This window comes from Salvelinus sp. IW2-2015, linkage group LG8 (assembly GCF_002910315.2).
Source record: "Salvelinus sp. IW2-2015 linkage group LG8, ASM291031v2, whole genome shotgun sequence".
NCBI classification, from domain to species: Eukaryota; Metazoa; Chordata; class Actinopteri; order Salmoniformes; family Salmonidae; genus Salvelinus; species Salvelinus sp. IW2-2015.
In genome coordinates, this window is record NC_036848.1 from 52,418,818 (window position 1) to 52,490,906 (window position 72,089).

The window sequence follows — 72,089 nt, forward strand, 5'->3', positions numbered from 1 at the left end:
TTCAGGTAAGAAGATTTTCCTAAACAAATGTTAGCACATTTGATCTTCTATTTACAGGCAATATGAATGGCAAAAACATGGAACGTGTGCTGCAAAAGCAGAGTCCCTAAACAGTCAACACAAATACTTTGGCAAAGTCCTGGAGCTGTATCACACATTAGACCTTGATGGGTAAGTGTACTGAAATAACAGAGTATCCTCATGAAACATATGGGATAATATATGGTCTGTATACCCTGAAGCCTGATTTATGTTTCTACTAGTTATTTATAAATTCTTTGTCTTCAGAGTGATGAAGAAATTTAACATTGTGCCCTCGGAGACTTATTATGCTGTAAGTACATCATTATTACGACATTACCAAGGACAATGGCATTTTGCACTGATTAAATTGCTGTATGTTTAAAGTTAGACTTAAAGAACGGCAAGTATTTTTGCGTCATATCAAGAAACATACTATACTGTTTTAAATGAAACTCTGTGTTATGGGAAACCCGCCATAGTTTTTAATTTACTCCAAGTCATGACTTACTGTTCCTGTTTACAGATGTAAGATCTTGATTGGAGCCAGTTTGCTACAGCAGGAAAATAATCCTGCAGCAACAGGAAATGTGAATTATTATGTCTAATTAATGGACATTTTTGTAAGGGTTGAGACATTTTTCYTAAGGGAAACTCCAAGTCAGAAATTTCAAAGTGGAAATTACAAACTTTAGAAGCCTTTTTAAACCTCAAATACACTTCACATGTTGAAGTTCTTGCGTTGCAGGAAAACTTTCCTGCAACAGGGTAATCAAATTAAGATCTTACATTTGTACTTAGCTACTGTCAGTGAAATGATTCAGATGTGTGCATGCATTTGATGAATACTCATGGTTAAATGTACTACTTCTGTGTTTTTAGTTTGACCACATCGAAGGAATCATTCTCAACTTCTACAGTGTGAAACCAAAGATTCAGTGTATTCATCCAAAGGTATCATGTTTTTTAAAATATTTTTATTTTGGTAAAATGCAAACTCAAGCACAACTAGTTATTGAATTTGCCTTCAGGTTTTCTTTGAAGAGTAGTGGATTGTGTACAATTTTTGTATTTAGAATACATTTCCTTATTCATTCTACATAAATAGTGTTTGTTTCACACAACTAAAATGTTAAATCATGAATCCTAACCCTGAATGGAGACCATATCACTAAGTTATTTCTTGTTCACAGGGTGGGAAGGTGCAAATCTTGGGCCAGATCGAGATCTGCTTCAACTCAGACTTCCAACTTGCCAACTGTGAGCATTCTGAGACAGACACTCTGAGACTAATTGACTTCCTCAATGTTAAGGGTACAGAGTTTAGTGTATGTGACCATGCAACACCTGTCTACTACCCTCCCTTTAAGGGGAAGCCATCAATGTAGTGGCTAGTGAGGTCTGGTGACTCTATGATCAGTCATATCTCACATGGAACATACTCTTCGAAAAAAGGGTTATTCGGCTGTCTCATAGGAAAAACCTTTTTGGTTCCAGGTAGAACCCTCTGTAGAAAGGGTTCTACATGGAACGCAAAAGGGTTCTACCTGCAACCAAAAATAGTTCTTCAAAGGGTTCTACTATGGGGACAGCCGAAGAACCCTTTAAGGTTCTAGATAGCACCTTTTTTTCCTGWGTGTAGATACAAGGTTCTACTAAGTGTGAGTTAGCTCAGAAATACTATACTGAACTACTAAAAACACAACTGTTTCCAATTGAATTTGTCTACTACTATTTTGATGTGTTTTCTGGCATTCAAACTTAAAATTGTACTGCTTGATTCTTAGAAGCAGGTTGATCATGTTTTAACTCAGGGAATAAATCAGCTTTTAATGACACTCCTGAAGGCCTATACTTCCTATATAATGCTTTATAAATATTTTATACGCAAATGGCATACTAAGAGTGATATAAGGTCCTTAAATCTTGTGCTTTGCCAAATGTGTCATACAAATATATAAAAAATGTTTTATTGACACATACAACAAATAGGTACAGTGAAATGTGTTGTTTTACAGGGTCAGCCATAGTCAGATTTTTCACCTTGTCACCTCAGGTATTTGAACCAGCGACCTTTCTGTTACTGGCCCAACGCTCTCACTGATCATAATAACCCTAATGCCACCAGTAATATAGTATGATATTTGCTTTTAAATTGTTTAAAGTATGGTCCTACTTTTTGTCAAACAAAATCTAAAGTTSAATGCACGGTTTATGAAGAAGTCTTTTCACTGCCTCCATTACTCTTTAAATATGTTTTGATGTAAAAAGTGTTGTTATTAAGATTGTGTATGGTGGTGGTTAAAACCCATTGGTTTACATTAGTAATGCCATCTCCATAATTTGAATGATGATCATGATTTAATCAGATATACTTATTGTATCTGAAACTGATGTTGTTTCTGCTGTTAAGTTAGTTAGATTTCATTTCAGTTGTGGGATACGCTTTGGTTTTAAATGGTGGCTTTATTTGATATGGTTCCGATCCTCTAATTTTTACTGACAATTAATTAAATACYTGTTTCTATTGCAGCAGTTGTACATACTTTTTACCCCTACAATTTGCATTTTAGTGAATCCAGGTAACTAGTGTAATGTGTAAGTATGCACATTCAACTACATGCCACAAGAGGTCAGGAAACGTCTACCCAACACCAATGGCCAACAGAGGCAATTTACCTGTCTTGCATTGTTCAGTCTGTTACAATAAATTACACATTTAAAGAAATGTTATATCCACAAAAAGTATTACATGATATAAAACTCCATGTCCAGGCACTCAAATGCTGATGAGTTTGACTTAAAATGATGTATATTTACATATACATATTTATATTTGTCACACACTCTTCACCAACTTAACTGCAGATGTATAGTCAGTTTATTAGAACAAAGACGATGATTGCTACTCCATCTTAACTGTCTCCTGCGCAAGAAGATGTCTAAATCATTTTTGTTAATGAAAGCTATTTACTATAGTGGTAGAATAGCAAAGCTGGTGGTGTATAGGCTAGTTATACCATACAGTCAAGCCCTTGATCTTTCCTCTTGACAATTTACCGTGTGTGAGATTTATTGGGCTGTTGGGGTACATGAGACATTGTTCTTTTTACAGACCTGGGCCTCTTGCAAGGCATGGAAACATACTGAAGAGCTTCATCTGTTTGTGGCCGGTGGTAAGTAAAGCTTATTTTTGCAAGAAGTATTTAAACTTTTTTAAATAAAAGGGGTTTATCAAAATCCTGGGACGTGATGTTTAAATATACACACAATAACTTGTCTAACTTACATGTCATCATAGTTTAGTATTTCCCTTGCAAATGTGAACTGCAYTTGACTCCCTGACCCCAAAATAAACGTTTTAATTTTGTATTATGGGCCTTGGCTGTCAGATATAATGAATATTATATGTGTGGTGCAATCAGTTTTATGTAAGCTGTTGTAGTAGGATAAGAGGAAAGCGGTTATAGCAGGGGTGTAAAACATACGGCCGGGGATGGGTTCCAATCCAGCTCGTTTGAGTGTTTTTAATTTWWAAAAATATTTTATGGGAGGTGTTATGGACACAATATACTTTACTGTAGAAATTATAATGGTTCTACATTCATGCAGTTTGTGTGTCCAGCTCACTAATAATAACCTAAATAAAACTAGACAGTGAAGGAGCACTGAAAATATAACCGAAATATAACCGAATGTGGCCCCTGCGTAAAGTTAGTTTTACACCCCTGGGTTATAGTGTCAATGTAAAATCTCATTTGCCAAGAACAGGAAAAATCAAATAGGTGTAGGGGGAGCAACGGCTGCCTCAGTTGCTATTAGACACACACAGTGAGATCCATGCATCACTCCTAATGTGGTTATTGAAATCGCTTAACAGTGGTAGTCAGGTTGATTCTTCCTGACTGAAAACTCTCAGCTGCATCYCTGTTACCTAATTGGTAACCAGGCCCATTTTGAAATGCATTTCATTCCTCTCCTTTTGAGAGGTTAAGTGTCTTATGTCCTCAAGTCAATGGAGACAGCATGGGATAGTCACCCACACAAGAGCACMCATGGCCTCATTCCTCAGCTCCTCTATAGCCAGGGTGGTTTCCTCTTGGTAACGGTCCTAAGCCAGATCTCATCTCGGTAACCGTCCTAAGCCAGATTTTTGTTACGTTACAGCCTTATTCTACAATGTGTTAAATAAAAACAATTCCTCATCTACACACAATACCCCATAATGACAAAGCAAAAACGTTTTTTTAGATTTATAAAAAAAATAGGTTGTTTACATAAGTATTCAGACCTTTTGCTATGAGACTAGAAATTGAGCTCAGGTGCATCCTGTTTCCATTGATCATCCTTGATGTTTCTACAACTTGATTGGAGTCCACCTGTGGTAAATTCAATTGATTGGACATGATTTGGAAAGGCACACACCTGTCCATATAAGGTRCCACAGTAGACGGTGCATGTCAGAACAAAAACCAAGCCATAAGGTTGAAGGAATTGTCTGTAGAGCCCCGAGACAGGATTGTGTCGAGGCACAGATCTGGGGAAGGATGCTAAAACATGTCTTKAGCATTGAAGGTCCCTAAGAACATAGTGGCCTCCATCATTCTTAAATGGAAGAAGTTTGGAACCACCAAGACTCTACCTAGAGCTTGCTGCCCTGCCAAGCTGAGCAATCAGGGAGAAGGGCCTTGGTCAGGGAGATGACCAAGAACCCAATGGTCACTCTGATAGAGCTCCAGAATTCCTCTGTGGAGAACCTTCCAGAAGGACAACCATCTCTGCAGCACTCCACCAATCAGGCCTTTTATAGTAGAGTGGCCAGACTGAAGCCATTCCTCAGTAAAAAGCACATGACAGCCTGCTTGGTGTTTGCCAAAAGGCACCTAAAGGACTCTGACCATGAGAAACAAGATTCTCTGGTCTGATGAAACCAAGATTGAACTCTTTGGCCTGAATGCCAAGCGTCAAGTCTGGAGGAAACCTGACACCATCCCTACGGTGAATCATGGTGGTGGCATGCTGTAGGGATGTTTTTCAACGGCCTGGCCTGGGAGACTAGTCAGGATTGAGGGTAAGATGAACAGAGCAAAGTACAGAGAGATCGTTGATGAAAACCTGCTCCAGAGCGCTCAGGACCTCAGACTAGGGAGGAGGTTCACCTTCCAACAGGAACACGACCCGAAGCACCCAGCCAAGACAATGCAGGAGTGGCTTCGGGACAAGTCTCTGAATGTCCTTGAGTGGCCCAACCAGAGACCGGAGTTGACCGGAGTGGCCCAACCAGAGACCGGAGAGACCTGAAAATAGCTGTGCAGCGACGCTCCCCATCCAACCTGACAGAGCTTGAGAGGATCTGCAGAGAAGAATGGGAGAAACGGCACAAATATAGTTGCGCCAAGCTTGTAGCATCATACCTAAGAAGACTCAAGGCTGTAATCACTGCCAAAGGCGATTCAACAAAAGTACTGAGTAAAAGGTCTGAATAAATATMTAAATGTTAAATATCTAAACACTTGTTTTTACTTTGTCGCTATGGAGTATTGTGTGTAGATTGAGGGGGGYAAACAATTTTATCATAACGTGGAATAAGTCAAGGGGTCTGAATACTTTACGAATGCACTGTATGTTTTTCCAGCAGCATACTATGATTGATCATGTCAAAAGCTGCACTGAAGTCTAACAAAACCGCTCCCACAATTTTTTTTATTATCAATTTCTCTCACCCAATCAGTCATTTGTGTAAGTGCCGTGTTGTGAATGTCCTTCCCTATAAGCGTGCTGATAGTCTGTTCATTTATTTACTGTAAAATAGTATTGTATCTGGTCAAAAACTATTTTTTCCAAAAGTTTACTAAGTGTTGGTAACAGGCTGATTGATCGGCTATTTGAGCCAGTGAAGGGTGCTGTACTATTCTTGGGTAGCGGAATGACTTTTGCTTCCCTCCAGGCCTGAGGGCACACACATCTTTTGTAAACTTAGATTGAAGAGGTGGCAATATCGTCRGCTATCATCCTCAGTAATTTTCCATCCAAGTTGTCAGACTCAGGTGGCTTGTCATTGTTGATAGATAACAATAATTTTTTCACCTCTTCAGCAGTCACAAAATTACAATGCTTGTCTTTCATAATTTGATCAGTTAAGCTTGGATGTGTAGGTTTGGCATTTGTTCCTGGCATGTCATGCCTAACTTTGCTTTTCTTGCCAATMAAAAAATAATTAAAGTAGTTGGCAATATCAGTGGGTTTTGTGATGAATGAGCCATCTGATTTAATGAATGATGGACTAGGAGCTGAGTTTGCCCTTTTGCCCAAAATTTCATTTAAGGTGCTCCAAAGCTTTTTGCTGTCATTCTTTGTTTCATAGTGTAGTTTCTTCTTCTTTTTATTCAGTCACATGATTTCTCAATTTGCAGAACGTTTGCCAGTTGGTTATACAGCCAGACTTTGTTGCCGTTCCTTTTGGCTCATCCCTTTCAACCATAACATTTTTCAATTCCTCATCAATTCACCGGGATTACAATTTGTCATTTTCTTAATGGGTGCGTTCTTATTAGTAACTGGAGAAAGCAATTTCATAAATGTGTCAAGTGCAGTGTCTGGTTGCTCATCATTACACACCACAGACCAGCAAATATTCTTTACATGATCAACATAGAAATCACTACAAAACCTCTTGTAGGACTTCTTATACACAATATTAGGTCCAGCCTTTGGAACTTTGGTTTTCCTGGATATGGTAATATTGTGATCACTATAACTGTTGGATTTGGATACTGCTTTACAGCAGATTTCTCTATCATTAGTAAAGATGTGGATTTCATTCTCCTCTATAGCCTGGGTGGTTTTCTCTTGGTAGAGGTCCTAAGTCATATCCAGTCAACTGGCTTTTAATCAGTGTGAATTCATGGGAGCTGGTACCAGAGGTAATGGCTGATAGCAATTCTGTCTGCTGTTGAAAGCAATCGTTTTGTAATTCACTCATCTGTGGTAGATGAGTGCTAAGATCCTGTGTTGTCTGCCCTTCTTCCTGTGAGGGCAACTGGGCCGAAAGGAAGTCATTTCACCTTGAGTCATCGCTGGTTCTCCCTGACCAGAGTGAGCGGTGAAAGTAAGGCTGAGTTCGTCTTCGCCTCGTTGACCGAAGACGAGGGTCCTTATGAAGAGCTCCTGAATACACCAGAGGATATTATAATATAACAGTATTTGTGTTTTATATGGTGAGTATGTGATATCCTTTATTATGACTTAGTCGTATGAATGTAAGAAAAACAAGTGGATACATAGTGAGAGTATCCAGCTCTCTAATGTAATGACGTCTAATCTGCATCAATAGAAAGGAGCTGTTTGGAGGACTTGTACAGAGAACTGTATACTGGCTAACTGATGTATYTGCAGTTTAGCAATTTCGTCATGAATTTTGTTCTGGAGGCAGCTCTGCAAAGTGGTCACTAGCTGGCACAGCCACATTCTAAACCTAACCTTAACCACACCGTTAACCCTAATGCCAAACTCTAACCTTAAATTAAGACCAAAATGCTCATTTTTGTTTAGATTCATTTTTGCATTATAGCCAATTTTGACTTTGCAGCTAGCCTATCTAAGGGGACATCGCTCAGTTCTGCCTCCAGGACAAGACTCGTGACAGTAAATGTCAAGCTGCAATGTATACAGGTCTTAGTAGTCCAACAAAAGTGATGCATGCAGAGTTCCTATATATGTCATTAAGCAGCTGTGTAGTCCCAAAACCACATAACCCAGAAATGCATTAATGTCCAGTGCTCAGTCTGTCCTCCTAAATCTAGTTAAATGACGTTAATCATTCAGCGATACACCAGTCAAACACAATAAGAGAGATCTGCTGATTTTCAGACAAATCTCTATTTCCCAGGAAATGACACTGATAAAGAGTGCCACTGGATAGCCTGAGTGATCAGCCTTCACCAATGCATTTTATGGTAGTGAGTTGATTAAATCTATAATTGCAACTCACCTATGCTGTGATTAGAAATATGAAGTTATATTTTATCGTCAGTCATCTAAGGAATCACTATTTCAAGGAAATTAATAAATACATGATAAGATCTTGCTACTAGTATACCTCATTTGGGGGGCTTATCTAGGAATATCCAGGTGCAAGATGCTGTATTAAACGTGTGCAGCTACACAGGTGAGATGAAGGGAGGCATATCTTTTCACAGCAGACCTATAAACACAGCCAGGGTGACCACTGCTCCATTACTCACTCTCCAGAGAGCTGAAAGAACAGGAGACGGACATGAAGACCAGACAGATACGGGTGGCTGACATTCTGGGTCCTGATGGATTGCTCTCTATGGATCACAGCACCCCTGGCTTTGGGTGAGATAAGCTTAATCAGCCACGGACCTGGCTACAGCCCAGATACTTCTCCACCTCTGTATCTCTGTCCCTAAGCATTCTATAGCTCGTATTTTCCATGCCTAACTACAGTCCTTCCAGCCATTTAGACACAGCAAAGCAGTACCTAGGCAAGGTTTTGGACCGCACTGATAACCATGGCATTTCTCATTAATGTGCATCCTGATATTTGAGGGTCAAGGCCGGTCTTTCGGGATAATTACGTTTTAATTACGTAAAAGATATTTCTTTTCACGTGATTGAGCATGAACGATGGCTCAAATGATGTGCTCAGTGAATATATATTAAGGTACCTTCTTAAACAAGAAAAATGTTAAGCCATACTCTGTATCAGAGATTTTACACATTTATTTTAATTCATGTCTACCTCTAACAAGGAACAGTATTATGACTTGGTAATTCAATACAGTTTAGGTGAATGTCAAATCCTCTGATGGAATATTTAAATCTATAATACGATTTAAAGAGTACAGTAATGTGGATATACTACTACAATCCTCCCATGTCATAGTAGTTGATTTATGGTATGATTTGAACATAAATGTAAGGGTCTGATATACTGTAAAAAAAAACAATATCAGCATTACTGTATGTGCAGGCTAAGGTTCAGATCTACTACTGTATTCAGGCAGTTATTATGCTTCAGCTCCATGGGGACCGGTGCAGTATGGGAGACAAACATAATCTGTTTGAAAGATCACTTGATTTCTTTCTGCTAATTTATTTTTGCTAAACAGCTTTGCATTGGTCTGTAATACAGATATGTGCCTTTAGTTATGCTCGAACCCTGTCCTTGTGTAACTGTTTGATTTCTCCACCTGCCCGCACTTCCTATGTCACTCCAATGCTAATTATCTCTGTATACTGCATAGTAAAAACTGTTCACACTGCACTATAATACTATTTATGGGGAATTATGCATTATAGTTTACAATTGGCTCATTCATCCCCCTCTCCCCTGTAACTATTCCCCAGGTCGTTGCTGTAAATGAGAATGTGTTCTCAGTCAACTTACCTGGTAAAGTAACGGAAAAATAAAAAATAAATAGTTTGTCCTGTTTAATCATTAATGTGATCAGAAGAATTAATTGATAGTTTCAGTCAGTGGCAGTCGTGACGTTTAAGATGAGGGAGCATGTTCTTTTTTTTTTTATGAGCATGGTCTTATTTCTATTACAGCATATTGGATGACTTTCATTCATATTCCATTCACCCAGCTCAATGTAACATTGATAGGTTTAGGCTACTACATGATGTTCAAATTTACCCTATACCTATCATAAGGTTGTGACAATCCAGCCTATGAATGAAAGTTTACAACGTAGGTGCACACAGGTCGAGAGACAAATTAGAGTAAGGTGACAGACAGCGACACATTCAATACCGCCTTGCACACTTGCCTGCAACTAGCTGATCTAGGGTGTAATCATTAGACCAACAGTTACAAACGAGAGTTTTTATTGGACAAATTCAGGTATGTTTATCCCTGTTTTGTTCTGTTTGCTTCCATTTTAAGAAATGTTGTTCAACATAATCGGAGGAATGAATACACCCCTGATCACACGCAAACACAGTTCACAATCATAGCAGCCACATACAAACGGCATGATAATTTTGCTCGTTTTAGAATTCCTTCTCGCATCTATTCGCTCTCCGTCCTCTCACCTTTTCCCTTTGCTTGTGGACCTCAGTGCACAACACATCAGGTGGTTAAATCAATGAGGCACTGAAATTAATGTTTTTCTTATTGAAAATCTATTTCCTTACTAATGGGTGTCTAGGTAGTGCAAGATTTAGTTTTGGCTGGCACACAACCTCGTCACTGATTTCTATTAGTTTCCTTTATTGATGTTGTTTTGTATCTGTCATAGTCTGATCCTAGAGGAAACATGCACCTAATTATTATCAGGAGGCACAGCACTTGTACCCTTATAGAACCTCAGACTGGGGCGAAGATTCACCTTCCAACAGGACAATGACCCTAAGCACACAGCCAAGACAAAGCAGCAGTGGCTTCGGGACAAGTCTTTGAATGTCCTTGAGTGGCCTAGCCCGATCCTGGACTTGAACCCGATCGAACATCTCTGGAGAGACCTAAAAATACCTGTGCAGCAACGCTCCCCATCCAACCTGACAGTGCTAAAGAGGATCTGAAGAGAAAAATGGGAGAAACTTCCCAAATACAGGTGTGACAAGCTTGTAGTGTCAGACCCAAGAAGACTTGAGGCTGTAATCGCTGTTAAAGGTGCTTCAACAAAGGGTTTGAATACTAATGTAAATGTGATATTTAACTTTTTATTTATTTAAAAAAATGTCTAAACCTGTTTTTGCTTTGTCATGAGGTATCGTCTGTAGATTGATGAGGGGGGAAAAACAATTTCATCAATTTTAGAATAAGGTGTTAACGTAACTAAAATGTGGAAAAAGTCAAGGGGTCTGACTACTTTCCGAATGCACTCTAAGGCTACAAAAGGTGGACTTTTTGAATGGATGGTGTAGACTTTCTATAGGCACTATATTTGAAGAAGTTGCTGATGTGACAGTCTCTTCAGTTTATTCCAGAAGTTTTGAATTGTAAAAATGCAATGCATACTTGGGAGGAGCATGGTTTAGGATCCACAGCTTGATGTACTGTACTCGCCTTATTGGATGTGATCAATGTGTCTTGGCAATGTAAGTATAGTAGATAAAACCTACTGGTGTTGTGTGGAACCTATGAGGAAGTGTTTGCATGATAACTCCCACATTCCATCTGTGTTCTCAGAGTGAGATCAAGTCCAGTATAATTGCATGCTGTCCTAATGGCTGCTGTACAAACTGAAGTGATGACTGAATTGTTTTTTACACACCCTGAATCTAAAATGAAGAATTTCCACATAGCTTGTCTTCTTGAACAGATGCTTAGAACATTATTTCAACTAGGCAGATTTACTGTAATAGGGGGAACAGTGCTGCATCATGAATCKCAGTCAGATATAAGACACCAAGATGGTTCAATCCATTCCAGGTAAATTACTGTATGGAAAGCGGGTATGTCAATACAGACATGGTAAAGCTTTTTGAATGATATCCTCTGTTTTTTTTTGTGAAACAGACAGCAACACTTTTGCTATACAGTTGCTCTAAAGGGAACATTTTTAGGTGCTTATATCCACTAAAGCAGGTGTAACCGAAGAACGATATTTGTCGGGGGTCCGGAACATAATTGTAATAATTTGTACACTGCAAATAGACCACCAAAAAAAGTGATTGTATTTGAAAGTAACAATAATGTTATACTTTGATTACATTGAGACACGAACGAGTCTCTTTTTCTTTTTTTTTGTGGGAATACTTCGGAACAGATTTCCTAAATTAAACACATTTTTAGCTGAATTACTGGTGATTTTACAGTCTTTGTTTTATCAAAAACTACAATCCCTGAAAACTTTGGGAGGCATAAAGAATCCATATTCAAGACTTCAAGGCATATTCTTTGAAGTCTTGACATTGTCATTGCAAAATAAGGTGTTGACTTTTTAAAGTGGGTTTACATTTCAAATCCTGACATTGTTTTGAAGTGCCACCAGTACTTAATATAGTCACTGCAGTGACTCTCCATAGATATGAATGATTGGTTTTGAGACCTTTATTATCTTTGTCAGACAGTACTCCATGACAATCTAATCTAAAGCGTGCATTCCGACTTTGGCTTTTTCTAGGTATGATGTTGTGTGCCAGTGCCACATTTGTGGATGACTCATCTCGTTATTTTAGCATTTCACAGATATTAACATACGGACAGATTCTAGCAGGATCACTTAGATGTATCTGTTTGTACTTGCAAATATCACACCGACCAGGGCGTAATAAATTGCAGTCAATCCCGCAGATGGSCAGAGGCAGAGATAAGTCATGCATTGTGATGTTCAAAGGAATTAGATAATATGGAAATGTTCACATTTACTGTAGACAGACCACCTGCAATGTATGCAAGCCTAGTCGACAATAAATGTATGGCTATGCTTTAAACGAACAGCAGCTGTAGAAGCTGACTAGATGTAAAAGCTTTATGGAACAGAGTACTACATTTGGTCTTTGTAAACTGCAATAATTTGTTCACCGTAAGATTTGGTCAAAATGTCAAGATTCTTAAACCTCTTAAGGATCCGCCCCTCTTTTTCTATTTTCGCCTAAAATGACATACCCAAATCTAACTGCCTGTAGCTCAGTCCCTGAAGCAAGGATATGGATATTCTTTGTACCATTTGAAAGGAAACAGTTTTTGAAGTTTGTGGAAATGTGAAAGGAATGTAGGAGAATATAACACAGTAGATCTAGTAAAAGATAATACAAAGATTATTTTTTTTTACCATCTTTGAAATGCAAAAGAAAGGCCATAGTGTATTATTCCAGCCCAGGTGCAATTTAGATTCTGGCCACTAGATGGCAGCAGTGTATGTGCAAAGTTTTAGAATGATCCAATGAACCATTGCATTTCTGTTCAACATTTTGTATCAAGACTTGATAAACAAATTTGTAATTTGTTTAACTTTTCATGTTCAAAATTGTGCACTCTCCTAAAACAATAGTATGGTATTCTTTCACTGTAATAGCTACTGTAAATTGGACAGTGCAGTTAGATTAACAAGAATTTAAGCTTTCTGACAATATCAGATATGTCTATGTCCTTGGAAATGTTCTTGTTACTTACAACCTCATGCTAAGTCTCATTAGCCTACGTTAGCTCAAACGTCCCGTAGACGGGACACCAATCCCAAAGAAGTTTTAATTTACAGGTGTATGGAAAGGTGTATGGAAAGTTGTGTATGTGCTCTGACAGCTTCTGGTGTCCTSTCCTCCCAAGGCCTCTGGATCAGGGATAGATCAGAGATGTCCTCCCATAGCTTCAGAATTATGTACAGTATATAACTCATTATTCTCAGAGACATTGTCCCCTTTATGAGAACGAAAGCAAGCATCCCTATAAGGCCGGTAACAACCGTTACCACTGTTTGGTTGTACTTCTGATACAAGTGCAATCTAATCCCACCAGTCCCAGACATAGGCAATGTCTGGATGTTCATATAAGCATTTTGCAGTGCATGCTCTGATGAATGTGGAACATCTGAGTGTTGAAAAAAATGAAATCCACTGTGCACTGGGTATTTCTCACCTTGTTACCTCTAAGCTGCACATGCAGAAGGAGACATTTTTTTATATATTTGAAGGTTTCAGTGAGGGTGACTATGTAAGCATCATCAGATTTGTACATACATTTCATCGCTCCTTGTTTAGAGCATTGGTTTAGGTACCACTTTAACCAGCTGCAAAGACAGTCTCACTATAATGTAGGCCTAATGCATGATTTAATAAACAATCTCTACACAGTAAGCCTATTCAAAGTTGGTTATGTATTTGTAATTGCCCTGTGATGACCCTCTATAGACACAGGTCATTGGGTTAGGTTGTAGGCCTCTATAGAGACAGGTCATAGGGTTGGGTGATAGGCCTCTATGGACACAGGTCACAGGGTTAGGTGGTAAGCCTCTATAGAGACAGGTCATGGGCAGAGCCAGCTCCAGGCATAAGCAACATAACTGGTCGCTTATGGCCACCTAGGCTAGGGGGCCCCTGACAAAAAAAGTAAATAATAATAATATTTTAGGAACTCAGTCGGGTTAGAATAGTAGAATACACAGGGTGCAATTTCTAAATTTGGTGCATCAGCAGTTTCTCTCTTGTTATGTCAGTCACTGACAATCACTCAATTAGCATGTCAGCAAAAACATTTTAGACTGGTAAGCTATAGTGCCTTCAGAAAGTATTCATACACCTTATTCAACATTTTGTTGTGTTACAGCCTGAATTRAAAATGGATTAAATATTTGTTTTCTCTCACCCATCTACACACAATACCCCCATAAACCCCCAGATTCTTTTGCACATGTATTGAAAATAAAATACTGATATTTAATTTACATAAGTATTCACACCCCTGAGTCAATACATTTTAGAATCACCTTTGGCAGCGATTACAGCAGTGAGTCTTTCTAGGTAAGTCTCTAAGAACTTTGCTAACCTGGATTGTGCAATATTTTCAAAAAAAATAATAAATTCTTCAAGCTCTGTCAAGTTGGTTGTTGATCATTGCTAAATAGCCATTTTGAAGTCTTCACATAGATTTTCAAGACGATTTTTAAGTCAAAGCTGTAACTAGGCCATTCAGGAACATTCAATGTCATCTTGGTAAGCAACTCCAGTGTATATTTGGCCTTGTTTTAGATTATTGTCCTGCTGACAGGTGAATTTGTCTCCCAATGTCTATTGGAAAGCAGACTGAACCAGTTTTTCCTCTAGGATTTTGCCTGTGCTTYGCCCTTTGCCTTTTTTGTTTTATCTTTAAAACACTCCCTACTKRTTGCATATGACAAGCATACCCATAACATGATGCAGCCACCACCATGCTTCAAAATATGACGAGTGGTACTCAGTGATGTGTTGTTTTGGATTTGCCCTAAACATAACGCTTTGTATTAATTTCTTTGKCACATTTTTTTGTAGGATGCATGTTTCAYAATATTTTATTCTGTACAGGCTTCCTTCTTTTCACTCTGTCATTTAGGTTAGTAWTGTGGCATAACTARAATGTTGTTGAMCCATCCTCAGCTTTCTCCTATCACTGCCATTAAACTRTATAAGTGTTTTAAAGTCACCATTAGCTTCATGGTGAAATCCCTGAGTGGTTTCCTTCCTCTCCAGCAACTGAGTTAGGAAGGACGCCTGTATCTTTATTGTATTGATGGTGGATGGTGTATTGATACACCATCCAAAGTGTAATTAATAAATTCAACATGCTCAAAGGGATATTCAATATCTGCTTCTTTTTTTTTACCCATCTACCAATTGGCAGTGGTGGAAAAGGTACCCAATTGCCATACTTGAGTAAAAGTAAAGATACTTTAATAGAAAATGACTCAAGTGAAGGTCACCCAGTAAAATACTACTTGAGTAAAAGTCTAAAAGTATTTGGTTTTAAATATAATTTTGATACTTAAGTACATTTTTGCAATTATATTTACTTAAGTATCAAAAGTAAAAGTATAAATCATTTGAAATTCCTTATATTAAGCAAACCAAAAGGTACAATTTTATTTTTTAATTAAGGATAGCCAGGGTCACACTACAACATGCAGACATAATTTACAAGCATTTGTGTTTAGTGAGTCCGCCAGATCAGAGGCAGTAGGGATGACCAGGGATGTTATCTTGATAAGTGTGTGAATTTGACAATTTTCCTTTCCTGTTAAGCATTCAAAATGTAACGAGTACTTTTGGGTGTCATGGAATATTTATGGAGTAAAAAGTACATTATTTTCTTTAGGAATGTAGTAAAGTAAAAGTTGTAAAAAAATATATAAATAGCCAAGTAAAGTACAGATACCCTAAAAAAACTTCTTAAGTAGTACTATGAAGTATATAGTATAGTACTTAAGCACTTTACACCACTGCCAATAGGTAACCTTTTTGCAAGTTATTGGAAAACCTGCCTGGTCTTTGTGGTTGAATCTGTGTTTGAAATTCACTGCTCGACTGAGGTAGTCATTCAAAAATCATGTTAAACACTATTATTGCACACAGAGTGAGTCTATGTAGCTTATTATGTGACTTGTTAAGCAAATGTTTACTCCTGAACTTATTTAGGCTTGCCATGACAAAGGGTTTGAATACACATTTCAGCTTTTCATTTTTTATTAATTTGTAAAAGTTTAAAAAAACATAATTCCACTTTGACTTTATTGGCTATTCTGTGTAGGCCAGTGGCACACAATCTCAATTGAATCCATTTTAAATTCAGGCTGTAACACAACAAAAAGTGGAAAAGTTCAAGGGGTGTGAATACTTTTTGAAGGCGCTAAGTGTAACCGATGTGAAATGGCTAGCTAGTTAGCGGTAGTGCGCGCTAATAGCATTTCAATCGGTGACGTCACTCGCTTTGAGACCTTGGAGTAGTGGTTCCCCTTGCTCTGCAAGGGCCGTGGCTTTTGTGGAGCGATGGGTAACGATGCTTCGTGTGTGACTGTTGTTGATGTGTGCAGAGGGTCCCTGGTTCGCACCCGGGTCGGGGCGAGGGGACGGACTAAAGTTAAACTGTTACATAAACAGTGTGGTCCCGTGTGGCTCAGTTGGTAGAGCATGGCGCTTGCAACGCCAGGGTTGTGGGTTCATTCCCCACGGGGGGACCAGGATGAATATGTATGAACTTTCCAATTTGTAAGTCGCTCTGGATAAGAGCGTCTGCTAAATGACTTAAATGTAAACATGTAGTAATCATGGTCAAATACTGACCGGGCATGCAGGGCAGGTGCCCAGCGGAAATGTACAGTTAGGAGATGGTTTTCCGTCTACCTTCGGGAAYAAGTCACGGTCCCAAAGAAATCATGACATTTATGTACATTAACAGAGCATGTTAATTTGAATCATTTATGAACTGTAATATTGGAGCAGTTTATTATCAGTCGGTCTCAGTATCTTCTTCTCGGCCATGTTGACTAATGCTCCGTTGATTATGTTAGTCTCTCTCACTCTGATATCATTAACATGACATAAGTCTTGAGAAATGTGTAGAATTGCAAGAAATTTGTAACAAAATTGCAAACATTTCTCTCCGCCCCATGGCAAATGTGTAGCATTGCAGAAAGCTTGCTTTAAAACTGCTAACAAAATATACTCCCCATGGCTAAATGTGTAGAATTGCAGAAAATGTACGGTAAAACATTTTTCTCTCCACCTTGAAAAGGGGGGCCACTAAAAGTGTGTGGGTGGGCAACCAAATCTTGTTTAGGGCCCCKAAAAGGCTAGGTCATGGGGTTAGGTGGTAGGCCTAATGGAGCTTTCTCCTAATGGCTGCCATATTAATAATCTAATGCACATTATTTAATAATCTAATGCACATTATATAATGAGCTAGTCCTCAGAGGTCAATTAGGATTCTCAATGCACACTATCAAGATCCTGCTTTATCCATTTCAATTGACTGATTTACTAACAAAATGTAACCCATGGGGTATACAGGTTATATTACAGGCATCCTAAATGTGGTTTGCCTTTTCTTAACCTCATCGGCTTCTTATAACCATTTTATAAACACTACCACACATTCCCCTGTGGTCCATGCATCCCTAACATGCCTGATGATGACAGATGAGACCTCAGCATTTCACTGGGCATCATACCAACYTTGCATGCTGCTCTCTGCAGTGTCCACCATCATGAACATGTGGATTAGCTGCTCTAGTTTGATCGAGAAGGGGAGTTTTCTACTAGACTACCAACGTCCTGTTTGATTGGGCGCGAAAAGAAGAATCCGAATGRTGAGGAGGAGGAAGGGAGCCATCGCTCGTCTCACATTGCGTCACTCACTGCACGTGCTGATTCAGCGGGACGCAAGGGATAGCGGCGGGTGCTGAGGACACTCGCCAGAATCACTGCTGCTTGGATGCCACTGTCAAATCAAAGCATTGCGCGGTAGCAAGGAAGGACAGACACTGCGGTGGTGTCAACCGTGACCAAATCGCAAAGGTTTTCCTGGTGGCTGTTTATCTGCCGTATCGGAAGTATGGAATAGAAGTGACTAGGAGGACGCTAAATCCCTTTTTGTTGTTTACTCATCTATAGTTGTTGAGCAAATATAAACTGCCAGGGCTGATCTGAAATGCAGATCTGAAGCAGGGCGCAATGGACACGAACATGCGGAAATTTACAGTTAGGAGATGGTTTTCCGTCTACCTTCGGAAGAAGTCACGGTCCAAAAGCTCGAACCTCTGCAGATTGGAGGTTAGTATATTGTTGTGTATTGCTATTTTGTGTCACGTGTGTGCGCCATAACGTAGAATAATTGTTTGCTAATGGTGTGATTCAACCACTGCTGTCACTCAATGATATTGTGGTAGGCTGTAGGCTGTTTTGTGGAACCTTACAGGTGTTGTTTTGTTATACACCTGACATGATATTAGGCTGCACTTGCCAGTACAATTTCAATATTTTGACAAGCTTTGTAACCTACCATTGCGCAACATTTTCATGCTAAAATGATCATGTTGAATTCTGTATAGACTGGTATTGCTGTGCCACAACAAGTCTGAATCCGACAGATAGGCCTACAGGTGTTCCCGCCTTTCTTGCACAAACACCTGCACTTGTCTTGTCCTACTAGCACTGACTTTGCTGATAGCTGCRTTATTCAGMAACGTTTWACTTACTATGACTGTGATATGTTGTTGTCTGTACATAGCTACCTTAAAATGAATTCAATCACGATACCTGAGTATGTTTCCTGTAGGCTATTCTACTATCACGAGCCAAATTATATTTTATGGACTAAGTTGCTTTGCTTGTTGAATAAATTCCCTGCCACGCTCTGTTGATTTGTAGCTACTTTTTACATTTTATTTAAAAAAATGTTACGTCTAATATAGGCCTAATGCATTCTGGGTTTGGTGTAGCTAGGCCTATTTGTTTATGAGGGACATTTTTTTAAACTTATGTGGGCTACTTTTATTGATTCTTGTAGAATATAACTTATTTTGCCTCATGAGCWGAGTTCAACTGTTAAAGCCCATCAGAATCCAAACTATAAAATTGTAAACAATGTAATCAAAGCTATCGTTTTGATATCATGGATGGTCAGTCCTTGCATGTATAGCTCCATCTATGAATTTGGGAGAGGTTCAATTTCTCCAGCCCCATCCATCTGCTGTTTACCCGCTTTGTTATTGTTTTAACAGCAGATTGACCCTTTTAAAATAATTAATTATTTATTAGATTTGGACGAAAATATTGAATCAGGAAAACAAGAGAGCAGTAGACTGATTTCCAATGATCTTCATTTTATTCTGTAGGCCTAGTTTTTTACAATTTACAAAGGGAAATTGGAATCCATAGACACACCTATCCAATCCAACCATGACCCAGGAGATTGTAATCTTCACCTTTTGATTCACCATATTGCAAAGCTACCTGGACACGGTGCTGTTCAGTGGCCATGGGGCTGAATTTGCAATCAGTCTTTTGTCCATTTGCGTTGATTGCGGTACTGTCCATGGTGCTGAATGTTGGCCAATGGTTAAAGGCACAACAAGGGATTCCCGCATAGTTAACTTCTAAAGTGGTGGAAACACATACAGTATATCCTATTCAATTACTATGGGTGGAAATCTGTACTATACAATACCATACAAAATATTTGAATGATAATTTACATGTAAATTCATTTTTGCGAAGTTGACATACAAATACACGAAACAAATTCTCTATCCCAATTTAACAGCATACCTATCCTCTTTTTCTACGTATTGTAGAAACAGTTTCTAACCGCTGTGAACACTTTGTCATTCAATTTTGTCCTTTRTTGCTGAGCTTTCAAGTAACTTGCTGTTAAAATGACCAGTGTTGACATACCTGCCTCAATGAATTCAAAGTTAAGACCTCATAAGAGGGTCAAAGATTCTCAAAGTGTGGTTACGCAGACCCGTGAGCAACTGTGGCCCCTCATGATGAGTTTAGAGTTTTTGTGGCCCCCACTTCCATCAAAGTTGCCAATCCCTGGTGTAAACATTGCTTGGGGGTTATAGATATGTCACTTCTTGTGACTGTGTTACAGAATGCTTCTATGTCTGTGTGCAGTTATCAGTAGCAATGAGATTCACTTTGACGGCTCTTTGTAATCCTTTCTGACTGTGTCATAACAAGATGTGCAGACCGACCAGCCTCTCTGAGATAATGTTCCCACTGGCCAGAGACGTCATTTCAATGTCTACTTTTGATTTACATTTGGTTGAGTTGTCAACTAGTGTGAATTCAACGTGAAACCAAAACATTTCATCATGTCATTGGATTTCGGTTCAACATTGTGTAAAAAAAGACAAAATTCCCTTAAGTTGATGACTTTTTGCAAATCCAATCAGTTTTCCATCACATATAATTGTTTTGTTGAAATGTTGTGGAAACAACGTTGATTCAACCATCATGTACAAAACCTCAATCCTAGGTTCCACAACATTTCATCAGTCTGGAAATCATCTGCAATACACTGAGGCATACTAAGCATGATTAACTTACTGTACATACAAATAAATATATGGAGACAATAGCTGATGGATTTAGATATGAGAGTGCTCGTGACATCATGGGGTATGATTGCCTCATGAGTAATCCTGGCTGTATCAGGAATCGCACAAGAAATTGATGCTATTTAGCAAATCGCTAATCGCTATTTAGCAAATCGCTAAGTGATTTTCATTATATTGTCATTGTCATTATTACATACTTAATTCATATATGTTTGGATGAAGACACCCTTGTAGCTAGATGTCATTAAGAAAACATATTGTTTAGGCCTGAGACTAGGGTCTTTACAGATGTGTGGCACTGACCAACTCAATCAGTTAAAGATGGCGCCAATCAATATTGAGGCCAAAGAGGTATTGCAGTCAGCATATCTATTTTAAAGGCCCAGTGCAGTCAAAAACGTGATTGTCCTGTGTTTTATATATATTTCCAGACTGATGTTGGAATAATACTGTGAACTTGGGTAAATTATGATAATGCCCTTTTAGAGCTGTTTGAAAAGACTGCCTGAAATTTCAGCCTGTTTTGGTGGGAAGGAGTTTTGGCCTGCCTGGTGACATCACCAGGTGGTAAATTAGTTAATAGACCAATAAGAAAGAGTTCCAAACCTCTTTGCCAATAACAGCTACTTTTCAGTTATCCCTCCCGACTCAGACCCCTCCCAGACAGTCCTAGCAAAATTCTTACTTGAGAAACTGCTCTTTGCTAAGAAGCTACAGTATTTTTGATGAATATTTTACCATTTTAATTGAAAACAACCACAGTAAGGTACTTAATTCTTACCCAGAAATGATTTGATATTGAGATAAAAACGTCTACATTTGACCTTTAAGTACCCAGGCCCATGAAATTAAGAACGATTCTGGAGGTCAGAGTTTTCTTAAGGAGGAAGAATCTGGCACTAAGTCAGGTAGAGACTCATAGGACTGTCTGACTGTTTTATTCCATTATACTGAGATTATTAATGGGCGAGATGAACTGCTGCGGTAACATTTAACTCTATTCCTACTTTGACATGGTGTAGGGCAGACTACTTCTAAATAGGAGGATCAGACTTTACAAACAGCATGGATGGGATGGAATGCATGGTGATTTGTCTGCAATAGTAAACTGTTATAGCTGCTATCAGAGTTGACATTAGAACTAGCAAGCTACTATTGAGGGGAAGCATTTACCAGATGTTTTTATCCATGTGGACCATGTAGGAATCATACCCACAATTATTGTATTGCAAGCACCATGATCCAACTAACTGAGACATTTTGCCAAGTTTACCTTTTCAGTCAAAGAGATTTATTTAGAAATACACACCATCATAAGCTGTTGACCCAGATAACAAACCGTGTTATTCAGGATACACTACGCAGCATGTCACGCTGTTGTCCATGTTTATTGGCAAAGAGTAGTAATTGGACAAGGGTTGTTTATACTTTTGATTCAATAAGATAATCATCACTGGAGTTTATTTTCAAAAAGACTGATTTAACAACCGACTGATTTGGATACTGTAAAAACCTACTAGTACTACTTGGTAGACTCCCCTCACAGGTAGATGTTTCATTCTATTCCGTTCCAGTATTTTAGAATAGTGTGAAATACTGCTATGTGGAACTAGGCCAAATCCTTACTTTCTTTCTGATTTGTAGGACTATTGTTGCTTTTTCTTCCTCGTAACGTTAGTTTGATCTTTAGGATAATAATAGCCATTCTCTGTAGTCTAAAATTTGATCGTTTTCTACCAATTAGGTGTTTTAACTAGTATGACTAGATAGTGTACTAGATAGTGTACTGGTTAATGTGGGATATCACTGCTTGTACAAGGCATCATGACTAACTGCAACCGCCGTTCTTCTTCCCCAGTTTGAACAGCAGAGTGTTGAGGTGTTGGAGGTTTGGATAGGATGAAAAGCCCACTGTCCCTATGGAACTGACACGTTGAATAGCTACAGATGGACTGGGAGCGTTTGTAATCCCATTGTTTCATGTATTAGCTTTTATTTTCTAGAGCCCCCACAGAGGTCATCCTTAACCCATTGATTCTTGAAAATCCACATGATACATGATTTTCTTCCTTTTCAATGCTGTGTTCAACATGGTATAGAGGAGGAGAAGCTATAGATTAACATACATCAGAGGAGACAATTCTGCATGTGTGGATTTAAAAAGCATCCTTTTTATTCCATTCCAACAACGTTTTGTATACAAAGGGTTATGTGACTGTTTGTTGTATTTGTTTTGCTGTGAGTGAGATAAGTCGGTTTTACCAGGCTCTCAGCTGTGTCAGCGTGACAGATTTTGCATCAATCAGCGACGGTCAGGGCAGGACTCTCACATGCTGTGGTCGGCACATTTCAGAGGCACGCCATGAAGACAGCATTAATAGCCAGAGCGCTCGCTCTACTGCCAGCCACACAGCCCCACTCACGCAAAACGTGCTCACACTAATCTCCCCTGACACGAGGGGAACAGGATGGACTACTGGCTGGTTCTTATTATACCTCAGTGGTTCTGTGGCCAAGGTCACTCTCTGATTGGTAGCCTACAACACCTGTTTCAAACCCTCCTATTGTTACTAGTTAACGTGGATATGTGTGGACATTGAGGATACTAAGGGCAGAGAATGTGGTAGCACTGTTCTATCCTCATAGTCATGCCTAGTTTTTTCTGGTTATTCTGGTCTACTCGTGATGCTGGCTATGCCATCTCTATTCGTCATTAAAGTTGACTAGTCTCTGTTGGCTCTGATAAAATGGGACTTTCCCAGGTTGGACATCTGTCTAAATCCCTCTCTCTGGCTCTCCCGGTGTCTCTGGAACAACATGGGTGTTCTCTCTATTCCTGGCGTCACTTGCTTGGTTTGATATGTGGGCCATTTGCTTCCCTGCAGGACGATGGCATCCTGAAAGAGATTGACATTAGCCAGCACACCAAAGAGGGATTTGAAAAGGCAGACCCCTCCCAGTTTGAGCTGCTGAAAGTGCTAGGCCAAGGCTCCTATGGAAAGGTAAGCATATACCTTGATTAAGGTGTTTGGATCTACAGTATGTTATACCTACTCTGTGTTGTATGTGTACTATACATTTGTGACCCTTTCCCCTACTGTTCAATCTGACATTACTGTTACTTTTGCAATCGGCTATTCAGATATTTTTGGGTGTGTGTATTAGTATTGTATTTGAGAGACATTCTACTGCCCTGTTGAAGCTAGTAACATAAGCATTTCACTGCACCTGCTATAACACCTGCAAATCTGTGTATACGACCAATCAACTTTGATTTGATTTGATATTAATCTCATCCACAGGTGTTCCTGGTGAGAAAAATCAGAGGCTCTGACAGGGGACAGCTTTATGCCATGAAAGTGTTAAGGAAAGCAACGCTAAAAGGTACTTATTATGATACTTTCYAAGAGTTGTTTGTTTTTCATCAGCCCAATCTTGCTAAGATCGATTATTACAGTAAACATACATCATCGGGGTATGATTGATTATTGCAGTAAACAGACATGATCAGGGTATGATTGATTATTACAGTAAAATGATCAGGGTATGATTGGGGCAGGAAGATTCTAGCGGTTAAGAGCATTGGGCTAGTAACAGAAGGGTTGCTGGTTCGAATCCCTGAGCCAACTAGGTGAAAAATCTGTCGATGTYCTATTGAGCAAGGCATTTCACCTTAATTGCTCCTGTAAGTCGCTTTGGATAAGAGCATCTGCTAAATGACCAAAATTATTGATTATTACAGTAAACAGACATGATTGAAGTCCCTATCCAGACTAACAGTTTTTTCTACATAAGTAAAAAAATATATATATATTATCTTTCCTATACTCAACAAATCTCAGTCAAAAACATTACTTTTTTTAATCAGCTCTAAAAAATGAAGTCTCAGGAAATTGAGATGATGTCCTCCTTGCTTACATAATACAGCTGCAGGAGTGTCCTCACTGCAAAGCAGAGAGCCATTGCAAGAGGAAACTGGCATAATACTCTGCATTGCAGTACAGGTGCTTGAGGGGAGGCTTCCAGTGTTACGATTTTAACACAAAATAATTCATAAGGAAGTAGCTGACTTCCATTTCACAGGTGACCTAGGAAGAAGGRTTAGGTAATGCAGATAGATTAGCAGAAAGCAGCTGTCTATATTATACTACGATGTTCCCACTGCAGGACCAGATAAGTGGCTGACTAGTGAGGGAAATGCCTGGTTAGGAGGTCTCATAGTTTCAACAGCTTTGACAGTATAGAAATTCGAACCTGAGGTATTTTATACAGTATCATCGGATACCGGCCCAACTGTAAGGGTTTGAATATGTATAGCTTTCGTCAACATCTATTCAGTTCTACAAGTATCTTAACTCATTACCACTACTTTGATATGCTTTGTTTGTTTTTCAGTCCGGGATCGGGTGCGGTCCAAAATGGAGAGAGATATTCTGGCTGAAGTCAATCACCCGTTCATAGTCAAACTCCATTACGGTGAGCTCATCGACGCAACCATGTTCTGACTGGCACACATACATAGAACAGACACTGACATGTCTAAACTGAAAACCCTGTTTTTAAAACAGGCAAATAATTATGTAACCAGATTGTCTTTATTTAGGTGTTGTTAGAATGGGTCTGTCCTCAGACATCAGGCAGAAACACATTTTGATATTAAATGTAGTTGGATCTTGCATTGAATAACTCTCCAAGCGTTTTATAAAGCTTGGCACGTCTCTCTAAACATTTCAGTGACGTCTGGAGCCCTTCAGACAGCGAAAGCTGTCACTCATCTCAAAGCACCTCACCTCCTTGTTTATCAGCATGCTCTGAGTAATTCCACAGCAGCCCCTTGTAAACAGAGAGTATTGCTCTGAGTAATTCCACAGCAGCCCCTGGTAAACAGAGAGTATTGCTCTGAGTAATTCCACAGCAGCCCCTGGTAAACAGAGAGTATCACAGCAGCCCCTGGTAAACAGAGAGTATTGCTCTGAATAATTCACACAGCCAAACAGAGAGTATTGGTCTGAGTAATTCCACAGCAGCCCCTGGTAAACAGAGAGTATTGCTCTGAGTATTGCCACAGCAGCCCCTGGTAAACAGATAGTATTGCTCTGAGTATTGCCACAGCAGCCCCTGGTAAACAGATAGTATTGCTCTGAGTATTGCCACAGCAGCCCCTAGCAAACAGAGAGTATTGCTCTGAGTATTGCCACAGCAGCCCCTGACAAACAGATGCACGCAACAAGCCAAATAAAGCAATACTAGAGGAGGAGACCATATTATCTGTTTTTCTATTTACATTTTTATCTCAAAATTAGACCAGGAAATAAATATTTCCCTTGTCACGCATGCCTTGAAGCAGTACAACCTCTCACAAAAGTCTAATTCACATTTAGAGTGTTTTCCTTTTATTCCATGTCATGTAGCGGATAATATGTGTTGAGTGACCATTGTGATGTTGTTTTGGCCCAGCCTTTCAGACGGAAGGGAAGTTGTATCTGATTCTAGACTTCCTCCGAGGGGGAGACCTCTTCACACGGCTTTCCAAAGAGGTCAGTCATGTTACTCACTGTGAGGGCTTACTGCTCCCTAATTCACTGTTTTATTAATGCATTCAATCACCACATGATGTATTGTGTCCAATCAAAAACACCTTTTGACCAATGGGTAAAAATAATAATCAGTTCAAAAGTTATTAGAGTTGTTACCCTTGTAGGATGGCCAATATTAGGATGACTAAATGAATGGAGGCCACATTATAGTCACAGCTTGGCTGGATGCTGTGCGAGAATTAAGGCTAACTGACAGGCTCACGGTTGAACTCGTCATCTTTCTTCTCAAATTCGGAGGGCATAAAACAATATAGAGGTAAGATAGATATCGATTTTGAGACATGACATGGTATTTTCATATTTTAGTATACGGTTTCCATAATAATGCAAAATTTCTGTTCTTTTTAGAAGAGTTCTGACAAAAACAAGCGTATCTCTGTGAAATGTCAACTGAACACTGAGCGTACCGCAATCATTTTATTTTCAAAACCTTTTACATTTAATTAAGCTTGTGTCATGGTAATTTTGACTTTTTGCAACCCACGGAAACAACTTTMCAGACGACCACCACAGCAAATCCTAAAAGGTTGCTTCGAGAAAGCAGCAGCGCTCTGATTATAATATAATTGATTATAATTACTGCATCATTAATCAAATTTCACGCAATCAGTTCACACAATCAATCTCCAATTGACTTGGGCACATTTAGAATGCTAAGTCTCTTGGTGCACATGTCCCTGTGATTGAATAGGTACAGTATATTTCGAGTTATTCTCAATTTGTGTGATACATTTTTATTTAATTGGTCACTAATGTTTCAACAGCCATGGTAATTTGACTAATAGAGTAAAAACCATTCCAACATGTTATTTCTAAATCATGGCCCTTGAACTATCAATATATAGGTTTTCTTGCCTTTATTGACAACAACAACAAAAAAGCTCTAACCACTAGGCTACCTGCCACCTCTATGATTGGGTCCAAACACATTCTGAATGATATTGGTTTTGCCTTATTTGGTTTTGCTTTAATCTTGCTATTCAGCATCTCTGAATGTCCATGTACTGTTTACAGAGTGAGCTGAGAGAAGAACTTCAGTAATAAACAGTGTTTTCAAGTGAACAACCCAGGTGTATTATTATTATTTTTGACCAGTCCTTTAATCTTGACATTTCTCATGCTCTTTCACTCAACTTAATTGCCTGTTTGCACCAGTGGGCCAGACCTCATCGCAGAAACAACCTCAGTCCCGATCAGTCAGATTACAATATCTCCTCTGTTCTGTTGATTCATTACTCCTGAATCCATCCACTAACCCAGGGATAGTCAAACCATGGCCCGCGAGCCCATTCAATCTGGCCCGCGGCGAGTGTGAGTAAAATAATTAATATATATAGTACCAGTCAAAAATAATATATTTGGGGGGGTTCAAAAACACTCCAGGCCACACGTGAAGGTCTACAACTAGATAGAAAGTGTGTAGAAATGATAATGGACCGATATATTTTATATATCTTCAAATAACTACCCTTTTTCTGGCCTACAAATTGATTTGGACAAACAAATCGGTCCTAAAAACAATAGGCAGGCCTTCCGTTGCATTTCGAAATCCCAATGTGGCCCACAAGTAAAAATGATTGCCAACCCCTACACTAGCCCATATAATAATACCGCTATTATGAATACATTATAGATAACAATGCCTGTGATGGACTGGAGCATTTTCTTTATTTAGCTTCCTTGCTTATCTTAATATCGATTCAGTGACTCATATTTCCAAACCTCTCCTAGAGTACCCCCAGCCATTCTACTTATTTGTTCACTTCCAACTGGCACACCTGATCCACCTGGTCAACTGATCATCAAGCCCCTGATTGGTTGAATCGGGTGTGCTAGTAGGCCTACTGGAACAGATCATATATAATGAACTGTTGGGGTACTTGAGGGGAGTTTAACCAAATGATTAAGTGGATGGAGATTATTATTGCAGAATAAAAACAACCTGCTGTCCGGATAATAGACCACCAACTTTGTAAACGCATTCATCCATTCACCCATGCTTCCTAAAACGACTGCCTCTGCTGTGTCATCGTGACTACTACCAATTCTGTAAATGATAACAACTGGAATAAAGTTGAACTTAATCTGTAAACAATTTGTCTCTTTGGATTTAAATTTGCTCTACTGGGCAGAGAGACATGTGGGAATTGAGATGTGAATTAATTATTGCTGGTCTTGGAATCAGTCATCTGGAGCAGCTAGCAGATGCACGGGTGCTGGCGGGATCTTGTTACTTTAACGGCAATTCAATTTTCTCCTTGGCACCGCAGGGTTTATTCCCCAAACAAATTCTATTTGGGAGCTAAATCAATCTTACTGTGGCTAACATGAGCTCTGTAGTAAACAAGGAGAGAAGTCAACAATCCATGCTCTGACTGAGGAAACTTGGCAAAGGTTCTATGACATCCTAAATGCAAATATTTTGGGTGAGTTTCCAAGCAGCTGGCTTTGTGATCAAGTTAATGAGTTTCAATATGAGTTCAATCTGTGGCTAGACTCTTGTTTTGCTCAGGCTACCTGACATTGGAATAATGGAAAACTCTCTGTTAAATTTGATCTGTTTAAAACACATCAATGTAGGCTACTCTTAGGTTTTAAAAAGATTATCTTTCATGTTCACAATCATATATCACGTGTGTACTGTTTGCATATTGTCAATGACTCATGAACTGTCACTGGTAGTCTTTCTCCTTTGTCCATTTGCAGGTGATGTTTACTGAAGAGGATGTGAAGTTCTATCTGGCTGAGCTGGCCTTGGCCTTAGATCACCTTCACAGTCTGGGCATCATCTACAGAGACCTCAAACCAGAGAAGTAAAACACTTGTACACCCACTGACTGTACAGTGCCATAGACTACTTCTCTGTTCAAAGACCACCTTTTGTGGTCCTGTCTGGCGCAGTTGGTAGAGCGTGGCGCTTGCAAGGGTTGTGGATTCGATTCCTGCTGTGTTGAGCCATACCTAAAATGTATGCACACATGACTGTAAGTTGCTTTGGATAAAAGTATCTGCTAAATGGCATATATTATACCATTTTTACGCATGTGAGCGCTCAAATACACTGTTTCTTCATCTCAGAGATTTATGAATATTCTGATTGGGAATGACCAAGCACATAACTGCGTTGGATTACTGGAGCACCATCTGATTTGATATCATATAATACTGATCCAGGAGTTCAAACAAGGTTGCTGCTCTGTTTTGCTGCCTTCTCCGGGCCTATCAAAACAACTACATGTCTCTGGTGCAATCAAGGCAGCATCTGTCTGTCTCTTTTCCGTGAGCACATCCTTCTGTTTATTCTGAAAGGGCTATCAGAGGGCTTTTACAGTTGATGGAAACGTTTGACGACCTCCCAATGCATCAGTCAAGGAAACGTTTGGGCCCTTGAGATGTGAAAAGTGTCCACTTTTCCATCAAGCTCTATTTTTCATTTTTTCCATGTTAACAATGTGGAATGCAGGACTAGTAAATTGGCTCTCAAGGGGATTTTATGAGAGGAAATAAATGAAGAGGTCTCAGCCTGCTCCTTGATTTCTCTCCAATGGGAATAATTGATGCGTGAAGGTGTCACGTCTTTACAGGTTTCATTTTATTTACAAAAATATATGTCATTAGCACATACTCTTATCCAGAGCGAGTTACAGTAGCGAGTGCATAGATTTTTCCCATACTGGTCCTCCCATGGGAATTGAACCCCCACAACCTTAGCATTGCAAGCACCATGCTCTACCAACTGAGCCTCAGTGGATTTGCAGTGGGCCTCCTTTTTTGAAGGGCGAGCTATTCCCAGCTTTACTGTTGATGATTAATGACAGCAACCCAAGGGCAACAGTGTGCTGTGCACAAATCCATTTGTTCTAACAAACAAACACTCAATAAATGTGTGGGTGACATGTACTGTGCAGAGAGGTGTAAAGATTTTATATACAGTATTTCTATTATACAGATATACTGTATATTGATGTCACATTCCTTCCCTCTACAGTATCCTTCTTGACGAGGAGGGCCACATCAAGATTACAGGTGACTAAAAACTGTTTTGAAAAGAGATTAGTAACATTAGTAGTCCCTTGGAATAGCAGTAGTCTCTCTTCTACATTGAATACATTAAGCCCATTGCTGGTGGCCATTTTCCTCCGTCTTAGATTTCGGGCTGAGTAAAGAGGCAACAGACCATGACAAGCGAGCGTACTCCTTCTGCGGGACGATAGAGTACATGGCCCCTGAGGTGGTCAACAGAAGAGGACATACACAGAGTGCGGACTGGTGGTCATTTGGCGTCTTAATGGTATGGACCTCCCTCCCTTTCTTTTGATAATGCATTACACACATATTATAGCTATTGGTTGGCTGCAATGTTGCTGTAACGCAATCTCCAGGGCAGAGTTTCATATAGTAGAATTATGCTTGCATCCAGTATGTGGACGTAGCACTACGCATACAGCCTGTACGACCAGATGTGGTATCTTAATTTGATCACTTTGTTGCAGAAAATTCTCCTTCACAGCAGGAACTGCAAACTTGTAGTGTATTCCAGGTTTAAAAAGGCTTCTCAAGTTTGTAAATTCCACTTTAACTTTTCAGACTTGATTTGCCCTAACGAAAAATGTATCAACCCTATAAAAATTTACATTAATTATAATCGACCTCAAAACCTTAAAAATAAATAACTGTTCATTTTCATTTGTATTAGCACTCTGCATTTTCACTTTTTYTATTTTTTGGAGCATAGATTAAATTAATGATATTATTTTTGCATCTTGGCTTCCTTGTAAACTCTTTGAACTCTTTACAGATATGTTCTCTCCCACGCACTGGACGCCTTTCGTTCTAGCCTGTGCGCAAACTCTCATACTTGCTTTCTACTTCCCATTAATTATAATCCACATAATAATTCACATATCCTGTTGCTGCAGGATTTTTATTCCTGCTGTGGGAAACTAGTCAAATTAAGATAGTACATCTGTATACTCCAAATGTGGATCTTAATGCATCACGCAAAAGAGACATAATAATGACTATGCATACTGGTATGGTAGTAGTCCACTACTACGACGTCATACACTCATCTCTTCAGTCCTCTTAAATCAGAAGATGAATGCGGATTGAATAGAGCCAAACATGTTATAATCAGGTTGCTGCTCACTAATCCACACATCCACACATTACTCCACTACCTGTAGCCGTGGTCAAAGGACCAAATCGCCCTCTAGTGGTCTCATGGGTGGAATGTTATTCATCCTTTTCATTATTCCATAATTAATAAACATTATTTTTTATTTTTTGTTTCTATATCAATCGGTTTTATTATATTTCAGTCTTCTGTGATGTATATTAAGTGTAATACTGGGATGCAAAATCAAACATGAATACACTTCAACTCTAAATCTTTTCTTTTTTTATTTATTTCACCTTTATTTAACCAGGTAGGCCAGTTGAGAACAAGTTCTCATTTACAACTGCGACCTGGCCAAGATGAAGCAAAGCAGTGTGACAAAAACAACAACACAGAGTTACACATGGGATAAACAAACGTACAGTCAATAACACAATAGAAAAATCTATATACAGTGTGTGCAAATGTAGTAAGATTAGGGAGGTAAAGCAATAAATAGGCCATAGTGGCGAAATAATTACAATTTAGCATTAACACTGGAGTGATAGATGTGCAGATGATGATGTACAAGTAGAGATACTGGGGTGCAAATAAGCAAAAATAAATAACAATATGGGGATGAGGTAGTTGGGTGGGCTATTTACAGATGGGCTGTGTGCAGCTGCAGTGATCGGTAAGCTGCTCTGACAGCTGATGCTTAAAGTTAGTGAGGGAGATATAAGTCTCCAGCTTCAGTGATTTTTGCAATTCATTCCAGTCATTGGCAGCAGAGAACTGGAAGGAAAGGCGGCCAAAGGAGGAGGTGGCTTTGGGGGTGATCAATGAAATATACCTGCTGGAGCATGTACTACGGGTGGGTGTTGCTATGGTGACCAGTGAGCTGAGATAAAGTGGGACTTTACCTAGCAAAGACTTTTAGATGACCTGGAGCCAGTGGGTTTGGCGATGAATATGTAGCGAGTGCCATCCACTGTGATAGACTACATCCAATTTGCTGAGTAGAGTGTTGGAGGCTATTTTGTAGATGACATCTCGGAAGTCAAGGATCGGTAGGATAGTCAGTTTTATGAGGGTATGTTTGGCAGCATGAGTGAAGGAGGCTTTGTTGCGAAATAGGAAGCCGATTTTAGATTTAATTTTGGATTGGAGATGCTTAATGTGAGTCTGGAAGGAGAGTTTACAGTCTAACCAGACGCCTAGGTATTTGTAGTTGTCCACATATTCTAAGTCAGAACCGCCCAGAGTAGTGATGCTAGTCGGGCGGGCGGGTGTGGGCAGCGATCGGTTGAAGAGCATGCATTTAGTTTTACTAGTATTTAAGAGCAGTTAGAGGCCACGGAAGGAGTGTTGTATGGCATTGAAGCTCATCTGGAGGTTTGTTAACACAGTGTTCAAAGAACGGCTAGAAGTATACAGAATGGTGTCGTCTGCGTAGAGGTGGATCAGAGAATCACCAGCAGCAAGAGCGACATCATTGATATATACAGAGAAAAGAGTCAGCCCGAGAATTGAACCCTGTGGCACCCCCATAGAGACTGCCAGAGGTCCGGACAACAGGCCCTCCGATTTGACACACAACTCTATCAGAGAAGTAGTTGGTGAACCAGGCGAGGGAGTCATTTGAGAAACCAAGGCTGTTGAGTCTGCCGATAAGAATGATGATTGATTGACAGAGTTGAAAGCCTTGGCCAGGTCGATGAATACAGCTGTCTCTTATCGATGGCGGTTATGATATCGTTTAGGACCTTGAGCGTGGCTGAGGTGCACCCATGACCAGCTCAGAAACCAGATTGCATAGCAGAGAAGGTACGGTGGGATTCTAAATCGTCAATGATCTGTTTGTTAACTTGGCTTTCGAAGACTTTAGAAAGGCAGGGCAGGATAGATATATGTCTGTAACAGTTTGGGTCTAGAATGTCTTCCCCTCTGAAGAAGGGGATGACCGCGGCAGCTTTCCGATCTTTAGGGATCTCAGACGATACAAAAGAGAGGTTGAACAGGCTAGTAATAGGGGTTGCAACAATTCCGGCACATCATTTTAGAAAGAGAGGGTCCAGATTGTCTATCCCAGCTGATTTGTAGGGGTCCAGATTTTGCAGCTCTTTCAGAAAATCAGCTATCTGGATTTGGGTGAAGGAGAAGCGGGGGGGGTGGGGGGGAGCTTGGGTACGTTGCTGCGGAGGTGCAGAGCTGTTGGCCGGGGTAGGGGTAGCCAGGTGGAAAGCATGACCAGCCGTAGAAAATGCTTATTGAAATTCTCGGTTATCGTGGATTTATCGGTGGTGACAGTGTTTCCTAGTCTCAGTGCAGTGGGCAGCTGGGAGGAGGTGCTCTTATTCTCCATGGACTTTACAGTGTCCCAAAACTTTTGGGAATTTGTGCTACAGGATGCACATTTCTGTTTAAAAAAGCTAGCCTTTGCTTTCCTAACTGACTGTGTATATTGGTTCCTAACTTCCCTGAAAAGTTGCATATCGCGGGGGCTATTCGATGCTAATGCAGTACGCCACAGGATGTTTTTGTGCTGGTCAATGGCAGACTGAACCAAGGGCTATATCAGTTCTTAGTTTAATCTTTTTTGAATGGAGCATGCTTATTTAAGATGGTGAGGAAAGCACTTTTAAAGAATAACCAGGCATCCTCTACTGACTGGATGAGGTCAATATCCTTCCAGGATACCCGGGCCAGGTCGATTAGAAAGGCCTGCTCGCTGTGTTTTAGGGAGCGTTTGACAGTGGTGAGGGGTGGTCGTTTGACCGCAGACCCATTACGGACGCAGGCAATGAGGCAGTGATCGCTGAGATCCTGGTTGAAGACCGCAGAGGTGTATTCAGAGGGCAGGTTGGTCAGAAMGATATCTATGAGGGTGCCTGTGTTTACGGATTTAGGGTTGTACCTGGTAGGTTCCTTGATCATTTGTGATATTGAGGGCATCTAGCTTAGATTGTTGGATGATCGGGGTGTTAAGCATATCCCAGTTTAGGTCACCTAACAGTATGAACTCTGAAGATAAATGGGGGGAGATTAATTCACATATGGTGTCCAGGGCACAGCTGGGGGCTGAGGGGGCTCTATAACAAGCGGCAACAGTGAGAGACTTATTTCTGGAAAGGTGGATTTTTAAAAGTAGAAGCTCGAACTGTTTGGGCACATACCTGGATAGCATGACAGAACTCTGCAGACAATCTCTGCAGTAGATTGCAACTCCGCCCCCTTTGGCAGTTATATCTTGGCAGAAAATGTTGTAGTTGGGGATGGAAATGTCAGAATTTTTGGTGGCCTTCCTAAGCCAGGATTCAGACACGGCTAGGACATCAGGGTTGGCGGAGTGTGCTAAAGCAGTGAATAAAACAAAAAACTTAGGGAGGAGGCTTCTGATGTTAACATGCATGAAACCAAGGCTTTCACGGTTACAGAAGTCAACAAATGATAGTGCCTGGGGAATAGGTGTGGTGCTGGGGTCAACAGGGCCTGGGTCAACCTCTACATCACCAGAGGAGGAGTAGGATAAGGGTACAGCTAAAGGCTATAAGAACTGGTCGTCTAGTTCTTTGGGAACAGAGAATAAAAGGAGAAGATTTCTGGGCATGGTAGAATAGATTCAGGGCATAGTGTACAGACAAGGGTATGGTAGGATGTGAGTACAGTGGAGTTAAACCTATGCGTTGAGTGATGATGAGAGAGTTTCCGTCTCTGGTGGTACCAGTTAAGCCTGGTGAGGTCTCCGCATGTGACGTGGGACAAAAGAGCTATCTAAGGCATGTTGAACGGGACTGAGGGCTCTACAGTGAAATAAAACAATAAGAACTAGCCGAGACAGCAGTAGACAAGGCATATTGACATTAGAGAGAGGCATAAAGCAATCACAGGTGTTGATTGGGAGAGCTAAGACAACAACGGGTAAATGGCGATGAATGGGCAGAGCGGGTCAGTTGTGTACATACAGGACCTGAGTTCTCAAGGCTGGGGCCGACAGATAAACAAAATGAGGTACCGTGTTATTGAAACAGTCCAGGGGGKATCAGCTGTGTAGCCGAGTGATCATAGGGTCCAATGAGCAGCAATAGGTGAGTCAGGGAGCCGTTCGGTAGTCACTACTATGCTAGGCGAGCGGGACATGGTACAGGTGTTTTCTTTTTTTTTAAGCCCATAACCGTGTGTGAGGTGTATATTTTTGTTTCAAAGTAGATTTGTTTAAGACTACCAAGAAATACTCTGTGTGACCTTGATTTAGCCCACTGCAGTAAAGGCAAAAAAAACAAGGGTCTTTCTCTAAAGAACAAGGGACTGTCTCTAGTTCTCCACTTCCTCTAAAGAACAAGGGACTGCCTCTAATTCTCCACTTCCTCTAAAGAACAAGGGACTNCAAGGGACTGCCTCTAATTCTCCACTTCCTCTAAAGAACAAGGGACTGCCTCTAGTTCTCCACTTCCTCTAAAGAACAAGGGACTGCCTCTAGTTTCTTTATATTTCCTTAATGGTTTCAAGGCTCAATACTTTAGTCTCACGTTAAAACCAGATCAATACAAACATTGTCAAATGTATTCCTTTAGGGACAGAATTTGGGCCTAGTATTGATTTTGTGCTCTATTTAAGAATCCTGTTCTGGATTTTCAATTGTTTTACCTTTGATATTAAACACTGCATTGTTGAGGAAGAGCTTTAAAGTAAGCATTTCACTGGACTGTTTACACCTGTTGTATCCTGTGCGCGCAAAAACATTTACTTTGATTTGATTTTATAACACAAGCTCTGCTCTCTCCTAAAGAAACGTACCAGGCACTCTTACTGATTTCACCTGGCTCTCCATCTGCAGTGCTAGAAGAAGAGCATGTGTAGTAGCTGGAAAATATTATTATTCCTATATCATGCCCTAGTATATATAGTGAGTTAGCCAGCCAAGATGTGTTACATAACTACCTGACTTGATATGCCAAACACAGAGTCCTCAAAGCAAACAGCAATTGTGAGTCATCTGTGACACTGCGGACCTGGACAGCTCCTCAACTTCCCTCATTTCGTACAGCAATCATCAGGAAATGAAAAGTCATTGCGCTGTAATGTTTTTTTGTAACACTTGACGTACGAGAACCATATGAAAATAGAAATAATGTAGACAGGAAAATCGAATTTCCTCTAGAGCAGAGGAGAGCTGGTTCATTTATGTAAATGAAATCTGAGTTGAGCTCAATTCAAACTGATAAGGGCACCCTGGCTGTGGGGGATTGTTTTCGAGGAATCAATCAATGATTTAGCAGAGGCACACAAACACACACACACAGCAAATGTACTTTGTTTCAAGTATTGTCAGATGATTATATTGTCAGAAAGCATTGAGCCATATAATGCTCAACACGTGAGCATGGCCGCTTGAATTTGTATTCACACTCGCATACAGTTGTAGAATCCTAATTTGACCTATATTGTCACAGCAAAATAATCTTGCACCAACAGGATTTTAATGTTAAATCCATAATGTTGCTTGATCGGTGGTTAGGCTATTAGCTGGCTAAAAGTAGGCTACATGAAAAGTGCAATACTGTTAATATAACCATGTGTGGGTTTTCAGTGAGTTTATGTAAATAATGAAGCAAAAGAGCGATCAAATTAAGATCCTACATCTGTAGATTAAATGTTACATAAAGGGATACATAAGGACAGGAGCTAGCATCAATGCAAGCTTTTAAAGTTGAGTGCTATTGCACATTCATTTTAATGGTTGAAGAAATTGATGACAACAGTTTGATTGTAGTATTTTCAGCATTTTCACAGCTTTCCTGTGTAGCTCAGTTGGTAGAGGATGGTGCTTGCAACGCCAAGGTTGTGGGTTTGATTCTCATAGGGGACCAGAATGAAAATGTATGTCCTCACTACTGTAAATCACTCTGGATTAAGAGTGTCTGCCTAAATGTAAGTAGAAGCTGTCCAAATTGTGGTGAAATACATTAGTGTCACGCCCTGACCATAGATTGCTTTGTATGTTTCTATGTTTTGTTTGGTCAGGGTGTGATGTGAGTGGGCATTCTATGTTGTATGTCTAGGTTGTCTGTTTCTATGTGTTTGGCCTAGTATGGTTCTCAATCAGAGGCAGGTGTAAGTCGTTGTCTCTGATTGGGAGCCATATTTAGGTAGCCTGTTTTCCTTTGGGTTTTGTGGGTGGTTGTATCCTGTGTTAGTGTTTTCACCATACGGGACTGTTTCGGGTTGTTTGTTTGTTTGTTCTTTTGTTATTTCGTTCAGTGTTCTGTGTGATTTATTAAATATKTCATTATGGACACTTACCACGCTGCATATTGGTCCGATCCTTGCTACTCCTCCTCAGACGAAGAGGACGAAACCCGTTACAATTAGATTGATTTGTAAATTGCCACTGACATTGTTTATCTTTGATTTCAGTTTGAAATGCTGACAGGATCTCTACCATTTCAAGGCAAAGACCGCAAGGAAACAATGGTCCTGATACTGAAGTAAGATACTATACTGACAATGTCTATGGCAACTACCCCAGGAAGAGTAGCTGCTGCCTTGCCAACAGCTAATGGGGATCCCTATATATGAAATAATAGTTTTCTGTGAAATAACTTATTTTCATCTGTTTTGTAGGGCAAAACTTGGCATGCCGCAATTCTTAAGCCCAGAGGTACAAAGTCTAATACGGGCCCTCTTCAAAAGAAATCCTGCCAATAGATTAGGTATGTAGTCAAGAGCATTACTAAAATGTGTAATTTCATATGATCCATTCTTAAGCCCAGAGGTACAAAGTCTAATACGGGCCCTCTTCAAAAGAAATCCTGCCAATAGATTAGGTATGTAGTCAAGAGCATTACTAAAATGTGTAATTTCATATGATCCATTCTATTTATCAATTGAAAGACAAATTTACAGCATTAGATCAACCTTTATTCATGTATTAAATGGGACACAGTAGACAGCATTGAAATCTGAATCTTAACTCATCTTCACATTGAGGGTTTTCAGGATAGTGCAGGCTAGAGGGCACAGTTACTGTATGTTTTCTCTTACCTGTCGGTGGAAGCTGGTTGGCCAGTGGTGGGATTGAATATAGCCATATGAATCACTTCCTCCATGATTTATAAGATGGAGAGTAATGTCACCGAGACCTCTTCAAGCCGGAGTCATTCTTTATGTATGATTACGGGAAATATGAGTCATAATTTACCTAAAGCTGAGAGGTTATGTGTTATATGCATCTATATTAGCCTTTATAAGACATGTATATGAGCCTTTATAAAGCATGAATATGAGCCTTTATAAGGCATGAATATGTGCCTTTATAAGGCATGTATGTGAGCCTTTATGCATTACTGCATAGGGCTTATATGTTATGCAGCCCCCACCGGAGACCCTAGTTAAATAAAATGGTCTAGAGAGTGTAGCTAATATTACCCATAATATCCCATGTTCTCACTGAATGAGCAGAGATACTTGAGATGGAATTTTAGTAAGTGAGAAATTTACAGCCCAGTGAAGCTAAAAAGAGTATTCAATCTAAATGTCTTGGTGTATTTTACTGTTAGGTGCTGGACCAGATGGAGTCGAGGAGATTAAAAGGCATAATTTCTTTGGAAATATAGATTGGAATGTGAGTACAATGCTTCTCGTAACCTTTTCTAGAAATCATTAAAGGCAAAGATGACCATCCATTGCTTTTTGATATGTCCTGAGGATTTCCTTTTGGATTGTTGTACTTTCATACAAGAGGTGAGGGCATTTTACCTCAGACTTTGTACCTACTGAGTAGAGAGGGAAGAAAACAACAAGATACTTGAAAGCTTTCTTCTTTCCAAGATGACAATTTTCTGTACAGTATTTGGGTTGAAACATAATCTATTTTTACTCTCAGAAGTCACTGACCTATTTCTCTTACCTTGTTTTGGTTTTTGGTTGCCATACTAACAGATCAAGCAGAGACATCAAATCACCATGGATTAAATGTAGCTCAATACTAAATGGAAAAATTAAAGTAGCATTTTACCTTTCCCCCTCATGGTGAAACCACAGAAGCTTTACAGAAGAGAGATCAAGCCTCCATTCAAACCAGCAGTGGGCAGGCCAGAAGACACCTTCCACTTTGACCCCGAATTCACCTCCCGCACACCAACAGGTGATTAGTAATTGTAGGTGAAGTAGTTCAGCCCGTTGGCGTGTGTGGTGTGCGTTTGTTTGTGTGTGTGTGTGTGATGTTGCCACATAATTTAATTAATCATGATGTTATGTTTCATTTCATGCTGTTTGCTTCACTGTTATGCTGTTTACTCAAAATAATAATTTCTCCATGCATCTGTGTTCCACTCACAAACTGACATCAATTTGCTATTAAATTACTGACAAATAACCCCCTCTTTTATATCGACATAAAAGTACACTTCCATATCGACAAAGTCAACCAGCCACAACCCTCTGAAATGACTATATCATTCAATGAGTGCAGTTACTGTCACGCCCTGGCCTTAGTTATCTTTGTTTTCTTTCTTATTTTAGTTAGGTCAGGGTGTGACATGGGGGATGTTTGTGTGTTTTTGTCTAGTCTAGGGTGTTTGTATTGTCTAGGGGGTTTTGTAGAGTTCTTGGGGTTGTGTTCAGTGTAGGTGTTTATGTAAGTCTATGGTTGCCTGGATTGGTTCTCAATTAGAGACAGCTGTCTATCGTTGTCTCTGATTGGGAGCCATATTTAGGCAGCCATAGGCATTAGGTAGGTTGTGGGTAATTGTCTATGTCTTGACGTTAGTTGCTTGTGTCTGCACTTTCGTTTGATAGCTTCACGTTTGTTGTTTTGTCTAGTTTGTGTTCGTTTCTTCTTCTATTAAAAAGAAGATGTATTTATATCCCGCTGCGCCTTGGTCCTCTCTTTCACCTAACGACAATCGTGACAGTTACATGCAAACAATAATACGATTATTGTGAATAATCAGATTAATATAATAGTTTGACTTAAACGTTTGCATGCTTTGCAAGAAGATCGATTTTCCTAATAATCCTGTTTCCATGGACACATCTGAAATCAGACTTCCTGGTGGGACTTAAATAAATGCAGAAAATCACCAATCAGAATGAACGTTCTACCATGTTATTTTTCTGAAGCATATTTGATTCTGAGTTAGGACATATACATTTTATATGTGAAAACCATTCATTAGATGCGTACTTTCAGTTTTTCTGAACTCACTTCACTCGCGCAGCGCAAAAGAAGGCAGCTCATGCTGCTCATGCTATCACATGGCCATATCAAGTCCACTGATACAGGATGCTAACACATGGCCATATCAAGTCCACTGCTACAGAATGCTAACACATGGCCATATCAAGTCCACTGATACAGGATGCTAACACATGGCCATATCAAATCCACTGATACAGGATGCTAACACATGGCATATTTTCAAGTCCACTGATACAGGATGCTAACACATGGCCATATCAAATCCACTGATACAGGATGCTAAACCATGGCCAATATCAAATCCACTGCTACAGTATGCTAACACATGGCCATATCAAATCACATGCTACAGGATGCTAACACATGGCCATATCAAATCCACTGCTACAGTATGCTAACACATGGCCATATCAAGTCCACTGCTACAGTATGCTAACGCATGGCCATATCAAATCCACTGCTACAGTATGCTATCACATGGCCATATCAAATCCACTGATACAGGATGCTAACACATGGCCATTCAAATCCACTGATACAGGATGCTAACACATGGCCATATCAAATCCACTGCTACAGTATGCTAACACATGGCCATATCAAATCCACTGCTACAGTATAACTCTGATTTAAAGCATTTACATGTACAAATAATTTGAAAGAGTGCTCAGAACCAGGCGTTTTAATCGCTGTATGCTTACTTCGATTATGACTTTATGCCGATTTAAGATAAGCAGAGTAAGGTGTTTACATGACTAATGCTATATTCGGCCTACTGCCATAATCAGTTTAATGTTGAATTATTAGTGTGCATGTAAACGTACTCAATGAATCATAGTCCAAATTTGGTACAAAAGGACCAATATTTAACCTCGTGTATATATCAGCTGTTAGTGTGCAAAGTCAGAGATGGGTAGCTATACATAAAAAAGACCCTCTAGGCCACATCTGTACACTACAATGGGACTGTCCCTCAAAAGTAAACTCATGATAAATGACATTCAATCAACTGATGTAATGTATTTCCAGTTGCTAATATGTCCACGTTCCCATGTCTATCCTGTTCTCCCATCAGACAGTAGAGGTTGTAACAGGTTCTGTACCATCTGTCACCTTCTCCCGTCAGACTCGCCTGGCATCCCTCCCAGTGACAACACACACCAGCTCTTCAGAGGGTTCAGCTTCGTGGCCACTAATCTGGACCAGGACCAGTCCATTGCTGAAATACAGCAGAACTCAACTGTCAACCCTATTGTACAAGTGAGTATGCTAGAGGGAGAGGACTAAATAACTCAGGTGTACAGCTCATCCATCAACCATATAGACTTATTAAATACTCAAAGGAATATTTGAAACAATCAAAAATATAAATATTTTTTTAGATAATATGACATCCTTCAGGCAATTGTCTTTTTATATATATTTTCAATTTTCCATGAATTAAATGTAACCACCAAATGGACGTTGGTGTCTCTATAGTCTCAACTTCAAGGGGAATATCAAGCCTTGTTTTTGAAACTGTATGTACAAATGAAGAAGAAATCAGTATGATATCAGGAAGGAACCTCATGGGGATGTCCTAGCATTACATCAGAATACATTAGATTAACCACTTTTGATACTCTATTCAGAAAGTGTTGTGTAAAGGAATTAAAGGCCTATCAAACATCAAAACAACTCATATTCAATGGTCTTTTCTGATTATCTGCTTCATGTATATCATTCATATAAATAATTGATACCTTTTTTTGGTGCTTCAGGGAGACCTCTTTCCTTTGGACTGACAACTACCACCCTTACCTATCAGCTTAGTATCAACTACCACCCTTACCTATCAGCTTAGTATCAACTACCACCCTTACCTATCAGCTTTAGTATCAACTACCACCCTTACCTATCAGCTTAGTATCAACTACCACCCTTACCTATCAGCTTAGTATCAACTACCACCCTTACCTATCAGCTTAGTATCAACACCACCCTTACCTATCAGCTTAGTATCAACTACCACCCTACCTATCAGCTTAGTATCAACTACCACCCTTACCTATCAGCTTACTATCAACTACCACCCTTACCTATCAGCTTAGTATCAACTACCACCTTACCTATCAGTTACTATCAACTACCACCCTTACCTATCAGCTTAGTATCACTACCACCCTTACCTATCAGCTTAGTATCAACTACCACCCTTACCTATCAGCTTAGTATCAACTACCACCCTTACCTATCAGCTTAGTATCAACTACCACCCTTACTTTGGGCGGCAGTAGCCTAGTGGTTACCTGGCGAAAGGTTCTGATCGAATCCCTGAGCTGACAAGGTAAAACATTTGTTGTTCTGCTCCTGAACAAGGCAGTTAACTCACTGTTCCCCGGTAGGCCGGTTTTTTAACTGACTTGCCTAGTTAAATAAAAAAAACAGCATTGGATGAATTGAATGTATTTTATGTGGTGACAGTGGTGAGATGGATGATGGTGATCCCCATGGTCTTCTGTTTTAACCATCTCAGCCACTGCTCCAGAGAAGGCCTCTCGTGTCCTGCAGTGCACAACACACAATCCACTCACATGAATAACAGCATAACTGATTTCTACCAGATGGTTCATACCTGAGTGAGAAAGTCACTCACCAGAAAGGCCTCCCAGTGCCCTCAGACCTCAGCAAAGCATATTGATTTGTGGTAGCACATAGTTCCCTCGATGACATCATGGCCATGTGCGCTCTGCCGTGGCAACGCTCGCGGGAACATTTTGATCCTCTGCTTTCCATTGTATTGAACAAGTGAGTTAGAAGCTGCTGCAAGTGTGGATGAATGAAGCCAACATCTCTCAAGAACACAATAGACTAGCATGGAATGTCCCTGCAGACCACAAGGTGAAATGTGTGAAACAAGAGAGACTATTACTGTAGTGATGTGTGAAACCATGATAGATTATTACTGTAGTGATGTGTGAAACCATGATAGACTATTACTGTAGTGATGTGTGAAACCATGATAGATTATTACTGTAGTGATGTGTGAAACCAATAGATTATTACTGTAGTGAGTGTGTGAAACCATGATAGACTATTACTGTAGTGATGTGTGGAAACCATGATAGATTATTACTGTAGTGATGTGTGAAACCGATGATAGATTCACTACTGGAGTTGATGTTGAAACCATGATAGACTATTACTGTAGTGATGTGTGAAACCATGATAGACTATTACTGTAGTGATGTGTGAAACCATGATAGACTATTACTGTAGTACATTCACATTTTCAGTTCACTTTTCTTGCTCTCGTTTGTGATTTGACATACAGCCATGAAAGAAGAACACTTCCTAAATCTCCACATGTAAAGTGATACGTCACAAGAGAAAGGAGAAATGCGACCAAAGGGCACTCACGCAGAAACACTGTTCACCTAGAATGTTCTTCAAGGACCATTCTTACCAGGGGAATCATTTGATAGATCTGTTTTGAAAACCAGTGTGCTCCATTTTGCATATGAAATAGGCTTCCCCTGGATATGTCTGGGGATTATAGAAGGATTGATGGATTCCCTAGTCTGCCAGAGCAGGATTATAACATGAGCGAAGAGTAAGGAAGTCTGTTGACAAGCTTACTGGAGCATGATTATGACCAAAGGCTTTTATGTAAAATATGCTTAAACGTATTTGTGATGGCTGGACATGTTTGTCATTTCAGCAACTTCATGGGACCAACATCCATTTCACAGATGGGTATGAGGTAAAGGAGGAGGTGGGCTTGGGGGCGTACTCTGTCTGCAAACGATGCATCCACAAAATCACCAGTGTTGAATATGCTGTCAAAGTAAGTGAACCGTATGGGTAGATTTTTCAAGGGGAATATTTATGTATAGATAATTTCCTTCTCTAAGAATGATAAACTAWTTTCACGGCTCGTCAGTTACATGAAACAGCACCATATACAACAAGGGACGTTACGATCACTACAAGGATTCCAGGTTGATGTACGACCTTTAATTATTGCAGCCTTGTGATGTACTGTATGTAGGCTACCCATTGCACTTCAACAACTATGAGCCTTTCAACTATAATATAGTCTCCCTTAGGATGATTCACGCAGCGACAATGATTCTGTATGTTGTGCAGACAATGCTCTGAGTCACATTTTATCATGAGGGAACCAAGCAGTTGTAATTTAACAGGGGGTGTGTCTCTTTCAGATCATCGACAGAGTTAAGAAAGATCCATCTGAGGAAATTGAGATTCTGTTGAGATACGGGCAGCATCCAAACATCATCACGCTGAAGGATGTATGTCATCATTCAATGACTCCCATACACACGCACATGCTGAAAGCCCTCCATAAGGGCAGAGAACCTTGCCAGTTTGCATACCTAAGAAAAAATGTGCCCCTGCAAACTTCATTGAATTTTCACTGACCCTAATATTTCATTTTATCTTCTACAGTTGAAGTCGGAAGTTTACATACACTTAGGTTCGAGTCATTAAAACTCGTTTTTCAACCACTCCTCAAATTTCTTATTAATAAACTATAGTTTTGGCAAGTCGGTTAGGACATCTACTTTGTGCATGACACAAGTCATTTTTCCAACAATTGTTTACAGACAGATTATTTCACTGTATCACAATTCCAGTGGTTCAGAAGTTTACATACACTAGGTTGACTGTGCCTTTAAACAGCTTGGAAAATTCCAGAAAATTATGTCATGGCTTTAGAAGCTTCTGATAGGCTAATTGACATCATTTGAGTCAATTGGAGGTGTACCTGTGCATGTATTTCTAGGCCTACCTTCAAACTCAGTGCCTCTTTGTTTGACATCATGGGAAAATCAAAGAAATAAGCCAAGACGTCAGAAAAAAAAATTGTAGACCTCCACAAGTCTGGTTCATCCTTGGGAGCAATTTCCAAACGCCTGAAGGTACCACGTTCATCTGTACAAACAATAGTACGCAAGTATAAACACCATGGGACCATTCAGCCGTCATACCGCTCAGGAAGGAGACGCGTTCTGTCTCCTAGACATGAACGTACTTTGGTGCTAAAAGTGCAAATCAATCCCAGAACAACAGCAAAGGACCTTGTGAAGATGCTGGAGGAAACAGGTACAAAAGTATATACCACAGTAAAACGAGTCCTATATCGACATAACCTGAAAGGCCGCTCAACAAGGAAGAAGCCGTTGCCCAAAACCACCATAAAAATGCCAGACTACGGTTTGCAACTGCACATGGGACAAAGATTGTACTTTTTGGAGAAGTGTCCTCTGGTCTGATGAAACAAAAATAGAAGTGTTTGGCCATAATGACCATCGTTATGTTGGAGGAAAAAGGGGGAGGCTTGCAAACCGAAGAACACCATCCCAACCGTGAAGCATGGGGTGGCAGCATCATGTTGTGGGGTGCTTGGCTGCAGGTGGTTACTGATGCACTTCACAAAATAGATGGCATCATGAGGAAAGAAAATTATGTGGATATATTGAAGCAACATCTCAAGACAACAGTCAGGAAGTTAAAGCTTGGTCGCAAATGGGTCTTCCAAATGGACAATGACCCCAAGCATACTTCCACAGTTGTGGCAAAATGGCTTCAAGACAACAGTCAAGGTATTGGAGTGGCCATCACAAAGCCCTGACCTCAATCCTACAGAAAATTTGTGGGCAGAACTGAAAAAGCGTGTGTGAGCAAGGAGGCCTACAAACCTGACTCCGTTATACCAGCTTTGTCAGGAGGAATGGGCCAAAATTCACCCAACTTATTGTGGGAAGCTTGTGGAAGGTTACCCGAAATGCTTGACCCAAGTTAAACAATTTTAAGGTCAATGCTTCCAAATACTAATTGAGTGTGTGTATACTTCTGACCCACTGGGAATGAGATGAAAGAAATAAAAGCTGAAATAAATCATTCTCTACTATTATTCTGACATTTCACATTCTTAAAATAAAGTGGTGATCCTAACTGACCTAAAACAGGGATTTTTTACTAGGATTAAATATCAGGAATTGTGAAAAACTGAGTTTACATACACCTTGGCCAAATATATTTAAACTTCTGACTTCAAACMTATGTCCTTATTGGATTTTACTAGCCACTGTTTGTTGGCTGTGAGGTCTAGACTAATGTAGTCTTTGGCTCAGAAATACCTCCACTTGGTATTAAAATGTATTTTTGGCCCCTAGGTCTATGACGATGGGAGGTATGTGTACCTTGTGATGGAGCTGATGAGAGGTGGGGAGCTGCTGGACAGAATACTCTATCAGAAGTGTTTCTCTGAGCGAGAGGCCTCTGCTGTTCTCTGCACTATTACCAAGACAGTGGAGTACCTTCACTCACAGGGGGTCAGTATCATTCATGTACGGGTACAGGGGAGTATCTTCACTCACAGGGGGTCAGTATCATTCATGTACAGGTACAGTGGAGTACCTTCACTCACGGGGTCAGTATCATTCATGTACAGGTACAGTGGAGTACCTTCACTCACGGGGTCAGTATCATTCATGTACAGGTACAGTGGAGTAGCTTCACTCACGGGGTCAGTATCATTCATGTACAGGTAACTGCCAAAATGAAGGAAACACCAACATAAAGTGTCTTAATAGGGGGTTGGGCCACCACGAGCCAGAACAGTTTCAGTGCACCTTGGAATAGATTCTACTTGTGTCTGGAACTAAATTTGAAGGATGCGACACCTTCCAGGAGAAATTCCATCAGTTTTGTTGATGGTGGTGGAAAACGCTGTCTCAGGTGACGCTCCAGAATCTCCCATAAGTGTTTCAATTGGGTTGAGATTTAGTTACTGAGACACACACACCCCGATGCTCCTTTGAGACCCCTATTTCAAAATCACTGAGATCTCTTCATTTTTCAAATCAAATCACATTTTATTTGTCACATGCGCTGAATACAATGGGTGTAACTGAAATGCTTGTTTACGAGCCCTTCGCAACGATGCAGAATTTAATAATAATACATAGAAAAACAGTGACACAAGAAATAACATTAAATAAACAAGAATGGAGCTATATAGGGAGCTAACAGGGAGTACCAGTACCAGAACAATGTGCAGAGGCAATAGCTATATACAGGGAGTACCAGTACCAGACGAGGTATTTGATAGATATGTACATGAAGGCAGGATAAAGTGACTAGGCATCAGGATAGATAATAATAAGGTATTTGAGGTAGATATGTACATGAAGGCAGGATAAAGTGACTAGGCATCAGGATAGATAATAATAAGGTATTTGAGGTAGATATGTACATGAAGGCAGGGTAAAGTGACTAGGCATCAGGATAGATAATAAGAGGAAAATATAGAACAGAGTAGCAGCAGCAAATGATGTGTATATGTGTGTTTGTTGTTTCGGTAATGGTGTCTGTGTGTTTGTGTTCTGTCGCTATGCATGTGTAGTGAATGTGTGAGTGTGTCAGTGTATTGTGTATATAGTGTGTGTATATAGAGTCTTGGGAGTGTGCACAGAGTCACTGCAAGATAGGGTCAATGCATATAGTCCGGGTAACCATTTAATTAACTATTTAGCAGTCTGGCTATTTAACAGTCTTATGGCTTGAGGCTAGAAGCTGTCTCGGCACCTGTTGGTCCGAGAGCCAATGCGCTGGTACCGTTTACCGGACGGTAGCTGAGTGAATAGTCTTCCTCTGGCCTTCCTTCCTCTTCTAGCCATGGTAACCAAAATAATAGGCTACTAGGCATGTTTTATACATGACCCTAAGCATGATGGGAAGTTAATTGCTTAATTACCTCAGGAACCACACATTCATACCATAATTCCTATTAGCTTCTCTGTTTTGTCATAGGTGGTACATCGAGACCTGAAACCAAGCAACCTCCTCTATGTGGATGAAACGGGAGATCCTGAATCGATCCGAATATGTGATTTTGGGTTCGCCAAACAATTAAGGGCGGAAAACGGTCTCCTCATGACGCCCTGTTACACAGCAAACTTTGTGGCTCCAGAGGTGAGGAGACATTTGATCTTATTTATTTCAAGTACATCCCTATATTGTGATGTGACACAGATTGACCATGTCTTTCATAGGTCCTGAAAAAGCAGGGGTATGATGCTGCTTGTGACATCTGGAGTTTGGGGATCCTACTCTACACTATGCTCGCAGGGTAAGCCTAATTCACTGGTTTATTAAAACCTGGCAGGGTAAACCTAATTTCACTGGTTTATTTAAACCTGGCAGGGTAAACCTAATTTCACTGGTTTATTAAAACCTGGCAGGGTAAACCTAATTTCACTGGTTTATTTAAACCTGGCAGGGGAAGCAACATTTGCACGTTGCTACTTCTCCTGGCTACCACTGATTGAATGACTCATTTTTGGGACAGTGAGAGGGACAGTGGAGGACAGATTACTTTCTAAACTGAGGTCGAGTCTGTGGTAGTCATTGTAATTGTACTCTTCACAAGCCCAAATCTCTCAGGACCTGCCCTGACAATTTAATGTCCCAGCCTGCGGCTCAGGTTTAAAATCTCTAATCAGGGCAAAGCAGGATTCTTTCACTGGGTGAAAACTGGTTGAATCAACATTGTTTCCATGTCATTTCAACCAAACAATTCAATGTGATGACGTTGAATCAACGTGGAAAACTGATTGGATTTGAAAACGTAAGGGAATTGGATCTTTTTTCAACCAACTTTTAACCTAAATCCAATGACATGGTGATCAAAAAGAAAGGAGGACCAAGGCACTCTTCATATAATTAATTAAAATGCCTTTATTAGTATGGCATGTTCAATAGAAACAAAGTTGTTTAAAAACCGACGCATTTCGGCTGCATGGCCTTCGTCAGGGAGTACAGAAAAAGGAGAATACAATGTCCTCTTTTGAAAGGCTTTTCCAATTAGCCCTAATTAGAAGAGGGAGTGMTTACCAAATTGGACACACCTAGTAAGCAATAATATACACATGAAAAGGTGAAATACTGTAGCTATGTTATCATGAGCATACAACTCCAAGCTAGAAGCATCAGAACACCCAGAGAGGCAGCCCCAACCCCAACCATGACTGGGAGAAGTGTCCAGAACAAGAAAGCAATATATTCCACAGTACTCCAGACCACAGCAAAACATGAACAACAGTCCAAACATAGCTAGAGGGCAATTGAGRYAAATGTCCACTAMATGACAGCAAATGGACCCATCACGACCCTACAGGAAGGGTGAGAAATCCATATCTTCATTTAAACCAGGGTACTTAGTGGCCTGTAGTTTGTAAATCCAAAAACTTTCCCTTTGGTTTAACTGTTTAAGACGGTCCCCTTTTCTAATAGAGGCCGGAACATGATCAATACCCATAGCTTGTAGGGAGGCAGGGTTACCATGGTGTAAGGACTTGTAGTGCCTTGCCATGGGGTAGTCTTCATTGCCTACCCGTATGGCGTACTTGTGTTCCGCCAAGCGATCTTGAAGGCGTCTCTTTGTCCGTCCAATGTAGAACACCTTGCACTGTGGACATTCCAGTCTATAGATGACATGAGTGGTTTTGCAGTTAATAAAATMCTTYAGGTAATACTCCATTTTAGAAGCTGTGTCAACAAAATACTTTTCCTGTGCAATATTACTGCAATGGTTGCACTGGTAACATTTAAAAGAGCCCTTGGGTTTGTGGTCAAGCCAAGTTTTTTGAGAGTCACCCGGAAGATAACTGTGGACTAATTTGTCATTTAGGGTAGGACATCTCTTAAAGCTTATGACTGGTGGTTCAGGAAAGACTTGGCGTAGRAGRGTATCACTTTGGATGATTCCCCAATTATTTTTAATGATTCTTTTAATGTTCTCTGCTTCAGTGCTGTATTTTGTAACAAAATACACTCTCTCTGATGTATCACGAGGCACTCCTCTTCGTAACAAGTTCTCTCTGTCAAGTAATCCAGCCCTTATACCTGCATCTTTCAGGACCTGAACGCTGTAGCCCCGATCCAAAAAGCGATTCTCCAATTCAGCAGATTTGACACTGTAGTCTGTTTCCTGATCGCAAATTCTGCGGACTCTTTGGAATTGGCCATATGGAATATTCTCTTTTAGCCTTTTGGGGTGAAAGCTGTCTGCCCTCAGAATGGTATTCCCATCTGTAGGCTTCCTAAAGATTGATGTGTGCAAACATTCTTTGTCATTTTTACTAATGTCGAGGTCCAAAAAATGAATGTTATCCTTGCTGTATTCCATAGTTAGTTTGATGTTAGGGTTAATGCTGTTAAGGTATTGGTGGAAGGAAATAAGTTCATCTTCTGAGCCGGACCAAAACAGGCAAACATCATCAATATAGCGTCCCCACCATATAATCCGGTCAAAGAAATGGTTATTAGAAGGATCCAAAATGAAGTCATTTTCCCATTTACCCAAGTACAAACCAGCGTAGGAAGGGCTGTAGCAAGCTCCCATGGCACATCCTTTGACCTGTTTGAAAATACGGTCCTGGAAGATAAAGATGTTATGATTAAGAGTCCATTCAGTCAGTGATACAATGAATTCTGTAGGAGGCATCTCAGTTTCAGGCCGGGTACTCAAGAAATGGTGCATCGCTGCCAAACCTTGTTGATGCTCAATGGTGGTGTATAGAGACTCCACATCCATGGTGACTAAAAAGGAAGCTGTACCTATATTCTTCAATTCTTTAATTTTGTTCAACACATCTGTGGTATCTTGAAGATAGGCTGGAAGTGACAACAGAAAAGGCTTAATAAAGTAATCAATGTACTTAGAGATGGGTTCTGTCAGACTTTCATTACCACTAATGACTGGTCTGCCTGGGGGGTTTTCAAGATTTTTGGAAGAAGGTAAAAAGAAGCCATACGCGGACTGCCATTGAAAAGAAATTTGAACTCATTGTCTGAAATGTAACCATTTTCCTTAGCTTCTGTGAGGATCCCTTTCAATTCAGTTTTTAGGTCCTCTGTAGGGTTGAAGGTAAGAGATTGGTAGAATTCGTCATTGTCTAATTGACGGTAGGCTTCTGTCACATATTTGTCTTTACACCACACTACTGTAGCACCACCTTTGTCTGCTTTTTTAATTACAATCCGTTCATTTTTGGACAATGATTCAACTGCATCCCTCTCTGTCTTAGAAAGATTACGTCGTGTTTTGTTGGAATCAATTTTACCCTTAAACAGATTCTCCACATCAAAATTAACTTTCTTGGCAAATGTATTTAGTGTGGCATTCTGGACTATGGGACAAAAAGTGGACTTGGGCTTAAAAGGTGTTTTTGAGGGAACAGAAACTGCCTGACCTGAGACACTGGCGTCTGTAGTTGGAGAGATGTTTTGCTTGTACCAGGCCTTCAGATGTAGATTCCTGTAGAAACGAAATAGGTCAATCTTTGTATTAAATTCATTAGTTGAATATGTGGGGGCAAAGGACAGTCCTTTAGACAAGACCCTTATGCAATCATCAGAAAGGGGTTCTCCAGAAATGTTGATCACAGCCTTGTTCTGGTCCTGCTCCGTGTGGTTGGATAGTBTTGAATTCTTCCTCCCCCTCCGTGTTGGCCTCTTCCGCGTCCTCTCCCTCTCTTGTTGAGGAACCTGCGTGGCTCCTCTAACTGATCTAAAAAATCTTGGGAGGAGCTGGCCTCTGAGCGTCTGGGGTGATCCTCATCGTCACTGCTTGTAAAGTTGAAAGAAACAGATCTAGGCTTCCTTCTCTGCAGATGTGATTCTGAATTCTTGCGTGTTGGTCTTCTCCAGGCAAAGACCTTGCCATCTCTATAATCTACTTCATCTCTTCTAAATTTTCTTAGCTTGTCTTGCTTCAATGTCAGAGTGAATGTGTCTACTTTCTCTTTCAAGATCTCATCACATTGTGCTTTGTTAGAAATATCACTGTATATCACTGAAATTTTCCTTTTTAATTCTTCAATATCTGTTTGGACTACTTGTCTGTCCTTTTTAGATTCTTCTATTAGAAGTAGCATTAGGTCAAAAGAACATGGTGATTTTGTTGTTGTTGATTTCACATTGAATTCACGTTAGTTGACAACTCAACCAAATGAAAATCAAAAGTAGACGTTAAACTGACGTCTGTGCCCAGTGGTACACTGTTTAGACTCCATTATTCATTAAAAATAGCTCAGCCGAGGTATTGGAGAATCGCACCTCACAAACTCAGATTTTAAGACCCCAAATTCAAACAAACTCACATACATCTTTCCCTACTGTGCAACAGTAAAGCACATTTATTACTGTAGAGCAGGGAAGTTTGATTGTCTTGTCCTTCTTCACTCTTGTGTTTACAGCTTCACCCCTTTTGCCAATGGTCCTGATGACACCCCGGAGGAAATACTGGCTCGCATTGGTAGCGGAAAATATGCCCTCACCGGCGGAAACTGGGATACGGTTTCTGATGCTGCAAAGGTGCGGTTATTTGTCCTTCATTAATAGAACATCACTGTTTATTTAATGATTAATAAATCCAGTTCACATCCAATTGTTGTACATGGAAGTTTGAAATGAAATCCCATCCACATTGGTTTAGCTGCAATGCTGCATTTCATACGGGTCCTAACTAGACTATTTCTGTATTGGGTTCCAATAGGACATAGTCACTAAGATGCTCCATGTGGATCCACACCAACGGCTGACGGCTCCCCAGGTCCTCAGACACCAGTGGATAGTCAACCAAGAACAGCTGTCTCAGTGTCAGCTCATCAGACAGGATGTACAGCTTGTTAAGGTAAAGAGGAAACCCTGATGAAAAGCCCAAACCTGACATAATGTAAGAAGCAACATCATCTGTACGTGTTGCCAATCTCTAGCCTCGTAAAACAGACTGACAACATTGTTTCACCTTAGCCCAGCGGTTTGACTGGTTGACCAGGCTGGTCGATCTTTGTCACTAAGCAAATTATGCTAGCTAATTGTGATAGTTATTGTTTTGCATCACAAGCAACGTTGTCTTCTAAAGCTCTCTGACTGATGAAAGGTCTCTCACACATGAATTATTCCTCTGTAGAAGTGCTGTTGTCATTCTACTGCCACCTTGTGTACAGATCTACCATTACATGTAGAACTTTTGCATTCTCTACGTCAGCAAAAGTAATTTGAAACCTGCTCAACGTTTCACACACTGTACTTGCTTTGCCCCCTTTAATTATGCAGTTTTAGAATATAATAACTTTATATACTTTAAGTGTTTTCTGTCTCCCTAGGGAGCAATGGCTGCAACATACTTGGCTTTGAATCGATCGCCTCTGGCCCCAAAGCTGGAGCCTGTGCAGTGTTCAAGTTTGGCCCAGAGAAGAGGAATGAAGAGACTCACATCCACGTGTTTATAGCACCCTCGCAGATGATTCAGGGACAGCTTGAAAATGGGGCAAGGTGCAATGACTTTCATCAGACACTGGTTTAAGTGCCTGTCCAAAGAACCAGGAAGTCTACAGTAGTGGGAACAAGGAGGAGCCACTTGTAACAAGGGGGGGAAAAAATTGTAGAGAAGATGCATCACATTGTTGCACTAAGACAGGAATCTTTACAGATTTTAGATGCACTCGAAACAAACAAATGGTGGCATCGAAGACAAAGCAGAATTCTGTTCAATTGTTCTTAAATGTATCATTTGTATTGAAGAAATGTAACATTAATATATTTTATTCATTCATATTTGCCTTTTCATTTAGGTGGCATCTGAAGCTGTTTGTTTGTTAAGTGACACCTGTGTATTATGTCGAGTATGTTTAGAATGATATTGTCTAGGAGACCAAGTAACCTTATGCAACGTTGAGTTGACACTTTGTCATAATGGCTGTAACAGAAAAGTCTAGAACAGCTTGTAGTTCATAACTACATGATACACATTTTACGAGATTTTATCGACAGCATCTGTATTTTTCCCTGTGTCTGAAAATAAGCATGTTGGTATGTTACTTTGCTGACACATTGTTCAGTCTAAAAGTTAAATTACAACTGCTAAGGATATATATGTTGGTACATTTTGTAGCATTCCAGACATCCACAGTTATTGTAGACATTAAAATAAACTGAAATAGCTGAATGAGTACAGAGTATACAGTGCATTCAGAAAGTATTCAGACCCCTTGACTTTTTCCAGATTTTGTTACGTTTCAGCCTTATCTAAAATGGATTAAATAAATAAAACATCCTCATCAATCTACACACAATACCCGATAATGAATAGCAAAAACAGGTTTTTAGATTTTTTTTTTGCAAATGTACAATAAAAAAAACGGAAATACCTTAGTTAAATAAGTATTCAGACCCTTTGCTATGAGACTCAAAATTGAGCTCAGGTGCATCCTGTTTCCATTGATCATCCTTGATGTTTCTACAACTTGATTGGAGTCCACCTGTGGTAAATTTAATTGATATGACATGATTTGGAAAGGCACACACCTTTCTACATAAGGTCCCACAGTTGACAGTGCATATCAGAGCAAAAACCAAGTCACAAGGTCGAAGGAGGTGTTCGTAGAGCTTCGAGACAGGATTGTGTCAAGGCACAGATCTGGGGAAGGGTACCAAAAAATATCTGCAGCATTGAATGTCCCCAAGAACAAAGTGGCTTCCATCATTCTTAAATGGAAGAAGTTTGGAACCACCAAGACTTTTCCTAGAGCTGGCCACCCAGCCAAACTGAGCAATCGGGGGAGAAGGGCCTTGGTCAGGGAAATTACCAAGAACTCGATGGTCACCCTGATAGAGCTCTAGAGTTCCTCTGTGGAGATGGGAGAATCTTCCAGAAGGACAACCATCTCTGCAGCACTCCACCAATCAGGCCTGTATGGTAGAGTGGCCAGACAGAAGCCACTCCTCAGTAAATGGCACATGACAGCCTGCTTGGTGTTTGCCAAAAAGCACTTAAAGGACTCTCAGACCATGAAAAACAAGATTCTCTGGTGCGTACMTATGTAAATGTGATATTTCTGTTTTTTCATTTTAATAAGTTAGCACACATTTCTTAACCTGTTTCTGCTTTGTCATTATGGGGTATTGTGTCTAGATTGATGAGGGGGAAAACCAATTTAATCAATTTTAGAATAAGGCTGTAACGTAACAAAATGTGAAAAAAGTCAAGGGGTCTGATAACATCCGAATGCACTGTATGTCTGCATCAGTAGATGCTGCTGAAGGAGGACGGCTCATAATAATGTCTGGAATGATGTCATTGGAATGGTATTAATCACATGGAAACCATGTTTGATACCATTCCATTGACTCCATTCCAGCCATTCCTATGAGCAGCCCTCCCCTCAGCATCCTCTACTGGTCTGCATCAATCTATAACTTTCAGGTTGGTTCATAAGGTTAGACATACTGTAGTGTACAATATTTATTTTCTGTAGCTTACAGTTCAATATTATTTTCTTTATAAAATCTAGTGCGCATTATGTTGGATGCTTTTGATAGTTTTGGCAATTTCTAACATAATATTCTACTTTTGTTTTGGGGAGGGGTACTGAAACAGACTCATTATAAATTGTCAATGCAAGTTATATTTCTTGTGTAAATGTGACTTAAGTTATTGTATCAAACAACTGTATATATTGTTTCTACATTATCCATTATGTTTGTGTATTAATGTATGTTTATGTCCGTTTGTTTTATTTTTTAATACATGACATATTTAAGTGTTTTTACCTAATCTGAAGTGCACTATGTGTTAGGTAAATTACTTTTTAGAGGGATGTATTTGTTTTAGTAGCAGATACATTGGTATGCATTTATTAGCATTACCTTGTTTTCTGTCTGTTAAATAGCTCATTTGGGGGGGGGGAAATATATCAACAAAGATTAATCTTAAAACATTATGGAACCATTATGAGTGGATTGATTTAGTGTTCATATGTTGAACACAGCATAAAACACATACAGTTGAAGTCAGAAGTTTACATACACTAAGTTGACTGTGCCTTTAAACYGCTTGGAAAATTCCAGATAATGCTGTCATGGCTTTAGAAACTTCTAATAGGCTAATTGACATAATTTGAGTCAATTGGAGGTGTGCCTGTGGATGTATTCAAGGCCTACCTTCAAACTCAGTGCCTCTTTGCTTGACATCATGAGAAAATCAAAAGAAATCAGCCAAGACCTCAGAAAAAAATTGTAGACCTCCACAAGTCTGGTTCATCCTTGGGAGCAATTTCCAAACGCTTGAAGGTACCACGTTCATCTGTACAAACAATGGTACGCAAGTATAAACACTATGGCATCACGCAGCCATCATACCGCTCAGGAAGGAGACGCGTTCTGTCTCCTAGAGATGAACGTACTTTGGTGCGAAAAGTGCAAATCAATCCCAGAACAACAGCAAAGGACCTTGTGAAGATGCTGGAGGAAACAGGTACAAATAGTATCTATATCCACAGTAAAACGAGTCCTATATCGACATAACCTGAAAGGCCGCTAAGCAAGGAAGAAACCACTGCTCCAAAACCGCCATAAAAATGCCAGACTACGGTTTGCAACTGCACATGGGGACAAAGATTGTACTTTTTGGAGAAATGTCCTCTGGTCTGATGAAACAAAAATAGAACTGTTTGGCCATAATGACCATCGTTATGTTTGGAGAAAAAGGGGGTGCTTGCAAGCCGAGAAACACCATCCCAACCATGAAGCATGGGGGTGCAGCACATGTTGTGGGGTGCTTCGCTGCAGGAGGGACTGGTGCACTTCACAAAATAGATGGCATCATGAGGAGGGGGAAATTATGTGGATATTGAAGCAACATCTCAAGACATCAGTCAGGAAGTTGAAGCTTTCTCGCAAATGGGTCTTCCAAATGGACAATGACCCCAAGCATACTTCCAAAGTTGTGGCAAAATGGCTTAAGGACAAGAAGGTCAAGGTGTTGGAGTGTCAATCACAAAGCCCTGACCTCAATCCTGTAGAAAATTTGTGGCAGAACTGAAAAAGCGTGTGCGACAAGGAGGCCTACAAACCTGACTCAGTTACACCAGCTCTGTCAGGAGACACCAGCTCTGTCAGGAGGAATGGGCCAAAATTCACCCAACTTATTTGTGGAAGCTTGTGGAAGGCACCCGAAACGTTTGACCCAAGTTAAACAATTTAAAGGCAATGCTACCAAATACGAATTGAGTGGATTTAAACTGCTGACCCACTGGGAATGTGATGAAAGAAGTAAAATCTTGAAAATAAATCATCTCTCACAATTATTCTGACATTTCACATTCTTAAAATAAAGTGGTGATCCTAACTGACCTAAAACAGGGAATTTTTACTCGGATTAAATATCAGGAATTGTGAAAAACTGAGTTTAAATGTATTTGCCTAAGGTGTATGTAAACTTCCGACTTCAACTGTACAGTAGAATGCCACCTTGGATGCCTTTATGTTTATGATTTAGGTGCAAATCAAGTAGTAAAGAAGCTGTGTGAAACAAACACCAGCAATCCCAACAGTGTTTTCAGTGTACCAACACAATGACATATTATAGAATTACAGGTTGAAAGTACACAGGATTCAGGAATGGTTTATCATTCAACTTAAGCACACAATGGAGCTTTAGTTGCTCCATAATATTAAGAATACGGGATAATATGACAAAACAGGTTCCATAGGATAAATACCACACACTTACCTTTAGAATATTTTCATAATTTCTAGAATATTTTCATAAATTTGACAGTACAACATGTAAAAAGCATTACAGCCTAATGAACAGTAAGCCTTAACAATTTCTGCTTTCACAAAGCTTAATTGTATAACTACTAAAATACAATATTAGAATCATAGAATCACACAATAGATAACCTTGATCAATGACTCGCCTTGTGCTGCTGTGGCTTGTATATAGATCTGCATACTGAAGGTACTTCTGAGAAGATATTTATTCAAAGCGTCTCCTGTTCTGTGTTGTTCAGTCACTAAGCCCTCAAGTGAGGACACACTATTGTCTCAAAACCACTGTAAAGTAAGTAGCTAAAAAGTAACATTGTGAAACTTGTGTGCTAGTAGGACTGTACATACTGTATAGGTTACTTAACTATTTTCCTTGTATTGGCAGTGCATGCCAAAACTTTACAAATAAATCAAGTGGGAAAGAAACTCTGTTGTGTTGATATTTTGTGACGATAGTCTCAGGCATACACACAGTGACCCTTATCAGTTTGTGGACAATTTCTGGTCCTGTGTGGCAGGGTATTCGCAATGCAAGGGTGACTTCCCCTGGGGCTACCCATACAAAAAAAAATATGCATACACTACTGTAAGTTGCTTTGGATAAAAGTGTCTGCTAAATGTATATTATATTATTTAATATAATAATAGTATGCAGATTATTTTTCAAGCTAGGCCTAATTGAATGCAATTTTGGTTTACATTCGCTAGAAACCGGGTTGAACCTCTTTCACAGTAACAAAAAAGAACAATGGGGGGAAATCGGTAGAACATTTGCGCTGTGCTACTTCTCCTGGCTACCACTGATTGAATGACTCATTTTTGGGACAGTGAGAGGGACAGTGGAGGACAGATTACTTTCTAAACTGAGGTCGAGTCTGTGGTAGAGTCATTGTAATTGTACTCTTCACAAGACCAAATCTCTCAGGACCTGCCCTGACAATTTAATGTCCCAGCCTGTGGCTCAGGTTTAAAAGCTCTAAACAGGGCAAAACAGCATTCTTTCACTGGGTAAAAATAGGTTGAATCAACATTGTTTCCACGTCGTTTCAACCAAAACATAGAATGTGATGATGTCATTGTAAATAAGAATTTGTTTTTTAAGGCCAGGCACCACAGGCAAAAAGTTTGATTTTGCGTCCACCTGTCAATTTTCTGATTTGGGGATATTTTGCATAAAATGTCCAAATAAATCGGCAATAATGTAAATAAATACTTTATTTGTATCATTTTATCCCAACTCCGTCAACTACACCTAGCATTAATGTCGTTCTTGATAGCATGTTTCATGTAGAACTTCAACCGCTYTTTTTAAATCTCTCCATGTTGAATCATATATCATTTAAAAGCTTGTTTTCCGGAGCATATCGTTAGCTAGTCCATAGGTGGCTATATCCTTTGTAGACGTAGTGCTTCGTGCTGAAAGATTAGTAATTTACTGACATTGGTTACTGGCATTTAAAGGCCCTTTCCGGCAACCTGATTGGTTAAAATGCCTCACGTGCCGCGCAGCTCTTCCTTGTTTGAAAATATCTCCCGCGAAGAATCAACGTAAAGAGAGACAAAATTAGTAAATCTCGAAGAATATAACTACAGTATGTGAATAAAAATAGGCGATCTCAATTAGACAATGCGAGAAAAGCAGTGAATGAAAGAAACAATGTGCCTGATCCGCCGATCGAGGCAGTGACAGTACAGGTAGATGAGGAAAAGGAGGTAGCCCGCAGCAGCGCGTTGAGACGCAAATTAGTTGAGATGAAGACGCCAACTAGCAGCGATCAACCAGACAGCAGCCAGCCAACAGTGGCGATTATTCCACGTCTCAAATAAACCAACTTGTACATGATTTGATTTGCCCTAAGTGTCTAAACACTGGACTGAAAATCACCATAGACTTCACCAACCAGTGATTGTGTAATTCTGTCACGATAGAATGTGCAGACTGAAGGTGATCGTGATGCATTTAGGAGGAGTGTTTACACTTCCACCCGGCTGCAGGAGTGCTCCAGGGAAGATGTGGCATTTGATATAAATGTGAGGATGGTTCTTCTAGCCCACGAATTTGGACTTGGTTATGAAGCTCTAAAGAAAATAAGCAAAGTCCTAGCGATTCCTTCCTTGTGTCTCAGCTCATATCAGAGACATGATAGTAGAATGACAGGTAAATAAAAAGGGAGAGTAGCCCATTATTGCCAGGTGACTTGCTGTGTATAAATAATATTTATTTCCTTGCTCCAGCAAATGTATTCAAAGTTAATAAAACAGAGTGATAGGAAAACATAACTATACAATGAGACTGTCACATAGACCTACAGTGTCATAGGGCTGTAGCCTAATGTGATTAGTGATAAATTAGCTTTACGTAAAGTAAATACATGCTGATATGCTAATATTTCGTCCTGCAGTTATGTCTGTAATGTCGACAGACATAATAAGTACTTTTTCAACCAACTTTAGTTTCAGAGATGCAGAGAGGGCTACAGTCAATGGAGAGTGCTGCAAAGATAATTAGAAGAGCATAGGCAGATATAGACCCAGACATAGCAGAGTTCTGAATGGGATGAGGATACAGATATAGACCCAGACATAGCAGAGTTACTGAAGGAGGATGAGGATACAGATATAGACCCGACATAGCAGAGTTACTGAAGGAGGATGAGGGAATACAGATATAGACCCAGACATAGCAGAGTTACTGAAGGAGGATGAGAGTGTCATCATAGACATTAATGTATCCTTCGATGGCACTTGGCACAAGAGAGGATTCACTTCCAACTACGGGATAGGTGTGTGCATTGGTGCTGGTACCAGCGACCCATAGAAAATGGTAAAGATCCTCCACCCTGTCACAAAAACCTTGGAGGCCATACATTTTTTAATAGAGAGGTTGCACAGAAAATGGTAGCTGTATATCATAGGATGTCAAATGATAACGTCCTCAAAAGAATGTAGCACGGAGGAACCTAGAATGCAAATGAATGTCAGAACTCTGTAATATGGTCGCGATGCCCCAAAACTGTCTTCGTGGGCAAAAGCCGCACTGACGGAGCAGCCAGTACGGCAGTAGCCACGTTCAATGATGGAGCCACTGCTATAACAATTGTGACGAACAAATTGTGGATTGACAGCACTTTGGTGAGACTGGAGCCGTCAGAGAGGAGTTGTGAGAGCTGATGCTGCTTCAATTGAGTGTGCCAAGCGCAGGTCCCATGATACAGTCAAGAAAGTAAATCGTCACCAGCAACAACTCAGAGGGCCTTACATATGGGGCAGGCTTGGCTGATTCATGTTCTGCACATTTCAACTGCCGTACAAAATACTTGTATGTGACAAATTGAGCAAAGTGATATGAGAATTTGTCCAAAACTGCATATTTGTCCAACAGACCAGTATTCAAAGCATATGCTCTATTGCTTGAACCAAATGTATTAAACGTGCTAATGTATTTGTAAAATGTATATTTGATGTTTATTTGTCAGTTTAGAAGTGATATATGAATGAGTTTAATTAATGTGACATAAATGGTCATATTTATGGAAAGTACATTTTAATTGCATTAGCCTATCTTTATCGGCCATTTTCTCAAAATGACATGTTCCCTGTGCGCCAATTCACTTAACTTAGTCTTCAAAGGACGTACATTCCCTTTATTCCACACACAGGTTCTTAGGTCTTATAGTCAGACTTTTACAGAGGCTTTTCTTTTATATCTTGTGTTGTTTTGATTTTAAGTGTCATTGAATGTGTAAATTTATGCAAAATATGCATCCGTAATACATGTGAATAGTGTTTTTTTTTTTATAATTCCATGAAATGACAATATTTAGATAAATTGATTTGTAAAAGTTGACCAGTCAGTGTCTTATCACAATAAAACAAAAACATTCTGCCTTGAAGCAATGTGTTGAAAAACAGATTCTGGTAATATGCAAATTAGCGCACATTTAAGGACGGTTTGCCTCATTTGCATATTTTAATTTTAAAATAAATAAAACTTGTAATACAATAATATATTGTATTTATGTATACTTTCAATTGGTAAAGTTTCAGTCTGATGAGAGTAAAGAAAGAAAGAAATCCCTATTAGCCTGTGGTGCCTGGCCTTAAAACTGACTTGCCTAGTTACATAAAGGTTAAATAAAAAATAAAAATTGATAAAACGTTGATTCAACTTGGGAAACTGATTGGATTTGAAAACGTTAGGGGATTTTGTCTTTTTTCAACCAACTTTGAACCTAAATCCAATGACATTGTGACCTTTTGGTCAGTTTATTGCATTATTGTGTCCCGGTTGAAAGTGTTTTAAGGGTGGTATGTGTTTGAGCCAATAAGTGATGAATACAGGGTCACCTCCTTCGGAGAATTGTTGTGTAACCAGTTCAGCAGCTATTCTTGAGCATTATGTGTAGTGCCTAGCAATAGAGCCGAGTTGCTGATTCTGGATCAGTGGCACAATCAGAAAGTAGGGGCGGGTCATCACCATGAGGTCGGATATCGTGAGATTGCATAGCAACACCAATGAGAGGCGTGCTAACTGAATAATTGCGATTGTGTCGTAAAAATAATGTTTTGGTGAAGCTCTGTGACCACTGGTGTCCTCTACGCTTAACTGCATTTACCCAGTTTATACATTCCCATAGTTATAATTTCTTCTGCGAACCACCACAATCCGAAGTCATGGCAGGTACTTTGGCACGTAAAGCTGTTGACCACCTTAAAAGCAAGGAGTTCAGAGACTATTTGATGAGGTAAAACACATTTGGAAGATCTGGAAGATAGCTAGCTAACGAGATACATTTTACTGTAGCGACTAGCAAGCAAGCTTGCTAACAGTAGACATCTAACGTTAACTAAATTAATGATCAAACAAAGCGAACTAGCTAGTTGTAAATTCATGTGCACATCTGCAGCTAGTGTAACGTTACTACAGTTAACGTTTGTTTGTACAAATGTTTCTAACGACGTGCCCGGCTTGAAGGACGTTTGGCTTGAATGTTGTTGCTATCGCCGAAGCTAACTAACTGTTAGCTGTCAAACTAGCCTACTGCTGTGTGTGCTAATGTGTTACCGGTGATGTGAGACCTATGAGTATTATTAGTTATCCCAGGCAGGATATGAGGTGTTAGTTGTTTTTCATAAGGTATATGCATATCCCTCTAACCAAAACTCCTTTTGTGTTATGTCTGTCATCTTGGTGTCCTCATGGGAACTTTCAAAATAAGCACAGTAAGTATTCTCTGTTCATTGTGCAGGCTAGTTTAGTTTTTGTCTACTAAAATCTGAATATTTTGGCTCCATTGACCATTGCAGATATACTCGTCTCTTAGGTAGTTGTCGAGACTGTTTAATTGCTATGGCAGTTTGAAAACATTTGACCCTTACAGTAACCTCGTTGCTCTTTATATTCCTTGTTCCTTAAAATGTAGTTGTGTACTTCTATTCCAGCACTTCTGGGGACCTGTGGCCAACTGGGGTCTGCCCATTGCAGCCATCAGTGACATGAAGAAAAGCCCCGAGATTATCAGTGGCAGAATGACCTTTGGTGAGACATAATACTGAAACATAGCTAAACAATGACTGATGTTTAGCCATAGCCTAACATTAGGGACACGTTTCTGCCAGGGATTGATAGTCACTCTTGTTGAATAACTCCAGAGTCATTATATGTCATTTCAGCAAGCCATGACACCCACTATCACAGATTGTTCTGAAATCATTTCTGTAGTTAGAAACTGATAAGATTAGCATACCTGCATCATTATTTTGTTAAAATGTAATTTGATCTCTGAACAAATGAAGCTTATTGGTTTGCCCCCAAATTGACCCTTTTTATTTTATTTATGGGATTCACATAAAATGTAGTAAATATAGAACCCAACATCTGATTTAGACCAAACTTCTTCCTACCATTGAGTAAGACATAGGGAATCCAATTAATTGGTTAGGGTTGCTTTTGATCATTTTATTGGATTCCTCATGTCTTACTCGTTGTTAGGAAGAATGATGATCCAAATCAGATGTTAGGTACAATATTTATCAATCCTCTTTCTTGTGCTTTTTGAGTCAGAATGGCCCTTCATGCTTTGATAAAGTAGAATTCCAATAGTTTAACATTCTTCGTTGAACCTCATAATCCTTTCTTGCTGTCTGACACGAGGCAAGAAAATGTTGTGATAAGGTTGTCCTAAAGATATGTAAGTGTCGAGTGGCTGTTAATTCCTTATTTATTGAGTGTTTTTGTGTGTTCTTTTCCCCCCGCAGCTTTGACCTGCTACTCCCTCCTGTTTATGAGGTTTGCATACAAAGTTCAGCCAAGGAATTGGCTCCTCTTTGGTTGCCATCTAACCAATGAGACCGCCCAGCTCATTCAAGGTTCACGACTTATCAAATACAAGTAAGCTCACAATTTACTGTACTGATTTGCTTATTTCAATGCTAAACTTTTTTTGGTTTGTACCTGCATTCCACTCTGGCTACCAAGCAACAACAACCTCAAAACATATGTGATTTATTCACTGCTCAGGTGGTGTCTCTTGTTAGTAACAAATTATTTGGGGTTCTTTCTTAGGGTATAATAGACTGATATTTCAATGAAGCCACAGCCTTGAAGCCCAAATATATATATTTTAGGATTTTTCCACACAAGAATATGTTGAAAGTTGCCATCAAATCAACTGAAAATGTATAACATGGAAGCACAGTACTTCATAACATAATTTGTTTTATCCATATCCATGATAACATCTTAACTTCAATCTCTCATACTGTTTACACATAGATCATCAAACATTGTCACTAGTTATAATTTCATATGTCATTTAGACTTAATGCTGTTCTACAGAATGTGTGTCTCCAGTAATTCTGATGGAATTTTTTCCTTCTTTCCAGCATGGAGAAGAAGTCTTCTTAGTAATGGACAAATGCAGAATATATAGTTTCATTAGGAAATCGGCATAGTTTGACCCTATGGTTTTCGTGTGTATGACCATGTTTATCTCATTGCATACCTATGTAAAACTCTTAACTTAAAAAATGTTAATTTAGATTAAACTGCTGTTGACGATCACCATGCCTGTTTCTTCCGGTATATAAGGTCAATGAATAGATTTGTTTTGCATAATGTTTTTTATGCACAAACTAATTAAATGGAATGGAATCTAGTGAGGCCCTGTTACAGATGGGATTCTTTTAAAGAGGTGGTCCATAACACAAATATTTACTGTTTGTCCTCATTTTAATAAATGTGTTAGCAATACCAATAACACAATCTTTATCAGAATGTACAGGCAATAAAAGTTGTACTCTGGTGTGTTGCCATGGAAACATTATTCCTGAATATAATGAATAAACCCTTATCTATGTATCATGAATTAAACTTCCTCTTACACTGACCATAATTTATAATAAACTGTCTGATATCCATGAAGTGGCTGATGAGCTTTTACCTTCATAATGACTGATAACTCTAAAGCTGTGCAAGACCTTCGCCCAAGAACTGCCCGGTCCATACATTTGTTTAGCTAAATTATATATATATTCTTTTTTTTAAAGCGATTTTAAGATGTTACTCTTAATGGAAAGTACACATTTTTATTGTTAACCTGGACAAGCAGACCTGATTTAACTTCTAATCATCAAGCCATGAATGAGTTGAATGAGATAATCCATCCACCTGACAGATGTGGCATATCAAGAAGCTGAGTAAACAGCATGATCATTACACATGTGCACTTTGTGCTGGAGACAAAAGGCCACTCTAAAATGTGCAATTTTGTCACACCAAAATGCCACAGATGTTATGAGGGAGTGTGCAATTGGCATGCTGACTGCAGAAATGTCCACTAGAGCTGTTGCCAGAGAACTGAATGTGCATTTCTCTACCATAAGCTACATTGTTTTAGAGAATTTGGCATCCAACCGGCCTCACAACCGCAGACCACGTGTATGGCGTCATGTAGGTGAGCGGTTTGCTGACATTAACCTAACATGCTGACCAGACCGGGCACGTTGCGTGCGCGAGCGTCGCAAAATAAATTTAGAAATCTATTTTATTCAAGTATTGAACCCACACTGCTCACACGCGCCAACGAGCGTCTGCATTACCAAGGGCTAAAATAGAAGTCATTCCTATTTCTGACGCAGATCGCGCTGCAAGTCCTGCCTCTCCTGTCTCCTCATTGGTTTATAGAAGCAGGTACACACGTGCCATCTCCTCATTGGTTATACCCACGTGGGCGATTGAAAGACCAACTGTTTTGCCGGTAGTCGTCGTAATGAAAAAGCCTGGAAGGAGGAGATAACTATAAATTATTCGGTTGGCCGTTTTATGTGTGGATTAATTGGCGGAGTAGAGGAGCTTGTGCATTTCAGGTAAAATAACAACTCAATGTTTATATCCCAGGACAAATTAGCTAGCAACAGCAAGCTAGCTAAATAGGACAAATTTTAGCTAGCAAGTGCAAGCTAACTAGCTAAATTGCCATACATGTTTAATGCTTTTCGACCTGTCCCCAAATTAATGTCATTGGTTCCGAGTTTGTTTTGCTATTTTAACCTGCGTGTCGTGATCGCGTTTGGTGTGGGGGGACAAAATAAATGTATGCACAATATCGCACGCGCGTAGCCGGTTTGGGTTCCGTGTTAGGATCTGTACACAATTCCCGGAAGCTGAAAATGGCCCAATTCTTCCATGGCCTGCATACTCACCAGACATGTCATCCATTGAGCATGTTTGGGATGTTCTGGATCGACGTGTACGACAGTGTGTTCCAGTTCCCGCCAATATCCAGCAACTTCGCACAGCCATTGAAGAGTGGGACAACATTCCACCGGCCACAGTCAACAGCCTGATCAACTCTTTGCGAATGAGATGTGTTGCGCTGCATGAGGCAAATGGTGGTCTGACCAGATACTGACTGGTTTTCTGATCCATTTTTAAAGGTATCTGTGACAAACAGATGCATATCTGTATTCCCAGTCATGTGAAATCCATAGATTAGGGGCTAATTAATTGTTTCAATTGACTGATTTCTTCATATGAACTGCAACTCAGTACAATATTTACATTTTTTTGCATGTTGCCTTTATATTTTTGTTCAATGTAAAATAAATGTATTATTATTATCAACTCTTCCAGGAAGGCTGCATTCTGAATGACCTTGATGAAAGGCAACAGTGAACACGCTGCTTTAGTTACATGTACTGAAATATCTTTGAAATGGTACAGTATCTTCTCTGATTATGATTTTATCTTAAATGTCTTGTTAATTTCTGTAATGACACGTGAGGTGAAGCTAGACATATCTGCTTATCACCACTAGGGCTACGGCGATCATGAAATTTTGTCAGCCGGTGATTGTCAAGCAATTATCTGCTGGTCTCATGGTAATTTACCTTTAATTAACATAAACATATTTAGCATCTCCTGGCTTCCACGCACAGCCTACAAGCCACTGATGCAGACCTTTGGGACATCTACATTTTAAAAAGTCTAATAAATCCATTATTTATTTTAGACAGGTCTAAAGAAACATGATGTGAAGAAAATGTTTATTTCAGAAGAACAGAACAGCATCCTCTGCGTTGTCCTTATGTTAGGCCCTGATCTGGCTTTCGCCATATGGCTCAGGCGCTACACTAGTTCATTTAGCAGACAAGATTTGCTTACAATTCCATGGCTTAATTTTATAGTATGAAGAATACAATTGAACATAGCTGAATAAAATAGAAAGGATATTTTCTCCAAACAATTTTCTCCAAGCGACTCAAATGATGATTTGAAAAAAGTTGCATGAAAGGCATGAGCTCTGCTTAGATTTTTTGTGCACACTGTACACACTTCATCAGTCTGTCATTCACAGTTTGACAAGCACTTGATAATGCCTAGAATGTCCTGGCTGCATCCCTTTTGTGTGGGCATAATTCCCCTAAAAAAAATCTATGCCTTTTGCGGACAGTGGCCATTGTGCCCTTGGGCTGAATATAATAATTAGAATTCCCTTCTCCCCACTGCATGCAGAAGCACCTCTCTCACTCACATGGCCCTCTGTCACGTGATCAGGTCTTTCTCACTGGCTACAAGTGAAGACCGACACATCGGGGACGCAACTGCGAGTGTACTTATCCAATTCCGAGGCGCATATTGAAGTTATTGGAAGAACTTTCCACATTTACTTTGTCAGCCAACAAGATAAGTAGGCCTAACGAACAGTAAAAGCACTAGCCTATGTCAATCTAGTAGTACTAAAGTTAACCAATTCTATTCTGTGCGAGAAATAAATATTCCAAACATATATCCAAAGATATATCCCAAATTAATACAACCACCAGCATCAAAAAACCTGTTTTAAGCAATGAGAATGATGCAACAGATCAGAACGGTTAGCTTATAATGTTGATAAACTGTTAGGCTATTTCTTCACATTATAAGCGCAGCAATGCGCACCCAGTAGGCTATATACACAAATGTTCCATTAGCAGGAAAACACCATTTGATTATGCATGTTATTATTTTTTTTATAAAAGTGCCTTTTTATGGTTAAAATGATCTTCCCCAAACTTGAAACTCACTCGCTGTGTGTGTATGCCAATTAGGCGTAAAGCGGATTAATGTGCTTAATTTTAAGTAGTTATCCTCTACGGGATGGGTGTCCCTAAACCGGGACGATTGTTGCTAACGTGCGCTAATGTGACTAGAACGACGTTGTATACAACAGCCAACTTCCGGGACATAGACATGCCTTATAAGGGCAGAAAGCTTAAATTATTGTTAATCTAACTGCAGTGTCCAATTAACAGTAGCTATTACAGTGAAAAAATACCTTGCTACTTTTTGACGAGAGTGCACAACAACAAAAAACTTTTATCACGGCAACTGGTTTGATACATTCACCTCTGACGGTAAATAATGTACTTACATTCAGCAATCTTGCTCTGGTTTGTCATCCTGAGGGTCCCTGAGATAAAATGTAGCATTGTTTTGCTTGATAAAATAAATGTTTATGTTCAAATGTAGGAACTGGGGTTTACAGTTTGACCCCACTGCTGTGTCTGGCTCCACACCCACCTCGCCCGGCCATTTAGATGTGTGAAAGTTAGTGTATACGCTAATGACCCATCATGTATGACAGTCCTGGGGGCGCGCTGTGTTAAGAAGCAGTGCGGCTTGGTTGGGTTGTGCTTCGGAGGACGCATGGCTTTCGACCTTCGTCTCTCCCGAGCCCGTACGGGAGTTGTAGCGATGAGACAAGATAGTAATTACTAGCGATTGGATACCACGAAAATTGGGGAGAAAAGGGGATAAAATTTATTTAAAAAATAAAAAAATAATAATAAATCAAACTCATGCTTTTTTGTTTGTATTATCTTATACCAGATCTAATGTGTTAAATTCTCCTACATTAATGTCACATTTCCACAAAGTTCAAAGTGTTTCCTTTCAAATGGTATCAAGAATATGCATATCTTTGCTTAAGGTCCTGCGCTACAGGCAGTTAGATTTGGGTATGTAATTTTAGGCGAAAATTGAAAAAAAGGAGAGGATCCTTAATTAAGGCAAACAGCGCATACTTTTTTTTGCAACTTTTTCTAATCATAGTCGCACACCTCATGTAGCCTAGCCCATAGGCCTATATGTTTTGATAAGGTTTGTATCACAACTAAAGTGGCCAAATAAGCTGGGCATCATTCACAAATGATAGGCTAATATTTCAATCATCACACTATTCTTGATTTAATCTTGTCTTTACATATACTAAATAAAATGTGTGAAATTTTCTTGATTTAGAATGGACCATTATCATGCACCTGTCTCGAAACGGGCAGTGGATGGAGGACGCTTTTCCCGTGGTTCATTTTCATGCCAGCAAGGTATGCTATACTCCTGTTTTAAAGAGAAGCAATGTGCCAAGCCTATAGAAAGCTGATTTGATCCTCCTCTTTTTAGTAGAGGCCATCACTCTCTTTTCTCACACAATTGCATAGCCTATAGAAATGTTGCTCAACATGAGCTCATGGGCTCTCATGAAGTGTTTGATTAGATTTTCGATTACATTTGCATTGATGTCAGTGATGAGAGGTACAATAATAGAGTGCTGAGTACCAGGCAGTTAGCAAGTTTCGTAGGCTACTAATGACCAGCAGCAGCATCAGAACTTGGAGAAGCCTAGTTACCGTGACTAAACGGTCATGTGGAATTTGACTACCATCATGACTCGCGACCGTCGGTGTGGCAGTAATACAGTCACTGTAACAGCCCTAATCACCACATGCATTTGTCATTTAATGTTTTGACTGGTAATAATAATATTAGAAATGTAAATTTTATTTGAGTTCAACATAGGCAGTCATATCATAAATATTGCAGTATAAATACTAGTACATTTACTTCATGTTCACAATATGTGTTACATTGTCCGTCTGTGAAAGATTGCAAGACCGTTTTCTTCAGTTGGATAGGTTCAGAGCCATACATTTAGAAAGGTCATTTCCCCTTGAAAAATGGAGGCTCATGTAGTCGTAGAAGTATGCATCTGTGTATGTATATTTCTCTGGATATGTTTAATGATTTTGTTATGTATTAACTGATCATAATATCGTCTGTTTCCCAGTAAGTACATCCAATCAGGCTGAATTACAATATTTTCATTCTACATCTTATTATGGCTCAATATTGAAACAGTTTTTTTTTTATAGAAAACTCAGGCATTGGATAACTATGTTAATGCTAGTAGTAACATTTCATATTTCACTGCTGCAGTATCATAAGTATCATTACGGCTATGTATATCTGAATTATGTTCAAACAAAGGTGCAAAACACTTCACAAAGCCACTATTTTGTTTCATGGAACACTCAATAACAACACGCCCGCAAAAAATCCAGTTTCACAAGTCATCACTGGTGATCACAAGGCCGTTGGCTATCTGGTTCTCAATAATCACCCCCTCCTCGTCCTCCTGCACAAGCAACGGAGAGAAATACAATGATCAACAAGAAGCATTTTAGGTCTTCATAATAATTGTTTTTCACACGACGACTAGTAAATCATTTATTAACCTGTTAGATATTCAGTATATCTGCACCATAATTACTCAAATTATTAATAATCTACGATCAGGTAGATGGCGACTAGATGTATTTTATCCTCCTTGTTGTTTGGATTAGCAGAGATCACTCACCTCGTCTCTGGGAATGTAGTCTTTTTCTGTGCTTCTGTACGACACCACGTGGATAAGAGTATAAACTCTGAAAAGAGAAACAACACAGTGTACTTTTAGTTTGATTTCATCAAGACTCATCATAAGATAACTGAAACTAATCACTTGCTTGCATTGAGAGAGAAAAAATGTGTTAAACTGTCATAAGGCGCACAGCATGAGATTGTAATCTTATTCTATTTGTCTTTCTGCCTTTTATTTTGACATTTCTGTCCTCTTATGCATGTTTGGAATGGTGGTGTTATGTAGATATATCATTTTGTGTTTGAGAAATGACAAATGTGTGCCCACCTGTGGTAAAGCATAGCCAGGAACTGCACCACTAGAAGCACAGCGAATGACAAGAGGAACATCAGACTGAGAGGCTCCACCTTCAGGTATTCTCCTGATGATGTGCCATTTGGCCAGACTTTCTGAATCTTGATACTAATCACATCATTTCCAATGGCTTGTAAAAAGAAAGTGGCCACAATCCACAAAACGTTGACGATGAAATACAGAAACACTGCCTGTAAAACAACAAAAACAAAATATGATCATTCTACGAGCCATGTGTGTTTCGTAAAAAACATAGTGAATAAATAGTATAAAACAAGAAATGCCCACCTTGTTTCGTAGTGACTTCAGTTCCCTTGTCACCTCCTCTTTATGAGCTTTATCATCAACAATAGGTGCGAGGTATCTCTCAAGTAGTTTCTTCCAAAAGTCGTGTTCATCCTGCCAAAATGCATAGGGAAACATGGTATGTATATTTGCTCATTTTATTGGAACACATTGTTGCCCAACACTATCTGTTCTTCAGATTATCACTCAAAGGGTCTGGTT

The 72,089-nt window shown here is 39.7% G+C and overlaps 4 protein-coding genes across 6 annotated transcripts in view; 3 read left to right on the forward strand and 1 right to left on the reverse strand.

The window, feature by feature from the left end:
- Positions 1-1,859, forward strand: part of LOC111968117 (ribonuclease T2) — an 8,892-nt gene extending 7,033 nt beyond the window's left edge. The window contains exons 7-10 of the mRNA XM_023993670.3: positions 58-171; positions 289-334; positions 904-975; positions 1,215-1,859. Coding sequence (XP_023849438.1) covers positions 58-171; positions 289-334; positions 904-975; positions 1,215-1,409 — 427 coding nt within the window. The 3' untranslated portion in view covers positions 1,410-1,859. The remainder of the gene's footprint in view (positions 1-57; positions 172-288; positions 335-903; positions 976-1,214) is intronic.
- Positions 1,860-17,866: 16,007 nt separating this feature from the next.
- Positions 17,867-54,484, forward strand: LOC111968118 (ribosomal protein S6 kinase alpha-2). Of its 2 annotated transcripts, XM_023993671.2 has the most exons (21): positions 17,867-18,234; positions 23,414-23,530; positions 23,831-23,912; positions 24,924-25,004; positions 25,986-26,065; positions 28,832-28,938; positions 30,114-30,151; positions 30,274-30,416; positions 37,641-37,711; positions 37,848-37,936; positions 38,783-38,847; positions 39,267-39,369; positions 41,552-41,685; positions 44,126-44,251; positions 44,628-44,717; positions 46,605-46,763; positions 48,244-48,405; positions 48,486-48,562; positions 52,692-52,809; positions 52,991-53,128; positions 53,604-54,484. In XM_023993671.2, the coding sequence occupies exons 1-21, from the start codon at positions 18,136-18,138 to the stop codon at positions 53,727-53,729; spliced, it is 2,205 nt and encodes a 734-aa protein (XP_023849439.1). In that variant the 5' UTR covers positions 17,867-18,135; the 3' UTR covers positions 53,730-54,484. The 2 variants fall into 2 exon arrangements, with proteins under 2 accessions (XP_023849439.1, XP_070301097.1); XM_070444996.1 differs by lacking the exon at positions 17,867-18,234 and having other exon boundaries at positions 23,244-23,530.
- Positions 54,485-62,626: 8,142 nt separating this feature from the next.
- On the forward strand, positions 62,627-65,422 carry LOC111968119 (mitochondrial pyruvate carrier 1). The gene is made up of 5 exons (XM_023993672.2): positions 62,627-62,795; positions 63,270-63,273; positions 63,493-63,589; positions 64,309-64,441; positions 64,936-65,422. Exons 1-5 carry the CDS (start codon positions 62,725-62,727, stop codon positions 64,955-64,957), a joined length of 327 nt encoding a protein of 108 aa, XP_023849440.1. The 5' UTR covers positions 62,627-62,724; the 3' UTR covers positions 64,958-65,422.
- Positions 65,423-70,586: 5,164 nt separating this feature from the next.
- The window catches only part of LOC111968120 (chitin synthase chs-1-like), a 16,216-nt gene continuing 14,713 nt past the window's right edge, over positions 70,587-72,089 (reverse strand). For both annotated transcript variants that reach the window (XM_023993675.2, XM_023993674.2), the window contains exons 16-19: positions 71,871-71,981; positions 71,556-71,773; positions 71,226-71,292; positions 70,587-71,003 (exon numbers count right to left, since the gene is read on the reverse strand). In XM_023993675.2, the coding sequence (XP_023849443.1) occupies positions 70,932-71,003; positions 71,226-71,292; positions 71,556-71,773; positions 71,871-71,981 (468 nt within the window). In that variant the 3' untranslated portion in view covers positions 70,587-70,931. The remainder of the gene's footprint in view (positions 71,004-71,225; positions 71,293-71,555; positions 71,774-71,870; positions 71,982-72,089) is intronic.

Coding starts and splice junctions, on each gene's coding strand:
- LOC111968119 (XM_023993672.2), top strand. CDS start 62,725: ATGGCAGGTACTTTGGCACGTAAAGCTGTTGACCACCTTAAAAGCAAG. Junction 63,590..64,308: donor CAGTGGCAGAATGACCTTTG/GTGAGACATAAT, acceptor TTCCCCCCGCAG/CTTTGACCTGCTACTCCCTC. Junction 64,442..64,935: donor TCACGACTTATCAAATACAA/GTAAGCTCACAA, acceptor CCTTCTTTCCAG/CATGGAGAAGAAGTCTTCTT.
- LOC111968118 (XM_070444996.1), top strand. CDS start 23,276: ATGGGACTTTCCCAGGTTGGACATCTGTCTAAATCCCTCTCTCTGGCT. Junction 37,937..38,782: donor AAATCCTGCCAATAGATTAG/GTATGTAGTCAA, acceptor TTTTACTGTTAG/GTGCTGGACCAGATGGAGTC. Junction 48,406..48,485: donor CAAACTTTGTGGCTCCAGAG/GTGAGGAGACAT, acceptor TGTCTTTCATAG/GTCCTGAAAAAGCAGGGGTA.